This window comes from Aythya marila (genome assembly GCF_965140915.1).
Source record: "Aythya marila genome assembly, contig: HAP1_HAP1_SCAFFOLD_174, whole genome shotgun sequence".
In the NCBI taxonomy this organism is placed as follows: domain Eukaryota; kingdom Metazoa; phylum Chordata; class Aves; order Anseriformes; family Anatidae; genus Aythya; species Aythya marila.
The window spans coordinates 530,966-602,522 of NW_028136870.1; the positions used below are offsets into that span (position 1 = coordinate 530,966).

The 71,557-nt window shown below is 50.2% G+C and overlaps 1 protein-coding gene and 1 pseudogene across 2 annotated transcripts; one reads left to right on the top strand and one right to left on the bottom strand.

Moving 5' to 3' along the window:
- The first annotated feature begins 32,115 nt into the window (after positions 1 to 32,115).
- On the top strand, positions 32,116 to 34,349 carry LOC309891405 (very low-density lipoprotein receptor-like; annotated as a pseudogene). The gene is made up of 2 exons: positions 32,116 to 33,583; positions 34,288 to 34,349. The product of its transcript is annotated as a very low-density lipoprotein receptor-like (transcript).
- A 7,439-nt stretch (positions 34,350 to 41,788) lies between these two features.
- LOC309891406 (sperm-associated antigen 4 protein-like) lies at positions 41,789 to 44,757 on the bottom strand (the record flags this gene model as incomplete). Its single annotated transcript, XM_082785772.1, has 6 exons — positions 41,789 to 41,926; positions 42,498 to 42,584; positions 42,948 to 43,115; positions 43,617 to 43,729; positions 43,870 to 43,954; positions 44,557 to 44,757. 6 exons carry the CDS (start codon positions 44,755 to 44,757, stop codon positions 41,789 to 41,791), a joined length of 792 nt encoding a protein of 263 aa, XP_082641898.1.
- Between the last annotated feature and the right edge of the window lie 26,800 nt (positions 44,758 to 71,557).

Consider the following 71,557-nt stretch of genomic DNA (forward strand, 5'->3'; position numbering starts at 1 on the left):
GAAGCAGACAAGGGTCCTACATGATATCAGTAAAGATGATCTTTTGTGGAGTTTTAGTGAAATATGGAATAAGTTAACCTCCTGGTTGCCCAATTTTCAATGGTTGAAACAAGTGTTCATTGCTCTAATCGCATTAGTAGTATTAGGAATATTTGTGTGCATGTTGTTTAGATGCCTGCTTTGTTGTGTTACTGTAAATAATGAAAGTATCTGATGCAAAAGAATTTGCATGGGAAAAGAAAAGGGGGGATTGATTAAGGAGGTATTGGGGAGGCATTGGGGAGGCAAGGAGAATCCCCAGACATGGACTGTATATCTCGAAACAAGACACTGAAACTCATGATAAGGAAGCGGCAGACGGACAGAGAAACAAACGTAAGGACTATAAATCTCAAAACTGGACATTGGAATTCATTATAAACGGAAGAATTGGCAACAACCAGCTCTCGCAATTAAGAAACATGCCAATTCAGCAGATTCCTGACCAAAGGTGAAAAGTACACTGTGAGGAAGACTCGGGGTCTTCCTCCCAAAGACCCCTGCCCACGTCCCAAAGACCCCTGCCCACAATTCTTGGAAGGCTCTACGCAGGCGCAAGGTGCCAAAAGGCTAATTAGCATGAGAAGCGAGGGAAGGCGGGGATAGGTAATGCATATGTATAGGTGCTTGTAGAATATTGATAGATTGATTGTATAAATTCAAGACTGCTTTCCGCTTTAGGTATGCACGATAGGTGGAGAGATCCCCCGTGCATCCAGCGCTGCAATAAAGAATATACCACTTAAAGGAATTTCGGCTTCGATCTTTGAATCATAAATATTTATGTAAACTCAAAAGAACCTTTTAGTTTGGAAGAAAGTGAATATGCACATTTGTGGATCAGCTCGGAAACTCGAGCCAATTTATATCCTCTAAAAGAAAAAGGAGGGGATGGGAGGCACAAGAAAAACCGAGAATTAGAGATCCCAGCCCCACTGCCTCCCTATATTCCACCACCCCCACCTGCAGCCCCTCTGACTCCCGGGCGTCTTTATCTGCAACCCCAGGGAGATGCCAATAACAACTCTGACTCTAGCGCTCAGGGACCAGTGACTAGGAATATGTGGCAGTCCCCATTAACTCCGGGGACGTCTGAGATTTTAAGAAAGAGACAGGAGGAGGGTAAGCGAGCTTTAATGGCAACTGGCATAATGTTTGCAGCTGCTGAGGAATAATTCTAACTGGAATAATAACTGCACATTGTATATTGTATATATAAAAGCCCGGGCATTTTTGTTAAAGTGTTCTTTTATACATATGTTAATATGTTAATATGTAAATATAAGAACTGCCATTGAGGTGTATGTCTAAGGGAACAAAATTTGCCCAGGCATATTATCGGCTCATCAGGTTTAAATGTCCCCAGTGTAATTGTCTACAGGCAGTTAATTTACAGTGGTTTGATTTTACTTGTGTATCTGTATATTGTGGATTTTGGAGGGATTGGGATTGACGAGTAAAGAGCTTCTAGGAAAACGGTGGAATATTAACCACTGTAGATTACAATAGGAAAAGTTCAAAGCAAAGAAATCCCGAGGAAAAGCCTCCTAGGATGTATACTAACACATTGGAGGGATATAGTGGGCTGAGAGGGTACAGAGAGTAAAAGAGCCCTTATCAAATATTGTAATCAGTGGTGGCCACTTTATAAACTAGAGGATGGAGCGGAGTGGCCCCTAAATGGAACTACTAATTATAACACCATATTACAGTCAATGTTGTTTTGTGGAAAGAAGGAAAACAGGATGAAATGTTATATATTGATGTTGTTTCAGCATCTTGGAGGGAAAAGGTACGGAATTAAGTTGGCCCCTGACTGAGCCTTTGATGTCAGCATTAGAAAAGCAAAGGCTAGAGAAAGATAAAGGAAGTGTTAAAAGGTTTGTTGAAAGTGTTAAAGGTATTCGAAGTTGAATGAGCAGGGAAAGGTGATGTAGGCGTTATCTAAGTAACAGTCTAGAAGTTTTGGTATATTTGCATAGTTGTTGTGGTGTTTGTTCAGTTTCCCAAGCATCGGGGAGGGGGGAACAGCCTGCTCCACCAGGGGCCTCCCCAGCGGCCGCAGGGGGGCTTCGGCTCCAGCGCCTGGAGCGCCTCCTCCCCCTCCTTCTGCACTGACTTTGGTGTTTGCGGGGGGGTTTCTCGCTCTCCCAACTGCTGTTGAGCAGCAGGTTTTTGTTTCTTTCTTTGTTTGTTTGTTTTCATGGATGTGCTCTCACAGAGGCACGGACTGTGTTGCTATGGCTTGGCTCTGGGCAGCAGTGGGCCCCTTTAGGGCCAGATGAAGTTGTCCCTTATCTACCACGGGGAGGTTTCTGTTTGTTGTTGTTGTTGTTGTTGTTTTTCACGGGGGCTGCCACTGCAGTTTCCCACCCCCACACCCCTCACACCCCCCAAACCTTGCCATCAAACCCAATACACTGGAGCAGCTAAATCATTACTGACTTGTAAAGTATCAGCGATTAAATTAACTAATGAAACCTTAAATGTGATGGGGGTAGAAGGGACTGGGATAACAGTGCCACTTTTGGGGGATACCAAGCTGAGACTAGGGGATAAAATGATCACTGGGGGATAAAATGATCACTTGGATACATTGTATGTATCCAAGGCGGAGACTAACTTGTTGGGAAGGGATTTGATGATTAAATTGGGCATTCAACTAGTAAATTGTTAGACTGGAATAACAGTGTTATTAATGGAGTGCTCTCTGGCCCTGAGAGCAAACGTACATGTATATTCACCTCTGACTGGAAAGACCCTGAAATGGGGGCGGAAGCAACAATATAGGTGGACAATTCTACCTCAGGGGTTTACAGGGCCACCTATCTATTTGGGTAAATTCTAAAAAAGATTTTGGAGCAATTACAACCTCCCAAGGAGGTATTAATGTTACAAATATGTGGATCATTTTAAGGAAAATCGATACTCCCTGATGGGAGAGAAATGCTGAATAAAGTGATAATGAGGCAAATATTAACTGTTTTACATCAGAAGAGTCATTGGGAGGTGCAAGCAATGTGTGATGTTGTTCTAAGAAAGCATGTCTGTATAGGAATATATACTTTAGGGAAGCACACATGCAGAGGATGTACTATATGTCAAAGGGTAAATAAAATGGTCTTCTGTAACCTATCTAGAGGGGGACAGGAGCCAGGGCTTTGACCTTTCCAAAGTACACAGGTAGACTTTACTGAGTTACTTGTTTGTCCTAATTGACCACCTGACTGAATGGGTGTAAAGCTTTACTGCAAGGATTAAAGCAGGCCTTAGAGATTGAGTGGGATTTTCACAGCCCTTGGCACCCCTCCTCTTCTGGAAAGGTAGAGCGAATGAATGGTGAAATTAAGAAACAACTAACAAAACTTGTGCTGGAAACTAAGGCTTCTTGGGTAAAATGCTTACCTCTTGCACTGTTAAACATATGGACACAGCCCAGAACTGATATAGGAATTTCTCCTTTTGAGATGCTATATGGTATGCCCTATGACTCGGAATTGCCACTTGATCACTCTCAGTTCTAATTAAGACTTGGAAAGAGACTTTTTAAACACCACTATGGGGAAGGCCCCTATGTTGTTTTGCTTACCACAGAAACGGCTATTCGAACTGCGGAGAAAGGATGGACGCATGCCAGCCGTGTGAAAGGACCAGTCCGGGAAAGTAAATGGGAGGCAGCTCCAGGCCCTGACGACTTGAAGCTGACACTAAGACGGACTCAGTAAGTGTTGTATATTATCTGTGTATCGTGGGAAGGGGAGGAGGCCCTGTTTCGAAGGCTCCCTAGTAGGTTCCCCTGAAAAACACTGCTGCTGCCAAGAAGAACCGATACCTTGTAGTTTGCTGCAACCGAACTGACAAGCGAGGCAGAGAAGTGAAAACGGTGGGGGACTGAGGGGCCGACAATTTAGATGGGCTCCGACCACCTCCTACGATACATGGGAGTCAGTATCATCGTTTTGGTCAGCTATGGGTCTGCGCATCCCCACCAGCCTTTTAAATGGAGCTTGATCAGATGGGAGGATCAATTCGTCATCCAGCAAACAACGACAGCGGGTGCTCCCAGTTCCGCATCACATTATGTGACCTGGTGTCAGTGCAACCGTGCTTTAACCAATCAGGATTTTATTTCTGCCCAAGTTCTAACCCGGGAAAGGGGTACTGTAAATGCCCGAACGCATATTATTGTGCATACTGGGGGTGTGAAACCATTGCTACGGACTGGACACTCGGGGCTGGTCGGAATAAATTCTTACAAGTGGGATATGGGCCGCAAGGTTGTAACTGACAAGTGGATCCCCGTTACAGGTGGCAAGGGCATGGTATAGGGTATACAGGAACCTTCCACGGAAATAAAGAAATTTGCAAGGTTCTATATATATAAATATAACAAACTTGGACGATACTAGCTGGGTACTAGGAAAAATGTCAGATTTTACGAACACGGAACAGATAGGGGAGGACTCATACTAATAAAAAGGAGGATGCTGATAGGCAGTAGGACCAAATGAGGTATTGTCAGAAAGCGTCCAGGGAATCCAGCCTGCGGAAAATACTACAGTGCCAACCCTCAGCAGCCCTATGAGCTCAGGTAAAGCCGAGAATGATAACATAGCTGAGAATAACATATGGGGGGGTCATGAATGCCAGCTACCAATTATTAAACAAAACAAACCCAAATGTAACAAAACACTGTTGATTATGCTTTACTATAAGACCTTCATATTATGATGCTATTGGGGATCCTGGAGAGCCCACCCGCACAAACGAAAACAACCCTCTACAATGCAGTAGGGGAAAAGACATAAGGGTAACACTAACACAAGTCACTGGAGGTGGTAGGTGTGTGGGCACAGTTCCTAGTGGGAAGTGTCACCTATGTAATATCATGGAGAATGGAAAACAATCAACCGAGTGGCTAATCCCAGCCAACAACGCTAGGTGGGTTTGTTTGTCAGTGGGCGTAACTCCTTGTCTATCACTAAAACTCTTCAATGCGTCTCCTGATTTTTGTATACAGGTGATAATTATACCAAGGATTCTATACCACCTTGAGGATTGTATGTATACCCAGCACACAGTGGCAAGTTATCATCTGGAAAGACGGGAACCATTCACGGCTCTAACTTTGGCCACCCTAATAATCCTGGGAGGAGCTGGAGTGGGGACCAGGGTAGCCTCATTGGTTAAACAAAATCAAGAATTTACTTCCTTACGCATTGCTGTGGACGAGGACCTGACCCAAATTGAATAATCCATCTCGGCCCTGGAAAATCTATCAGGTCACTTTCAGAGGTAGTGTTACAAAATCGTAGGGGATTAGATTTGGTATTTTTTTTTACAACAGGACAGGCTGTGTGCAGCCCTGAAAGAGGAATGCTGTATATGCTGATCACACTGGAGTGGTAAGAGATACAATGGCAAGACCCAGGGAAGGGTTGGAAAAAAGGAAACGGGAGAATGAAGCCCGACAGAGCTTTTACGAATCTTGGTTTAATTATTCACCTTGGCTTACTACTTTATTATCAACCATAGCAGGACCTTTGTTGTTTTTAATAATAGCACAAACTTTTGGACCATGTATTTTTAATAAATTGATTGCGATTGTAAAGGGATGTTTAGAAGCGGCACGTCTAATGCTCATACATGCCAAATACGAGCCAATAAGTACCAACAAAGGAATCAAGGAAACATTAGTTCTTAGTAGCCAGGCATTGCAGAGATTCAATGAACAAAATGAGTAACTTAAAGAAAAAGGAGGGATTGTAATACACAATAAATGTTTGTTCATTGCCTTTTGTATTATAAAACAAGGAGTTCCGTTTGAGGAGCAGGAGTTGCAAAAGCTGTTGCAAGTAAGATGTATAATACTTGGCTAGACACTATGAAAATTCTTTTGCTTAATGTAACAAAAAAGAGAAGCCCCTCCCCTTCTCTCCTTCTGCATCTCAGTTGCCTCTTTTGTTCAAAGACACTGCTGCAAAGCTCATGGAACCATCTCCTGGTAAGTTGCTAACCTAGTGTATCAACATCCTGCCTTCCTGTCTCACGCTGGGCCAACATGACCAAATAAAAAAAGAAGTTGAACCACAACGCTGAGGAAGACTACGACCTTCATCTTCACGACCACCAGAGGGACAGAGACGACCCCCTAGCAACAGTGCGCGCAGTCGCAGAATATACCAGGATGTGCTGCGTAATCCCGGAATTACCAAGATATAAGAAGGGACCCTGGCGGGGGTGAGGTGCGCGCCGTTGGCGGAGCCGAGACTCCCTGGCCGCCCAGCGCTGTTTTGCTTGCTGTTGCTTTCTCAATAAATTCCTTTCTATTATTAATGCAGTGCTCTCTGAAAATTAATTAAGGGGGCAACTTATAACACACATATGCATAACCAGTCCCCGCTTTGTATTAAAATGAGCTCCAAGGAGTCCTTTGCATAAACTCCCAATTGCCTGCGCAGTGCCTGCTGCTGGGGGCCGTGGGGATGAAGGCTGATGACTCCTCGTCATCACCCCCTGCCTTTGTACAGACTCAGCTGCTCCTTGGCTCTTGTCCGACCCACTCAGTCGGTCTTTTCAGACAGCTTTGGGTTTTTTTTTGCTTTTGAGGCAGATTCCCCATTCTTGCCAGGAAACACCCTCTGCGAGGGGCCCCGAGGCTCCTCATTTGCACGGTACTAAGCAAAGACACTCAGCAACATCCATTTAAACGAGATTAAGAGTCCTCCCCTTCCTGGCTTCCCTAAAAACGATAGCTTTATTTATAAATCATTAACGCGATTAAGCAAAACCCCGGCCCCATCAGAAGCGGAGCAGCGCCTGCGCATGCGCACGGCCTCGCTGAGGCCCTTTAAGGCGGGGCGGGGCAGAGCGCGCCCTGTTTCCAGCCGTTGCATCCCCCCCCCACGTGACCCACCGCGGGGCGCGTGACCGCCGGGCGGGTGGGCCGCGCGCCCCCTTCTCCCTCTCCCATTGGCTCGCTCTTCCCGCCCCTCCGGCCGCCGCGGGCGCCCATTGGACGCGGCTGACGCAAGAGACCTCTCTGGGAAGAATTTCTTCCGCCCGTTGGTGCGGAACTGCCTGGGCTCCATTTTGTGGCCGTTGCCTCTTGTCCTGTCCCCACAGGCCTCTGAGAAGAGGCTGTCTTCTATGATGGTGTTACGGGGGAGATGAGGAGAAGGGAAGGAAAGAGAGGGGGTTCTCTGTGGCAGGAGCAATGTCTGCCAGCTGGTCCCCTCCTATTAGCTGCTCACAAGGCAGTAGGGGGTGATGTGCTTCTCACGGAGCCTCTGCTGGCTGCCTAAGCCTCAGGGCTGCTAGGGACGGGCTCCACCAATCTATCTCTGTCTCACTCTCCCTAACGCTCCTCAGCCTCCCCACCTCTTCCTTCAGGTCAGCCACAAGGCTGAGTAAATCATTCATCTGGTCGCATCTGCTGCCCTGCACTGCAGGGGCCAGGCTCTGGCACTCGCTGCAGCCCGAGCCCTGGGCACTCACATGTTTGCGTGGGACCTCTGTCTGGGTCTCCATTCATTTTTCTTGACAACAGCCTTCTGCTGGGGTCCAACCATGGCAAACTAGCAGGCTCGTTAGAACTCCCTGTGGTAGCTTCCTTGCTAAAATTCTAAGTTGTAAGAGGCAGAGTTCCCAGAGGAGAGGGGAGGAAGAGAAAGGGAGGTGGGAAAGGGAGGAGAGGATACTCCCCATGCTCCTCTCAGCCCCACGCAAACTGCCTGTGCTAACTGCCAAGCCTATCCCATTTGGGCGTCCTGTTTGCAGCATTCCTGGGTCATGGCCCTCCCTAGGGACTGCTTTTATACTGTCAGGGGGTGGCTGCAGAATGGCAGCGACACCGAATTTAAAACTCAGAACACCCCTGCAGCCCCCTCCGGCTACCAACGCCTTGTCACGTAAACCCAGTGCACTGCTTCAGGGACCACCCTCAGGGTTGGCTGAAACACATGAAACTGAGCTGCCACATCTTTCTAACGTTATTATTCGTGTTTAAGAAATTCTTGTGGCTTTTCTATCTGCCCATGAACCTGCACTCGATAGATGCAGGTGTATTCTGGGTTTCCCCAGTTGCTTCGCACCTCCAATCTGATATGGCGGAACGTTTTGGGAGGCTCCTTCTGTAAAGAAAACAAGGGGAAGCATCATTACTCATGTGGGAAGTGCCTGCAGGGGAACCTGGGTGTGGGCTTGCGGCCTGAGGGCACCTGAGGGGACACTCACCACAGCCAGGAAATGGCACCTCTTCTCGCCAGCTTCTCCTTCTGTAGGGCAACACAAGGTAGGGACACTTGTCAGGCCCCACTGCACAGTCCGGGCTGATGCCCAAGTGCAGGAGTTGCCTGCAGGAGTGCAGCCTGGGCCTGGACCAAGCGCTCCATGGACCCCTGTCCCTAGGGAGCCCCATGCTGGCAGGGGCAGGGGCAGGGGTTGACATGGGCTCTCCCCCTTACCTGTTCTGCTTCCAGCACCTCCATCATCACACTCCCTGGTGTCACGGCCTGCACTTCCATCTGCTGCTGCTGCCTGCAGGTAACAGGGTTTTTGGTTGGGTGAGTGCAGAACTCCAGCACCACGGGGGCTCCCCAGCAGAATGTGCACACCCCTGGACCGGGATTGGGCTCCTCTGTCACACCAGGTGCTGATCAGAACGGGCTCCCACACTCCATCCCTGGTTGCCCGTCTCCAGCCCTGGCGGTCCCATTGCTCCACTGGGTGCTGTGGAGAACCCCCTGGGTACAAGTGGCTTGGACTGGCGTACACTTCATTGGGTTAAAAACTGGCTGGGTAGCCGGGCCCAAAGAGTTGTGGTGAATGGAGTCAAATCCAGCTGCCTGGCAGAGAAGGACCTGGGAGTATTGGTGGATAGTCGGCTGAATATGAGCCAGCAGTGTGCTCAGGTGGTCAAGAAGGCCAACGGCATCCTGGCTTGTATAAGAAGCAGTGTGGCCAGCAGGTCTAGGGAAGTGATAGTCCCCCTGTACTCGGCTCTGGTGAGGCCGCACCTCGAGTACTGTGTTCAGTTTTGGGCCCCTCACTACAGGAAGCACATGGAGGTGCTCGAGAGAGTCCAGAGAAGGGCAGCGAAGCTTGGGATGAGGGGGAATGGGCTAAAGTTGCACCAGGGGATGTTTAGGTTGGATATTAGGAAGAACTTCTTTACTGAGAGGGTTGTTGGACATTGGTATGGGCTGCCCAGGGAAGTGTTGGAGTCCCCATCCCTGGAGGTCTTTAAAAGACGTTTAGATGTTGAACTTAGTGATATGGTTTAGTGGAGGACTGGTTAGTGTTAGGTCAGAGGTTGGACTGGGTGATCTTGGAGGTCTCTTCCAACCTAGACAATTCTGTGATTCTGTGAAGTGTGGGGCAAGGGAGGGGAAGGGGCAGTCCCCACTCACCAGGCATGTTCTACTTCTTTCTCCTCTACATCCTCCCGTAGACATCTTAATTCCTGACGCAGCACCTGGGAGACAGAGCTGTTGACTCCCTGTCCCTACTCCAGCCCTCCCCCACATCACCCACCCTGTGCCAGCGGGCACCCCACGGTTCCCCTTGGCCCCTGCACGCTACCTTTCTCTGTTCCTCCTCCTCCTGCAGCTGCTCTTCCAGCTTGGCAATGTGCTGCAAAACAACAGGCACAGTATTCTGGACAATCGTGCTGGGACCCAGGGACCCTCACTGCTCTCCAGCTTTGGGGCCATGCCATCTAGCTCCCCCACTGCCCCAAGGCACAGGGAGAGCTGTCGACTCACAGACAGGCACAGGGAAATGATGCCCCCCCCCTTCCCTCTCCACCGCATTCTGGCACAAATGTCTGGCCCAGCTACACCGCTGCCTGAGGCCGCTGGGCTGCACAGAAGCAGCGCTGGCACCCCCCTCTCTGACCCTCGAAGGAAGGGCCAACTTCTGCCCTCTGCCTTGCACCCCACCTTCAGGCCGTCAGATGTCTCTTCGTTCACTTTCAGCTCAAGTTCCTGTGGGAGAGGAAAAGCAGAGGAGCAGCCATCAGGGCACTGGGGCACTGCTGAGAGATCTCTGCCTAGCTGGAGATCCTTGCCAGTGTCCCCTCCTGGCGACCATCCCTCCAGCTGCTGGAGCTCCAGACCCACAGGAAGGGCACTCATAGGATCACAGAACCATAGAAGGGCTTGGGTTGGAAGGGCCCTTAAAGATCATCAAATTCCAGGCCCCCTGCCATGAGTAGGGACACCTTCCACTAGACCAGGTTGCTCCAAGCCCCATCCAACGTGGCCTTAAACACTTCCAGGGATGGGGCATCCACAGCTTCTCTGAGCAGCCTGTTCCAGTGCCTCACCACCCTCTGAGTAAAGAATTTCTTCCTTGTATCTCATCTAAATCTACCCTCTTTTAGTTTAAAGCCATTACTCCTTGTCAAGTATCACTGCGCTCCCCAGCTTTCTTCAGCTTTAGGTATTGGAAGGTTATTAAAGGTCTCTGTGGAGCTTTCTCCTCCCCAGGCTGAAGAGTCCCAATTCTCTCAGCCTGTCTTTGTAGCAGAGGTGCTCCAGCCCCTTGATCATCTTTGTGGTGCTCTGCCGGACTCGTTCTAATATTTCCATGTCCTTCTGCTTCTGGGGGCCCCAAAGCTGAACACAGTGCTCCAGATGGGGTCTCAGGAGAGCAGAGTAGAGCTGCCATATGCCACAGGGGGTGCATGGACCCAGCACTGCCCCCCTTCCCTCTCCCCCCTTCTCTGTTAGGATGAGCCACATTGTTCCTTATATCTTGGTCTTTGCGACTGTCTTTTTTCCCTGCTCCAGCATGTGCTTCTGTGAGAGGGAAGGGGAAGAGGAGTAGCCATCAGGGCACTGAGGCACTCCTGTGAGCTCTCCACCTGGCAAGATATCCTTGCCATTCGCCTTGAATTTGTGATTAATAAGATCATCGCCACCAGCCACCTCTTCCTACCTCAAGCCTTCTGTGACTCTGTGAGTCTGAGGGTCTGTGAACTCACCTTCACAGGTGCCATCAACTCCTGCAGCTGGGCCATGCAACGTTTCTGCAAAGAGGAGCGGCAGAGAGGCACTTAGCCCCTGACACTGCCCTAGCTGTCACAGCTGAGGGACACGGACAAAGGAGGGGACACCAACCTCTCTGCTGAGCTCCGTCAGGTGCTCCTGGAGTTCGCAGGGCCTGTCCAGCATTTCTTGGCTCCCTGGATTGCCATGAGAATCTCTGCCGCCTGCAGGAATGAGGGTCCATCAGATTCCCCGTGCACAGACAGACACCCGCCTCCCAGCAGATAACCTCACCAAGCAGCCCTCCCTCTACCCTTTGAGGCCGCTGTATCACAATGACACACCACGGTGACACCATGGTGACATGGCCACTGCTGCCCACTGGGACATGGCTGGCACTGCTGGCCAAAAGCTGGCACAGGATCCAACCGTGGACAGCTGGGAAACACAGCACAAGGACAGGGAGCTGCCCTCCTTTGGGCCCATGCTGGTATTTTTAATCTCCTTCTCGCACTGGGGAGCCAATGTGAATTGGGAATGTCACTTCTTTTGACCGGCTAGCTCTGTTGTGCTGACTGAAAATTGACGGCTGAATATGAGCCAGCAGTGTGCTCAGGTGGCCAAGAAGGCCAACGGCATCCTGGCTTGCATAAGAAACAGTGTGACCAGCAGGGCTAGGGACGTGATCATCCCCCTGTACTCGGCTCTGGTGAGGCCGCACCTCGAGTACTGTGTTCTGTTTTGGGCCACTCTCTTTCTTGATCCACCCCACCTCTTCCGTCACTTCCAGAGATCTTTTCTTTATCAGGCAGCGGGTCTCCTGCTGAAGGGCACTGCATTGCCCGCAGTTTGTCCAGCTCCTGCCCGTGCTCCTTCTGCTGCACAGGGCTCCTGGGGCGTCGTGCTGGGCCCCGACGGGATGAGGAGTGACCAGACACCATGGGTCCCTGGCCAACACCACCCTGGCTCATCGTTGAAAGAATTGCAAATCGGTGAACAAAGAATTACAAATTGGTGAACAGTCACCAAACGCTGCCAGCAAAAGCTACCAGCAATCGCACGGCCTGGGCCTGAGAGGGACAGCAGGCTCTGAGCCCTCGGCAAACACCAGCACCGCACAGCAGCAGAGGCAATCTCTACTGCTGGCCCTGTGGGCGCGAGCGGGGCCTTATATACTGGGTCTGGCTGTGACGTCATAAAGGAGGGGTGACGTCACATGACCTTATATGGTGTGTGATGTCATAAAGGAGGGATGATGTCATGTGCCCTTATATGGCATGTGCTAGCCCCAAATACGCCCCAACAGCCTCAGCACAAGGGGTGCAGAGGAGGGAGGTGAGGGCTTGGGAGCCAGTGCAGACGGAGCCCCCGCACAGGTGCACAACGAGAATCTGTCGGCGAGGCCTCAGGCATGGGCATAGCTGCTCTTTTACTGACCACATCCGTAGGGAGCTGATGACCTCCATCTTGCCAATTTATTCCTAAATAAATACATTTCCAGTGCACATCCTTTCACCTTACTGTGTTTAACGTGAAAAAAGCAGCCATCCAATTTTTTATTATTTTCTCTCCTTTCTCAAAAGGTGCTCCAGGGTGCTCTCACTTTTGCAGCCGCTTGATGCGGGCTTCTATGTCAGCAAGGTTGTCCTCTGCAATGGCCAGGTTTTCCTTCATCGTCTTCTGGACCTGCAGGGGGGTCAGTGGGGAAGGGAGTGAGCAGGGGGGACAGGATGGGGACCCCTCCCACCCCAGCACATGCTGCTGAGACTCGCCTCTGCCAGCAGCACGGTGTTGTCCTTGAGAACACCAGCTAAATCCTGCTGTGTGGTGTCCAGGTGCACAAGGACCTGCCCAAACTGTGTGGCTGGGAAGGGGGTGAAAACTCAGCACGGGAGGGCCCCCAGACCTCAGGACCTCCCTTGTCAGGCCACGCCAGTGTCCCCAGCACCCCCCTTCCTTGCCCCTTACGTAGCTCTGGAGTGCATTCAACCCAGTAAAGCCAGCTGTTAATTATCTTGCTGCATTTAATTAATTAATTAATTAATAACTAATTATCTTGCTGTATTTACTATGTGTGCAGCCTCACCTTGAGTGTTGTGTGCACTTCTGGGCTCCACGATATAAAAGGGATGTGAACGTCCTTGAAAGCATCCAGAGGAGGGCAACAAAGCTGGTGAAAGCTTTGTCCTGTGAGGAGAGGCTGAGGGCACCTGGGTTGTCGAGGCTGGAGAAGAGAAGGCCAAGAGGCCACCTCATTGCTTTCTACAACCTCCTGAGGAGGTTGTAGAAAGCAATGAGAGCTTAATTATGCTCTGTGAGAGCACAAATATGCTCTCACAGAGGCGCAAAACAACATCACTTACTGGCTCAGCTCTGGAAAACAATGGGGCCCTTCCCAAACATGGGGCATCCTCTAGATCTTTCTGACAGAAACCACCCCTATGGCCCCCTGCTACCAAAACCTTGCCACGTAAACCCACTACACTGATTAAGGAGGTATTGGGGAGGCATTGGGGAGGCATTGGGGAGGCAAGGACAATCCCCAGACATGGACTGTATATCTCGAAACAAGACACTGGAACTCATGATAAGGAAGCGGCAGACGGACAGAGAAACAAACGTAAGGACTATAAATCTCGAAACTGGACATTGGAATTCATTATAAAGATACAACAAACGGAAGAATTAGCAACAACCAGCTCTTGCAATTAAGAAACATGCCAATTCAGCAGATTCCTGACCAAAGGTGAAAAGTACACTGTGAGGAAGACTCGGGGTCTTCCTCCCAAAGACCCCTGCCCACGTCCCAAAGACCCCTGCCCACAATTCTTGGAAGGCTCTACGCAGGCGCAAGGTGCCAAAAGGCTAATTAGCATGAGAAGCGAGGGAAGGCGGGGATAGGTAATGAATATGTATAGGTGCTTGTAGAATATTGATAGATTGATTGTATAAATTCAAGACTGCTTTCCGCTTTGGGTATGCACGATAGGTGGAGAGATCCCCCGTGCATCCAGCGCTGCAATAAAGAATATACCACTTAAAGGAATTTCGGCTTCGATCTTTGAATCAATCTGGCACCCCAGATGGGACGACCTCTCTGCCGGACCGCAGGACCCGCTGGGGACAGGACTCCCTAGGGTACCCCCGGGATTTCCCGGAGGGACTCCTCGACTCACCGGATCACTGCGGAGGCAGACAAGGACCCCATCATTGTAAGTGAGTATATTCTTTATTCTGGTTTGGTTTTCTGGTAGACCGGTCATCTGGGACTGTCCAGTAAGTCGGAAGGTGACTTCTGCAGGACAGTATTTGGTATATACTTTGTGGTTAGTACCACAAGTATATCTGGGGACCTTGGGGTCCATCTGTATCTGGAACTGTCTGTAAGTCAGAAGGTGATCTTCTGCGAGGCAGTGTTTGGTATATACTTTGTGGTAAGCACCATAAGTATATTTGGGGACCTTAAGGAAAGAGCTCGCTTTAAGGTCCATCTGGAATTGTGTTGTCTATTTCGGTTTTCTGACTCATGGAGTATGGTATTTAACTCTGGTTATTGTTACTGCGATTTTGGCTATTTTTCTGGTGGTAATAGTAGGTTCGTGGCATTGTTATAAGAGAGATATCGTTACGGTGTTACACAGTTTGGTTTTCTGACTTATCGCATGTGGAATTTGACTCTGACTATTGTTATTGTGATTTTGGCAATATTGCTGGTAATAGTAGCTTTGTGACATCGCTACTGAAAGATAATGCGTGCCCGTATTTTTGTGAGTGATATGTTTTGTGATACGCTTTTGCAAGTAACATGTGTATTCTGAAAGTGTAAACTGGAAAATGGGGGGGCAAACAAGCAGTGAAATTTTAAAGAAAAGTGTGTTAGGATGTGTTTTAAGTCACTGGAAGGATATCGGAGGATCTGCCGGTGGAAGTGTGAACAGGAAAACATTGATAAAATATCGTAATCAGTGGTGGCCGCTTTATAAGCTGGAATGTGGAGAAAAGTGGCCCCTAAATGGAACTTTAAACTATAATATTTTGCTACAGTTAATGTTGTTTTTTTTGAGAAGCAGAACAGGATGAAATGTTGTATACTGATGTTTCAGCATCTTGGTGGGAAAAGGTACGGAATTAAGTTGGCCCCTGACTGAGCCTTTGATGATGGCATTAGAGAAGTACAGGCTGGAGAAAGATAAAGGAAGTGTTAAAAGGGTTGTTGAAAGTGTTAAAGGTGTTTGAAGTTGAATGAGCAGGGAAAGAGGATGTAGGAATGTTAATAGTTCTGCCTCTGCCCGAGGCAGAGATCTTAAAATCCCGGGTGTTAGCCCTTTAGGGCAAAGGGACCATGATGGGTCCGAGAGAGTTGTCACAGAAACAGAAAACCAGTTAACTCTTAAAACAACCTGAGTTCATGTGCGAGCTCAGATTGCCGATGGGACCGCTCAGGGAACTGTGGACAATTGCATTCCCCTGACCGACCCCCACTAAGACCCGAATCATCCTGAAAATTATGAACGGTTAAGTAAATACTAAAATCTGGATGAATTGGGAATTGAGAATATGCTTCCAACAAGGTCTAAAAGAAACCCCTATGGAATTTTTAGACCAACTCTGAAATGTAATGAAAATAAATAAATAAATAAATAAAACAAAACGGTTTGGACCTGGCTTCGGAGGACAAATTGACTAGCCTTTTCCTAGGATAATAGACCCCTGATTTCAACAGGAATAACGGGGACCTGGGGAATCTACCCTAGTACCTCCGCTGGTTATAATGAAGCTAGGGGAGGAATGGAAGTGAAATTTCTTATTGATATGGGGCAACGTATTCAGTTCTAAATCAAGCATTAATGCCTTCACAGAATTATTATGTTAGGGTAAAAGATGTGTCGTGGTTTAACCCGGCCGGCAGCTAAACACCACACAGCCGTTTGCTCATCCTCCCCCTCCCTCTCTGGGACGGGGGAGAGAAATGGAAAGTGAAGCCTGTGAGTTGAGATAAAGACAGTTTAATAAGACAAAATAATAATAATAATAATAATAATAATATGATGATGATGATGATAATAGTACTACTAATAATAATGTGTACAAACAAGTGATGCACAATGCAATTGCTCACCACCCGCTGACCGATGCCCAGCCTAACCCTGAGCAGTCCGCCCCCCCCCCCCCGGCTAGCCACCCCTATATATTGTTTAGCATGACGTCAGATGGTATGGAATACCCCTTTGGCTAGTTTGGGTCACCTGTCCTGGGTCTGTCCCCTCCCAGCTCTTACTGCACCCCCAGCCTGCCTGTTGGCAGGACAGGGCAAAAGGCTGAGATGTCCTTGGCTTGGTATAAGCACTGCTCTTAAGAAAATTAACTCTGTTCTAACTGAAACCAGGACAAGGTGTAACTGAAAAGGCTTATTTTTGTGATCCTTTGAAGTACAAGTTAGGGAAACAATGGGGCATACACAGATTTTTATATATGCCTAACTCCTCATGGGCACTCTTAGGTAGAGATTTATTAGAGCAAGTAGGAGCAGAAATTGTCTTTGAAAAAGGGAAAATGGAATTAAGAATAGGAGAAGAACAACTAACAAATGTGTTAAGCTTGGCACTAATACAAACTGACCCTAAAAGTGAAATACCTTTAGAGATCACAGATCAAGTATGTCCAGGAGTTTGGGCTACCGAAGTCCCTGGAAGAGCTAAAAATGTGACCTTAATAATTATTAAATTAAAGCCAGGACAGAAACCCGTTAAGGTTAAGTAATATCCTTTGAGGATAGAAGATAGGAAAGGAATTAAAGAGATAATTGATAAATTTTTACAGTATGGATTATTGATTGAACGTGAATCAGAATACAATACACCCATATTGCCAATTAAAAAGGCAGATGAAAAAGCTATAGGCTAGTTCAGGATTTGAGAGCCATAAATAAAATCACTGAGGATATACATCCAGTAGTGGCAAACCCTTATACTTTGCTGACTAAATTAAAGAATAGTCAAGTCTGGTTTACCGTACTGGATTTAAAAGACGCCTTCTTCTGCCTAGGCTTAGCCACAGAAAGCCAAAACCTATTCGCCTTTGAATGGGAAAATCCCGATTCAGGCAGAAAGACGCAGCTTACGTAGACATTACTACCTCAAGGATTCAAGAATAGCCCCACTATTTTTGGAAACCAATTAGCAAGGAAACTCGAAACATGGATGCCTCCGGACACTGAAGGTGCTTTGTTACAATATGTACATGATCTCTTAATAGCTACTGAGACTAAAGGGAGTTGTATTCAATGGACTATAAGTCGTCTTAATTTTCTGGGTTTAAATGGATATCAAGTCTCTTGACAGAAAGTCCAGCTGGCTCAACAAAGTGTGACCTATCTGGGATTTGAAATTTCGGAAGGACAACGAGAACTAGGAACTGAACATAAGGAAGTCATTTGCCAGACTCCAGAACCTCAAATGGTAAAGGAGCTACAAACCTTTTTAGGAATGACAGGTTGGTGTCGCCTTTGGATTTATAATTATGGACTATTGGTAAAGCCTCTATGTGAATTGATAAAGATTAACCAGTCAAAGTTAGTCTGGACTGGAGAAGCAAAAAAATCTTTAAACAACTTAAACAAGAATTGATGATTTTGAAATATCAAGCAATATTGGTAGAACAGGACAACGTGGAAATTGTGATAACTAATATTGTAAATCTAGCCTCTTTTCTTAGTGATGCTCCGGCACAGCCTGTGATTCACGATTGTTTAGAAACTATAGAGACTGTGTATTCCAGCCGACCAGACCTTAAGGAGGAGCCCATGGAAGATGCGGAAGAAACTTGGTTCACGGATGGGAGCAGTTTTGTTATGCAAAGACAACATAAAGCAGGATATGCTATAACAACTACTCAGCAGGTAATCGAGTCTAAGCCTTTACTCCCTGGAACATCAGCTCAAAAGGCGGAGATAGTTGCTCTCATGAGAGCATTGGAACTGGCAGCGGGAAAAAGGGTAAATATTTGGACAGATTCTAAATATACATTCGGCGTGGTACATGCTCATGGAGCAATTTGGAAAGAACATGGATTGTGAAAACAAAAAGTATGCTGAAGAAATTTTAAAATTGTTAGAGGCTGTAAAACAACCAGAAAAGGTAGCTATCATGCATTGTCAGGGACACCAAAAGGGGAACACCGATTTTGAAATTGGAAATCGATTGGCAGAGGCTAAGCAGGCAGCTGAAATAACTGAGGTGAAGGCATTGTCTTTGATACCAGACGGTAAAATCCAAACTATATCCAAATTATACAAAAGAAGACTTCAAATTAATTGAAGATTTGAAAGGTAAAATGAAACCAGATGGATGAGTATATTTAAAAGATAACCACATAGTAATACCCTCTAGTTTGACATGGCCCATAGTTCTTACAGAACACAATAAAACGTATTGGGGAGCTGGCACACTGCATAAGAGCCTGCGTCAGACATTAGTGGGACGATATGATAAAACAAGTAACTCAACAATGTAGCATTTGTTTATACAATAACCCCAATACCAAGAATAGAATAAAGTTTGGAATAATCGGTAAAGGAAATTATTCGGGGCAACAGTGGCAAATTGATTTTTCAGAACTCCCTAGAAAAGGGGGATATCATTATTACTGGTTCTGACTGACACGTTTTCAGGAAGGCCTGAAGCCTTTCCCTGTCGAACAAACAAAGCAAGAGAAGTGGTTAAAGTCTTGTTAAATGAAATAATACCATGCTTTGGGATTCTAGTAGCAATGTCTTCTGATAGAGTTTCACATTTTTGTGCACAAGTGGTACAACAGATAAGTAAGATTCTAAAGATAGATTGGCAACTGCATACCCCTTATAGACCACAGTCAAGTGGACAGGTAGAAAAAATGAACCATTTAATTAAACAATAAATAGCTAAAATTGGATAAGAAGCTAATTTGTAAACCTAGAATAAAAGGGAATTTGAGTCCCTTCAAAATCTTATATGGAAGGCCATAGCAATTTCTATTTAGTGGAGAGGACCTAACGCAGTTAGGATCAGAATATTTATATGCTTATATAACTGAACTTCAGAAACAATTAAATAAAGTACATAAATTTGTTTTAGGGACCAGGGCTAGAGGGTTGGATCAACCAATCCACCCCTTTAAGCTCGGGAATTATATATATATATAAAGACTTTTTCAGGACAACCCCTACAGGAAAAATGGAAGGAAAGTGGATGGGACCATACCAAGTATTTCTGACAACACACACCGCCATTAAGATTAAGAAGCAAGCAGCTTGGATCCACAATTCAAGGGTGAAGAAGGTCCCGGCGAGGATATAGACCACCACTCCAATTGGACCAACAAAATTACGGTTTTCCAGATCCTAATGATTGCAGGGGTGCGGTTCTCGGATTCGGGGTGGGCAACTTGGGATGAGAACTTACACCTGACCTTAATACAAACAATTTCTCAAGTAACTAATAAGACGAACTGTTGGGTATGCACCCATCTGCCACAGCATGGGAATAAGGGTGTATCGTTAATCGGGATTCCCTCGCCTGCAAACTTATCTTGGACTAATTTGTGGGAAAACACATCTTGGGGTCGAAAATATTAAGAAGTTTTGGAACTAGAAGTGAGTAGCTTTGTGCTGTTGGAATCTTACTATGTATGTGTACAAAGGTGTAACCCACCTAGGGGTATGGGGAAACAGGATTGTATAAATACGGATACTACTTATGTGGGAAATCAGACATCTTGTAATCGAACAATTGATATTAGTACGACTAGCGGCTGGGCAAATTCAACCAGCTGGACAGTTCCAGAAGGAAAAGGGTGGTATTGGCTATGCAACGATACAGCCCGTAAGGTCTTGCCTGAGAATTGGAAGGAAACTTGCACTCTTGGAGCGGTAGTCCCCAATATGACAGTACATGATGTAGTGCCTCGAGGTTACTTGAGAAATCATATCCGGAGAATCAGATGAAAAATTAACAATACAATGGTAGAGAGACACACCCCTTTTCATAGTTTTGTGTGATGGTTTATCACATGGTTAGGAGTGAGTGAATTGGAAAAGGCAATAGTTAATATTTCTGCAATTATAGAGAAGTTAGAAAACAAAACTCTGGATGCTATAAAGGCTCAACAAGAAGAGATATCTAGTTTATCACAGGTAGTATTACAAAATCGGATGGCCCTAGACTTGTTACTGGCCGCTCAAGGGGGAGTCTGTACAGTAATAAACACAAGTTGTTGTGTGTATGTAGATCAGAGTGGAAGGATCTCTACCGACCTGGAAGAAATATGGAAGCAGACAAGGATCCTACATGATATCAGTAAAGATGATCTTTCGTGGAGTTTTAGTGAAATATGGAATAAGTTAACCTCCTGGTTGCCCAATTTTCAATGGTTGAAAGAAGTGTTCATTGCTCTAATCGCATTAGTAGTATTAGGAATATTTGTGTGCATGTTGTTTAGATGCCTGCTTTGTTGTGTTACTGTAAATAATGAAAGTATCTGATGCAAAAGAATTTGCATGGGAAAAGAAAAGGGGGGATTGATTAAGGAGGTATTGGGGAGGCATTGGGGAGGCATTGGGGAGGCAAGGACAATCCCCAGACATGGACTGTATATCTCGAAACAAGACACTGGAACTCATGATAAGGAAGCGGCAGACGGACAGAGAAACAAACGTAAGGACTATAAATCTCGAAACTGGACATTGGAATTCATTATAAAGATACAACAAACGGAAGAATTAGCAACAACCAGCTCTTGCAATTAAGAAACATGCCAATTCAGCAGATTCCTGACCAAAGGTGAAAAGTACACTGTGAGGAAGACTCGGGGTCTTCCTCCCAAAGACCCCTGCCCACGTCCCAAAGACCCCTGCCCACAATTCTTGGAAGGCTCTACGCAGGCGCAAGGTGCCAAAAGGCTAATTAGCATGAGAAGCGAGGGAAGGCGGGGATAGGTAATGAATATGTATAGGTGCTTGTAGAATATTGATAGATTGATTGTATAAATTCAAGACTGCTTTCCGCTTTGGGTATGCACGATAGGTGGAGAGATCCCCCGTGCATCCAGCGCTGCAATAAAGAATATACCACTTAAAGGAATTTCGGCTTCGATCTTTGAATCAACACCTATCTCAAAAGCATCCTCTCCTGGGTTGCCCCACACGATGATGTCTTCAACGTACATCCACGGGTCCTGAGGGAACCGGTGGACTTGCTAAGCCACTGTCCCTCATACCTGAGAAGTTGTGGAAGTGCGTTTAAGGAGTTCCCACTGACTGCAGGAGGGAAAATCTAGCCCCAGTTTTGAAAAAGGGAAAGAGGAAGGCCCGGGAGCTACAAGCCTTCCTCCCTTCGTGGGGGTGCAGAGCCTTCATCACCCTGAGGTGCAAGGAAGAGCTGAGGCAGGGCAGGGCTGGGTGTGCAGGGCCGCTCTGGAAGGTTCTGTGCTGGGGGCATGATGTGGGGGGTGCTGGGGGGGAACAACACAGAGCTAAGGGGACACATGGGGCTGGGGGCACCTGGAGCACACAGTCAGGGAGAACTGTAGTGTATCCCGTGCTGAGGACTGAATGCAGTTCGTGAGTCCTGGGTCCAGCTCTGGGCTCCCCGGTACAAAAGAGACCGGGATCTCCTGGGAAGGGTCCAGCGGAGCCCACGAAGGTGATACGGGGCCTGGAGCATCTTCCCTAGGAGGAGAGGCTGAGAGACCTGGGGCTGTTCAGCCTTGGGAAGAGAAGACTGAGGGGGGATCTCATCAATGTGCTTAAATATGTGAAGCGTGGGAGACAGGGATTTGGCCAACCTCTTCTCAGAGGCCTGTGGGGACAGGACAAGAGGCAACGGCCACAAAATGGAGCCCAGGCAGTTCCGCACCAACAGGCGAAAGAAATTCTTCACAGAGAGGGTGCCGGAGCGCTGGGACAGGCTGCCCAGGGAGGCTGTGGGGTCTCCTTCTCTGGAGATATTCAAGGCCCGTCTGGAGGCCTACGTGGGCAGCCTGCTGTAGGGAGCTGCTTTGGCAGGGGGGTTGGTCCCGATGAGCTCTCGAGGTCCCTTCCAACCCCTACAACTGTGTGATTCTGCAAAGTCTGGGGGGAGATGCAGGGGGAGCAGCTCAGGGTGGAGGACATGGGGCTGCATGTTGGGGGGCACATGTGAGTGACAGTGGGGGTATAATTTGTTATAAGTTGCCCCCTTAATTAATTTTCAGAGAGCATTGCATTAATAATAGAAAGGAATTTATTGAGTAAGCAACAGCAAGCAAAACAGCGCTGGGCGGCCGGGGAGTCTCGGCTCCGCCAACGGCGCGCACCTCACCCCCGCCAGGGTCCCTTTTTATATCTTGGTAATTCCGGGATTACGCAGCACATCCTGGTATATTCTGCGACTGCGCGCACTGTTGCTAGGGGGTCGTCTCTGTCCCTCTGGTGGTCGTGAAGATGAAGGTCGTAGTCTTCCTCAGCGTTGTGGTTCAACTTCTTTTTTTATTTGGTCATGTTGGCCCAGCGTGAGACAGGAAGGCAGGATGTTGATACACTAGGTTAGCAACTTACCAGGAGATGGTTCCATGAGCTTTGCAGCAGTGTCTTTGAACAAAAGAGGCAACTGAGATGCAGAAGGAGAGAAGGGGAGGGGCTTCTCTTTTTTGTTACATTAAGCAAAAGAATTTTCATAGTGTCTAGCCAAGTATTATACATCTCCTTACTTCAGCAGGAAGCTTTTGCAACTCCTGCTCCTCAAACGGAACTCCTCATTTTATAATACAAAAGGCAATGAACAAACATTTATTGTGTATTATATAATGGACATAGGAGTGGAACTGGTGAGGGGAAATGAGGTCATATAGGAGTGGGGGCACACACGAGTGTCAACGGAGGAGTTGTCCTCCTCCCTGTTAAAGGGGAACAAAGCTCCCCCCACGGCCTTCCTCCCTTTGTGGGGCTGCAGAGCCTTCACCACCCGCTGGCCGTCATACCTGAGAAGCTGTTGCTAAGGGCCATAGGAAATAAGGGGGTGGTTGGTGACAGACAACATGGCTTCACTCGGGGCAGATCGTGCCTGACAAATCTGGTGGCCTTCTATGATGGGGTTACAGCTTTGGTGGGTGGGGAAAGAGCAACGGACATCATCTTCATGGACTTGTGCAAAGCACTTGCACTGTCCCCCGTGATCTCTGTGACCGCCATGTCCCATTGTCCCCCATGGTCTCAGTGCCAGCCATGTCCCAGTGGGCAGCAGTGGCTATGTCACCATTGTGTCACCATGGTGTGTCATTGTGATACGGCTGCCTCAGAGAGTATAGGGAGGGCTGCTTGCTGAGGTTATCTGCTGTGTCTGGCTTTTGGGGGTGCTTCTGACAAGCCACACCAGGGCTGCCACGCAGGGTGAGGCCACCAAACTGGGAGAAGAGGGTGAGGGCAGAGTGACCTCCCCGGAGCCCGTACAGCCCGCAGGCAGGCGAGGGGGTGAACAGGGCTGTGTGTGAGGCTGCAAGCAGTGAGGGGCGGGCAGGAGCCCCCCCAGCTGTCTTGGGGCCACGAGGGAGAGCTGTGTGGGGCAGCTGAGGCTGGCAGGGGGGCAAAGGAAAGGGGTCCCAGGGGCTGTGGGCACTGGTAACGTCACAGGGTGGGATGCTGACACTGGAGGTGGCCTCACGGAGGCCCACGGGTCGAGCAGCCCTGTGCACGCTGTGCAGGTGCAGGCACTGGGGGGGGGTCATGAAGGGGTCTTGGAGCACATGTAGGCCCGCAATTAAGAGCTGACGGAGATGCAGGACTCGAAGGATAGGGAGCTGCTGGTGCTGCAGTCTGAGCCCATGGCCATGCTCCTCACGCTGTGCTGGCTTGTGACGTGCAGGTGAAGCCATGGAGGCAGAGGGTGTGAAGGGGTCCCTGGAGCGTGCGCAGGAGTGCGGCCAGAACATGGCAGAGGTGTTGGCACAGCTCCGTCAGGCAAGGGCTGGTTTGGAAGCGGCGCTGGAGGAGTTCTTCAAGGTCTGTAACCCAACGGCAGAAATCCAACAGGGGCACGGCAGAGCTGCTGGGGAGTGCTGCGATCCCCAGAACGCCTTAGCGCTTGCCGCCCTGGTTCTGGCCTGGCCTTGCAGAGCCCTGGGGATAGGCTGGGGATTCCCTTTCCCACCGTGACTCCATGCCATGTGTCCCGGTTGCTTTGCAGTGCGAACGGAGGCGTGCAGAGCTGGAAAAGGCTGTTGCTGAAAGCGCCGGGATCAACAAGGTCCTGAGGGCAGGAGGGAGGGGAGATCAACGTGTTTGTCGGGGAGGAAGCCCCCTCCAAGCAGGTGTAGGGTGGACTCACAACCTGGTCCTTTGTTTCTCCAGGCGCTGAGGGAGGAGATTAAGCACCTCCGGGAGAGAAAGGAGGTTCTTGAAACACAAATTGCCACGTGAGTGGGGACAGGGCCCTGACCCCGACCAGGGGTAGACAGCGGGGAGGATCTGCACAGCATCCAGGCACCTGTGTCACAGTTTGGGGGCTCCTTTCAGCTCCTCACAGCTGCTCTGGGGAGCCTTTTGCCTTCTCCTAAGCAGCTCCAAGCATCTCTGAGCAACTCTCGACTCCTTTTAGCAATGCTGCACGACTGTGAGCAGCTCCCAGCCTCTTGTCAGAGACCCCCCCACCCCCAAGGCCTGGGGCAGGGAGGAGGCAGAGGATGCAGGGAGGGAGTGTAGGTTTATGCGGTGCTGGGACGATGAGATGCCTCGTCCCTGCTCCAGCAGAGGCTGGGCAGCACCCTGAGCCCCTCCTGGCCACCTCAGTCAAGGGGGAAGTCCTAATGCTGGCCGAGGTCTCTTCTCGCAGCCCAGAAACTCTGTGGTGTCTGTAACAGGGGGAAGAGGATGCAGGCGGCCAAGCTGCCCAAGACTTCGACGCAGGAGATCGTGGCTGCGCAGCTGGTAGGAGAGATACCCCTGCTGTGGGGCTGGGGGGGGGCGGTCTGGACTCGGCCCCAGAGGACATGGGGCCATTCACCTCAGTGGGAACGAGGGAGGGGGTCTGAGCGCCCCCAATGCCTTCCCTGTTTTGCGTGCCCCAACACGTGGCCCTGCTTTGCCTTGTCCTGTAGGATGAACAGTTGGCATCAAGGAGGCACAGAATCACTACTTGGCTGCGGTGAGTTGCTCTCGGAGGTCGTGGCTCCCAAGGCGTTAGGCAGCTTTTGACTTCTCCAGGATGAACTGCTTCAGCATTTCTTTGTTTCCTGGGTTGGGGAAGCAGGCGGGGTGTGGATTTCAGCCTCCCCTGGCCCTCAAAGTACCACAGAGCCAAGAGGGATAGGCAGGTTCCTCACCCCACTCCTGAGCAGTATCTGTTGCTCCCAGCACGGCACAGGGTCCCATGGCAGCGCTTAAAGAGGATGGCTGGGAAGAGCTGGGACAAATTTATCGCTGGCTCTGTCTGAACCTTCTTCTGTTCTGCAGGAGATTTCTGGTGTCCTTTGCCGGCCTGCAGCTCGCCTTCCTCATCCTGGTCCTGCTGAAGAGGGACATCCTCCACTGGGTCCTTCCTCCAGGGCTGGCATCTGCCCTTGGAAGCCATCCACCACGACCCTTTCTCTTCTAACCCTACCAATAAACCACAGCCCTTTATCAATAACCCTACCAATAATCCGCAGTCTTTTATTAGCGGGGAAGGGCAGGGCAGACATTCTGCATGGCCGGTGCTGACTGCATGATGCTGCCGAGCAGTTGGTGGCCTGCTGGGTGTTTGATGCACCCCACAGTGAGCAATATGAAACAAGAAGAAGAATCCCAGCTCAGAAATCTGTGCTTCTCCCTGTGTTGCAAAAGGAATCATGCACTTCCCTTGTAAGAGAGAAGCAGCAATATATTTGTTGCTGAAAACAGTGATGGAGCAAAGCCAAATACGCCTGCTGAATGTCTGCTTGGCAGCTTACCAGTGTGTGGGGCTAGCAGAGGGCATCAAACAGACCTCAGCATGACCACAGGTATGGGGGGCAGTGGGCAGTGACCCACCCCTGGGTGCTAATGGAGGGCGGGGAAGGGCCCCTCCACAGCCCCGTTCTGTGCAGGGGAGCACGGCCAGGTACACACAAACAGGGACAGCTACTTGCAGGCAGAGGGAGAGATTCCCAGGGGACCATGACGCTGGGGGGGGATGCAGATGCTCAGGGAGGTGCTCCAGGGTGCTCTCACTTTTGCAGCCGCTTGATGCGGGCTTCTATGTCAGCAAGGTTGTCCCCTGCAATGGCCAGGTTTTCCTTCATCGTCTTCTGGACCTGCAGGGGGGTCAGTGGGGAAGGGAGTGAGCAGGGGGGACAGGATGGGGACCCCTCCCACCCCAGCACATGCTGCTGAGACTCGCCTCTGCCAGCAGCACGGTATTGTCCTTGAGAACACCAGCTTAATCCTGCTGTGTGAGAAGAGGGTCCAGGTGCACAAGGACCTGCCCAAACTGTGTGGCTGGGAAGGAGGCGAAAACTCAGCACGGGAGGGCCCCCAGACCCCAGGACCTCCCTTGTCAGGCCACGCCAGTGTCCCCAGCACCCCCCTTCCTTGCCCCTTACGTAGCTCTGGAGTGCATTCAACCCAGTAAAGCCAGCTGTTAATTATCTTGCTGCATTTAATTAATTAATTAGTTAATAACTAATTATCTTGCTGTATTTACTATGTGTGCAGCCTCACCTTGAGTGTTGTGTGCACTTCTGGGCTCCACAATATAAAAGGGATATGAACGTCCTTGAAAGCATCCAGAGGAGGGCAACAAAGCTGGTGAAAGCTTTGTCCTGTGAGGAGAGGCTGAGGGCACCTGGGTTGTCGAGGCTGGAGAAGAGAAGGCCAAGAGGCCACCTCATTGCTTTCTACAACCTCCTGAGGAGGAGAAACGCAGAGGTGGGTGTCGATCTCTTCTCCCTGGTAAATGATGAAAGGATGTGTGGGAATGGCACAAAGATGCACGAGGGGAGGTTCAGACTGTACATGAGGAAAAATTGCCTTACCATGAGGGTGGCAAACCTTGGTACAGGCTTCCTGGTGAGGTGACAGCTCCCCATGCCTGTCAGTGTTCGAGAGGCATTTGGATGATGCCCTCAAAAATAAGCTTTAACTTTTAGTTAACTCTGGAGCGGTTAAGTTGTTGGACTGGATGATCTTTGAAGATCCCTTCCGACCTAGCAATTCTACTCTAAAATGGCCAGTCCGCTGTGATGGGACCAATCCTGGAAAGGATATGTCACAACTCTCTGAACCCCCTCTTTTACCTTTTTATTGCTGAGCCTGACGTTTTATGGCATGGAACATCTTGTTGGTTAGTTTGGTTGCTCTGCCTGGTTATGTCTCCTCCCAACCTCTGGCTCACCCCAAGGCCATTCACTTGAGGGGCGGGTGTAATAGAAAAATAGAGTGTAAACAGCTGTAAAAATAGGTGTAACAGAAATAGAGAAGGCCTCCACGCTGTGCAAACACTGGTCAGCAAAAGCTAACAACTTCAGGGCACTACCAGCATTGTTTTGGCCACAGCTCTAAAACACAGCACCTTACAAGCTGCTATTAAGAACATTAACTCTATCCCAGCCAGACACAGTACAGGGGCCACGTCTGGAGGCCTTTGGGGCTGTTCTCATCACTTACAGCTCATCCCACGGGTACTCTGTGGGGCAGGTCACCCCAGGATGCCTCTGACAAGCAAGAGAATGGGAGAAGCCATCACAGCCTGAGGGAGAAGCAGCTACACCCCCCTCATTTTGAAAAGACTCAAATACTTGCAAAGTCTTTGCAAAGACTTATGGCAAGGTGCAGGTGGGAAAGAGCTTGACGGGGGGCTCATACCCCAGCCCAGCGCTGTGTCTCCCTTCGTGCGGCTCTCCTCTCCCCATGATTGGGATACGGGGGAATGGGCTTGCTCTCAGAACCCCTTCTGCATCTGTCACCTCTCTGACCAGGCTGTGTGTGCTGGTGTGGGACCTTCGTGAGGTGCTCCCATCTGATCCCGGTGCTCCTGAGCATGAGACGGTCTGCAAGCAGCAGCTGCAGGGCTCGGCCTCTCCATCATGCTCAGCCCTGCTCCTAGCTCTCTGCTTGTGTGATCCATGGAAGAACTCTACAGCTCAAAGCAAATGAGATATAAAATACATACATGGTTTATTTCGGCGCTGGGATAGCTCCCAAAGGCATGCGCACCCCAACACGGCAACTTGCCTTCGTTATATGCAGCAAAGGCTTACACATGCATGAAGTTTCCTAATACGCCTACACATGTAATACACAATAAATGTTTGTTCATTGTCTTTTGTATTATAAAACAAGGAGTTCCGTTTGAGGAGCAGGAGTTGCAAAAGCTGTTGCAAGTAAGATGTATAATACTTGGCTAGACACTATGAAAATTCTTTTGCTTAATGTAACAAAAAAGAGAAGCCCCTCCCCTTCTCTCCTTCTGCATCTCAGTTGCCTCTTTTGTTCAAAGACACTGCTGCAAAGCTCATGGAACCATCTCCTGGTAAGTTGCTAACCTAGTGTATCAACATCCTGCCTTCCTGTCTCACGCTGGGCCAACATGACCAAATAAAAAAAGAAGTTGAACCACAACGCTGAGGAAGACTACGACCTTCATCTTCACGACCACCAGAGGGACAGAGACGACCCCCTAGCAACAGTGCGCGCAGTCGCAGAATATACCAGGATGTGCTGCGTAATCCCGGAATTACCAAGATATAAAAAGGGACCCTGGCGGGGGTGAGGTGCGTGCCGTTGGCGGAGCCGAGACTCCCCGGCCGCCCAGCGCTGTTTTGCTTGCTGTTGCTTACTCAATAAATTCCTTTCTATTATTAATGCAATGCTCTCTGAAAATTAATTAAGGGGGCAACTTATAACAAATTTGGTGCCGTGACTCAGATGAAGGCAATCTGATTGAAAGACCTTCGGAGGGGGCGCCCCGCTGATTTCAGCGGCCTTCGCTAGGATTACTTTCATTCAAACTCTTCACCGACGAACCCTAAATTCGGCAGCAAGCAAATAAAGCCGGCAACCCCTAGTAATCTTTGTGCACGAAGACCGAACGAAGACTCAGGAGTGAGTAAGTATAGGCCGGTGATCCGTTCGGTTGGGGTTGGGTATCCTGGAGCGTGTCGTTGTGAGACGTCCAATTGCGGACAAAGCGAGTGTGGACCCCTCGGTAGTGCGGTTCCCACATCCCGCGAGGGACTGGGCCATGAAAAGGGGGAAGCGATTTTTGTGTGTGTGTGTGAAGGCGCTCCAGAAGATGGGACAGAAGAAGAGTAAGCCTTCTGGTCCCATGGGCGGGGTAACGACAGATGTTAGGTTACCCCGGGATTAATGATTAAAAATTGGGAGGATTCCCCTTTTAGGCGGGAAAGGAATAAAGTAAAAGTGATACATTATTGTGTTGAAGTTTGGGGTGGTAAACAGATTTGAGGAGACCACCTTTACTGGCCCGTGTTTGGGTCCTTTGAAGATTGGGTTTGCCAGGCCCTAAATGATTAAGGAGGTATTGGGGAGGCATTGGGGAGGCAAGGAGAATCCCCAGACATGGACTGTATATCTCGAAACAAGACACTGAAACTCATGATAAGGAAGCGGCAGACGGACAGAGAAACAAACGTAAGGACTATAAATCTCAAAACTGGACATTGGAATTCATTATAAACGGAAGAATTGGCAACAACCAGCTCTCGCAATTAAGAAACATGCCAATTCAGCAGATTCCTGACCAAAGGTGAAAAGTACACTGTGAGGAAGACTCGGGGTCTTCCTCCCAAAGACCCCTGCCCACGTCCCAAAGACCCCTGCCCACAATTCTTGGAAGGCTCTACGCAGGCGCAAGGTGCCAAAAGGCTAATTAGCATGAGAAGCGAGGGAAGGCGGGGATAGGTAATGCATATGTATAGGTGCTTGTAGAATATTGATAGATTGATTGTATAAATTCAAGACTGCTTTCCGCTTTAGGTATGCACGATAGGTGGAGAGATCCCCCGTGCATCCAGCGCTGCAATAAAGAATATACCACTTAAAGGAATTTCGGCTTCGATCTTTGAATCAATCTGGCACCCCAGATGGGACGACCTCTCTGCCGGACCGCAGGACCCGCTGGGGACAGGACTCCCTAGGGTACCCCCGGGATTTCCCGGAGGGACTCCTCGACTCACCGGATCACTGCGGAGGCAGACAAGGACCCCATCATTGTAAGTGAGTATATTCTTTATTCTGGTTTGGTTTTCTGGTAGACCGGTCATCTGGGACTGTCCAGTAAGTCGGAAGGTGACTTCTGCAGGACAGTATTTGGTATATACTTTGTGGTTAGTACCACAAGTATATCTGGGGACCTTGGGGTCCATCTGTATCTGGAACTGTCTGTAAGTCAGAAGGTGATCTTCTGCGAGGCAGTGTTTGGTATATACTTTGTGGTAAGCACCATAAGTATATTTGGGGACCTTAAGGAAAGAGCTTGCTTTAAGGTCTGTTGGGAATTGGCATAATTGTTCGATCTAAGCTTGCTTTAAGCAACCAGGGTAGGCCTTAGAAATCTCAGGGCCTGCTGTAGCTGAGCAAACCAGGCTGCCAGAGTAACTGTGAGAAGCTCCCACGGCAATGACTCCCACATCACCCAATTAAGGAACTCAGAAAATATTGTTATCAGCAGCTGGCCTCAAGGACTAGGCCTACGTGGCCGTTAAGCACAAAGGGGGTTGTTTTCCTAACTTCTAATCAAAAGGGGGGTTCTTTTCTTGCAGGTGGGGTTGTTTTCTTGTAGCTGTTTGTCTGAGTGCTTTTGACCAATAATCTTGTGTGAAACACTGTCCACCCCTGTAAAATTCACTATAAAAGTTGGACTATTCGGGCAATAAAATGGTGAAGCATGATCTGACTCTGCTGGTGTCTGTCGTGCTTTCGTCCGTGCTTCGCAACAAATGGCACCCGAACAGGCTGAGACCTGAACTGGACCTGAACAGGACATCGCAGCGGGAGACCTGAACAGGGCCTGAACAGGACATCGCAGCGGGACAGACATCGCACCGGAGCAGGACATCGCAGCACCGGAGCAGACATCGCAGCCGAGCACGGACATCGCAGCGGTTCCGGGGCGAACATCGCAGCGCAGCGGGACACCAGCGCAGCGGGACACCAGCGGCGCCGGCACATCCGAACGCAGGTAGAGCAGGAGAGCAGCGGCGTTGGGACCAGCGGCGCCGGGCGCCGGGACATCGGCGCGGCGCCGGGACCAGTGCCGCCGGGGACCAGCGGCGCCGCGACATCACAGCGCCGAGACTGAGACATCGGAGCGGCGCGGGACATCGGAGTGGACATCGGAGCGGACATCGGACCGGCGCTGCACCTGACCAGACACCGAGCCGCAAACACTGTACAAAGGACTCACGGTAAGACACGGGGAAAGGAAACCGTGGGGAGCGTGGGAAAAGATCCGCGGGGAAGCGCGGGAAACGGAACCGCGCAGGGACGCGGGAAAAGGAGCCGCGGAAAACGCGGGACATTGAAATAATCGCGGTGCGATGCGGGACATCCGAGATGGAGTTGCTACGGGAGACCAGAGGCGTCAGTGGACAACGGTAGTCGACTCTCACCGTGTGGCGAGTCGGCACAGAGCAGAGGGACGGACATCAGGACCCTGCAGCCTGTCTGACGTAACCATGGAGGCAGCAGCGGCTGTGCTGCTTCTCTCTAGCATTCCTTTTCTAAGAGGTTTACCTTGCAATGCAAAAAAGACTATTCGTCCCCAGATCGGTGTTATAACTATGTTTCTGGATAACATTCCGTGGGGTTGCCACATTCTACAGACTATTAATGACGATTTAGCTCTATTGCAGGGCAGGAGAGCAGAGACGCAGATTACACCGCCAAATGACCACCGTCAGTCAGGCTCGTTCACAAACAGCTTCTAGGGTTGCAGCTGGCACGGCCTGCAGCCGTATAGCAGACGTTACACTCTCTTTCCTAACTAGTAATCATGTGTCTCATCCATTTGTGGTGAATGGTCAGTGGCAAAAAGAAAAGGGGGAGAGTAAGGGGCGACAAAGACGGAAACGGTGCCAGGAGGATGCCACTGACACTAACAGCATGGGTAATAGGAGCAGTATAAGTGACACAGGTGCAGGGCGGCGGTGGGTGCTGCCGCGCTGCGGGGCACTCTGCCTGCTGCTCACCCTCGCCGGCCTGTGCACTGCTGCCGACGGTGCTAGAGCAAAATGTGAAGACTGCTTAGATGGCAGTGATGAGAGTGCTTGTGTGAAGAAGACGTGTGCTGAATCTGACTTTGTGTGCAACAGTGGTCGGTGTGTGCCAAATAGATGGCAGTGTGATGGGGATCCGGACTGTGAAAATGGGTCTGATGAGAGTGCTGAGCTGTGTCATATGAGAACATGCCGGGTAAATGAAATCAGCTGTGGTCCTCAGTCAACCCAGTGTATCCCAGTGTCCTGGAAATGTGATGGTGAAAAGGACTGCGACAGTGGAGAAGATGAAGAGAATTGTGGCATTGTGACTTGTAGTGCAGCAGAATTCACATGCAGTAGTGGGCAATGTATTTCCAAAAGCTTTGTCTGCAATGTTCAAGATGACTGCAGTGATGGTAGCGATGAGCTGGAGTGTGCACCTCCTACCTGTGGTGTTCGTGAGTTTCAGTGCAAGAGTTCTACCTGCATCCCTATCAGCTGGGTGTGTGTTGATGATGCTGACTGCTCCGACCACTCGGATGAATCTTTGGAGCAGTGTGGCCGCCAGCCTGCACCTCCAGTGAAGTGTTCTACGAGTGAGGTGCAGTGCGGCTCAGGTGAATGTATCCACAAGAAGTGGTGATGTGATGGAGATCCTGATTGCAAGGATGGAAGTGATGAAATTAACTGCCCTTCTCGGACCTGCAGGCCAGACCATTTCAGATGTGAAGATGGGAACTGTGTCCATGGGAGTAGGCAGTGCAGTGGTGTGAGAGACTGTCTGGATGGCACTGATGAAGCAAACTGTAACAATGTTATTCAGTGCTCTGGACCTGGCAAATTCAAGTGCAGAAGTGGAGAATGCATAGATATCAATAAAGTGTGTAACCAGCAGAGAGACTGCAAGGACTGGGGTGATGAGCCCCTGAAGGAATGCATCATAAATGAATGTGACTGTCCAGCTGGGTTTGAGTTTGTAGACAAGAGAAACTGTGGAGACATTGATGAATGCCAAAACCCTGGTAGCTGTAGTCAAATCTGTATCAACCTGAAAGGTGGCTACAAATGTGAATGTAGCCATGGCTATCAGATGGATCCTGCTACAGGAACCTGGAAAGGGCCATACGGGTACAGAAATACAAATAACACCTGTGATTACAATGACACTGCTAAGCAGGGTTTAGGGGTTTATAGCATGGAGACAAGCGGTAACAACTACAGTGTTTGGAACAATTGTACAGCTTTGGCCTTACCTCCTGATGCTTTTCTGATTTGTGGTGATAGGGCCTGGCAAGGTATTGCTGCAAATGCTATCAGATGTCCATGTTACTTAGATAAACTCATTGTATTTGCTCCTAGCTTGTTACAGTTGCGTGAGATCACCAGACATAAATGGGCATTGCTTGCACCGGATTGCAATGATAATGTTGAATTGTGTGGGGTTGCAGCTAGAGCGGCATTGGCAATTTTAGTGCCTGGAGTGGCATCTGCAGCCGCACGTAACAACTGCTTGGCTGTGGGGATCGGCTGTGGTGTGGACGCCCCTAGGTGCACCCTGAGCGTTTTGTTCGGAGGGGACTCCACTCTCAGCTGCTCACCGCAGGAGCAGACAAAGATCTCCTGAAGCTGCAGACAAACAGTATGTTTTCAGCTGCTGGAGGGATACTAACTGGAGTGTTAATAATTGTGTGTGTTATCCTTAAATGTCCAGGTATTTTGTGTTGAAAGTATTTGTGTAAGAGTAAGGTTTTAAAACAAAGTGTTGCAAGTCATTTCACGAGGAACACAATGAGAGAAAATACTTGTTTGTTTGCTTATCATTCTAAATTATGTTCTTGTGGTATGATTGAGAGTGAGATGTGCCAGAGGCCTCTGGGTGTGCGATTGTGCTCTGTATGTGTGATTGTACTATGTGAATAAGAGCGCGCTTTTGCCATAGTGCAGGTTATTGCCATAGTGCAGGTTTGCCACAGTGCAGGTTATTGCCTTAGTGCAGGTTTGCCATAGTGCAGGTTATTGCCATAGTGCAGGATTCCGGAATATGGCCCTAGTACCGGTTATTGTTGCCTTAGTGCAGGATTCCGGAATATAACCATAATACAGGTTGTCATTGCCAAAGTGCAGGATTCTGGAATATAGCCTTAGTACAGGTTATTGTTACCATAGTGCAGGCCGGCAAAAATTATCAAAAGATTTATTAGAAAGATTCAATATGATATCAATCCTTTTAATCAATAGTTCACTGATTTGTTTGAAACAATGCACAGATGGTTACTGGGATTAGTCAAAGGGGGATTAGGTTTAAGTGTGTCACTATTAAATTGTGTTACTTTCTATTAGATTGTGTTACCATTAAATGCTTACAGTAATTATAGTATTATTAGGGTTAAGTTATATAGTTGTGTTATATTGTATATTTGACACCTACTGTAAAACCAAGTACTGCCTGTACTAAAAGAAAACGGGGGAATTGTTGGGAATTGGCATAATTGTTCGATCTAAGCTTGCTTTAAGCAACCAGGGTAGGCCTTAGAAATCTCAGGGCCTGCTGTAGCTGAGCAAACCAGGCTGCCAGAGTAACTGTGAGAAGCTCCCACGGCAATGACTCCCACATCACCCAATTAAGGAACTCAGAAAATATTGTTATCAGCAGCTGGCCTCAAGGACTAGGCCTACATGGCCGTAAAGCACAAAGGGGGTTGTTTTCCTAACTTCTAATCAAAAGGGGGGTTCTTTTCTTGCAGGTGGTGTTATTTTCTTAACGGTTTGTCTGAGTGCTTTTGACCAATAATCTTGTGTGAAACACTGTCCACCCCTGTAAAATTCACTATAAAAGTTGGACTATTCGGGCAATAAAATGGTGAAGCATGATCTGACTCTGCTGGTGTCTGTCGTGCTTTCGTCCGTGCTTCGCAACAAATGGCACCCGAACAGGCTGAGACCTGAACTGGACCTGAACAGGACATCGCAGCGGGAGACCTGAACAGGGCCTGAACAGGACATCGCAGCGGGACAGACATCGCACCGGAGCAGGACATCGCAGCACCGGAGCAGACATCGCAGCCGAGCACGGACATCGCAGCGGCGCCGGGGCGAACATCGCAGCGCAGCGGGACACCAGCGCAGCGGGACACCAGCGGCGCCGGCACATCTGAACGCAGGTAGAGCAGGAGACCAGCGGCGTTGGGACCAGCGGCGCCGGGCGCCGGGACATCGGCGCGGCGCCGGGACCAGTGCCGCCGGGGACCAGCGGCGCCGCGACATCACAGCGCCGAGACTGAGACATCGGAGCGGCGCGGGACATCGGAGTGGACATCGGAGCGGACATCGGACCGGCGCTGCACCTGACCAGACACCGAGCCGCAAACACTGTACAAAGGACTCACGGTAAGACACGGGGAAAGGAAACCGTGGGGAGCGTGGGAAAAGATCCGCGGGGAAGCGCGGGAAACGGAACCGCGCAGGGACGCGGGAAAAGGAGCCGCGGAAAACGCGGGACATTGAAATAATCGCGGTGCGATGCGGGACATCCGAGATGGAGTTGCTACGGGAGACCAGAGGCGTCAGTGGACAACGGTAGTCGACTCTCACCGTGTGGCGAGTCGGCACAGAGCAGAGGGACGGACATCAGGACCCTGCAGCCTGTCTGACGTAACCATGGAGGCAGCAGCGGCTGTGCTGCTTCTCTCTAGCATTCCTTTTCTAAGAGGTTTACCTTGCAATGCAAAAAAGACTATTCGTCCCCAGATCGGTGTTATAACTATGTTTCTGGATAACATTCCGTGGGGTTGCCACATTCTACAGACTATTAATGACGAATTAGCTCTATTGCGGGGCAGGAGTGCAGAGACGCAGATTACCCTGCCAAATGACCACCGGCAGGCTGTTTCACAAACAGCTTCTAAGGTTGCAGCCGGCACTGCCTGCAGCCGTATAGCAGACGTTACACTCTCTTTCCTAACTAGTAATCATGTGTCTCATCCATTTGTGGTGAATGGTCAGTGGCAAAAAGAAAAGGGGGAGAGTAAGGGGCGACAAAGACAGAAACGGAACCAGGAGGATGCCACTGACACTAACAGCAGGGGTAATAGGAGTAGTATAAGTGACACAGGTGTGGGGCGGTGGCGGGCGCTGCCGCGCTGCGGGGCGCTCTGCCTGCTGCTCGCCCTCGCCGGCCTGTGCACTGCTGCCGACGGTGCTAGAACAAAATGTGAAGACTGCTCAGATGGCAGTGATGAGAGTGCTTGTGTGAAGAACATGTGTGCTGAATCTGACTTTGTGTGCAACAGTGGTCAGTGTGCGCCAAACAGACGGCAGTGTGATGGGGATCTGGACTGTGAAGATGGGTCTGACGAAAGTGCTGAGCTGTGTCATATGAGAGCATGCCGGGTAACTGAAATCAGCTGTGGTCCTCAGTCAACCCAGTGTATCCCAGTGTCCTGGAAAGGTGATGGTGAAAAAGACTGTGACAGAGATCCTGATTGCAAGGATGGAAGTGATGAAATTAACTGCCTTTCTCAGACCTGCAGGCCAGACCAGTTCAGATGTGAAGATGGGAACTGTGTCCATGGGAGTAGGCAGTGCAGTGGTGTGAGAGACTGTCTGGATGGCACTGATGAAGCAAACTGTAACAATGTTATTCAGTGCTCTGGACCTGGCAAATTCAAGTGCAGAAGTGGAGAATGCATAGATATCAATAAAGTGTGTAACCAGCAGAGAGACTGCAAGGACTGGGGTGATGAGCCCCTGAAGGAATGCATCATAAATGAATGTGACTGTCCAGCTGGGTTTGAGTTTGTAGACAAGAGAAACTGTGGAGACATTGATGAATGCCAAAACCCTGGTAGCTGTAGTCAAATCTGTATCAACCTGAAAGGTGGCTACAAATGTGAATGTAGCCATGGCTATCAGATGGATCCTGCTACAGGAACCTGGAAAGGGCCATACGGGTACAGAAATACAAATAACACCTGTGATTACAATGACACTGCTAAGCAGGGTTTAGGGGTTTATAGCATGGAGACAAGCGGTAACAACTACAGTGTTTGGAACAATTGTACAGCTTTGGCCTTACCTCCTGATGCTTTTCTGATTTGTGGTGATAGGGCCTGGCAAGGTATTGCTGCAAATGCTATCAGATGTCCATGTTACTTAGATAAACTCATTGTATTTGCTCCTAGCTTGTTACAGTTGCGTGAGATCACCAGACATAAATGGGCATTGCTTGCACCGGATTGCAATGATAATGTTGAATTGTGTGGGGTTGCAGCTAGAGCGGCATTGGCAATTTTAGTGCCTGGAGTGGCATCTGCAGCCGCACGTAACAACTGCTTGGCTGTGGGGATCGGCTGTGGTGTGGACGCCCCTAGGTGCACCCTGAGCGTTTTGTTCGGAGGGGACTCCACTCTCAGCTGCTCACCGCAGGAGCAGACAAAGATCTCCTGAAGCTGCAGACAAACAGTATGTTTTCAGCTGCTGGAGGGATACTAACTGGAGTGTTAATAATTGTGTGTGTTATCCTTAAATGTCCAGGTATTTTGTGTTGAAAGTATTTGTGTAAGAGTAAGGTTTTAAAACAAAGTGTTGCAAGTCATTTCACGAGGAACACAATGAGAGAAAATACTTGTTTGTTTGCTTATCATTCTAAATTATGTTCTTGTGGTATGATTGAGAGTGAGATGTGCCAGAGGCCTCTGGGTGTGCGATTGTGCTCTGTATGTGTGATTGTACTATGTGAATAAGAGCGCGCTTTTGCCATAGTGCAGGTTATTGCCATAGTGCAGGTTTGCCACAGTGCAGGTTATTGCCTTAGTGCAGGTTTGCCATAGTGCAGGTTATTGCCATAGTGCAGGATTCCGGAATATGGCCCTAGTACCGGTTATTGTTGCCTTAGTGCAGGATTCCGGAATATAACCATAATACAGGTTGTCATTGCCAAAGTGCAGGATTCTGGAATATAGCCTTAGTACAGGTTATTGTTACCATAGTGCAGGCCGGCAAAAATTATCAAAAGATTTATTAGAAAGATTCAATATGATATCAATCCTTTTAATCAATAGTTCACTGATTTGTTTGAAACAATGCACAGATGGTTACTGGGATTAGTCAAAGGGGGATTAGGTTTAAGTGTGTCACTATTAAATTGTGTTACTTTCTATTAGATTGTGTTACCATTAAATGCTTACAGTAATTATAGTATTATTAGGGTTAAGTTATATAGTTGTGTTATATTGTATATTTGACACCTACTGTAAAACCAAGTACTGCCTGTACTAAAAGAAAACGGGGGAATTGTTGGGAATTGGCATAATTGTTCGATCTAAGCTTGCTTTAAGCAACCAGGGTAGGCCTTAGAAATCTCAGGGCCTGCTGTAGCTGAGCAAACCAGGCTGCCAGAGTAACTGTGAGAAGCTCCCACGGCAATGACTCCCACATCACCCAATTAAGGAACTCAGAAAATATTGTTATCAGCAGCTGGCCTCAAGGACTAGGCCTACATGGCCGTAAAGCACAAAGGGGGTTGTTTTCCTAACTTCTAATCAAAAGGGGGGTTCTTTTCTTGCAGGTGGTGTTATTTTCTTAACGGTTTGTCTGAGTGCTTTTGACCAATAATCTTGTGTGAAACACTGTCCACCCCTGTAAAATTCACTATAAAAGTTGGACTATTCGGGCAATAAAATGGTGAAGCATGATCTGACTCTGCTGGTGTCTGTCGTGCTTTCGTCCGTGCTTCGCAACATAATATCATGGAGAATGGAAAACAATCAACCGAGTGGCTAATCCCAGCCAACAACGCTAGGTGGGTTTGTTTGTCAGTGGGCGTAACTCCTTGTCTATCACTAAAACTCTTCAATGCGTCTCCTGATTTTTGTATACAGGTGATAATTATACCAAGGATTCTATACCACCCTGAGGATTGTATGTATACCCAGCACACAGTGGCAAGTTATCATCTGGAAAGACGGGAACCATTCACGGCTCTAACTTTGGCCACCCTAATAATCCTGGGAGGAGCTGGAGTGGGGACCAGGGTAGCCTCATTGGTTAAACAAAATCAGAGCTTTTACGAATCTTGGTTTAATTATTCACCTTGGCTTACTACTTTATTATCAACCATAGCAGGACCTTTGTTGTTTTTAATAATAGCACAAACTTTTGGACCATGTATTTTTAATAAATTGATTGCGATTGTAAAGGGATGTTTAGAAGCGGCACGTCTAATGCTCATACATGCCAAATACGAGCCAATAAGTACCAACAAAGGAATCAAGGAAACATTAGTTCTTAGTAGCCAGGCATTGCAGAGATTCAATGAACAAAATGAGTAACTTAAAGAAAAAGGAGGGATTGTAATACACAATAAATGTTTGTTCATTGCCTTTTGTATTATAAAACAAGGAGTTCCGTTTGAGGAGCAGGAGTTGCAAAAGCTGTTGCAAGTAAGATGTATAATACTTGGCTAGACACTATGAAAATTCTTTTGCTTAATGTAACAAAAAGAGAACCCCCTCCCCTTCTCTCCTTCTGCATCTCAGTTGCCTCTTTTGTTCAAAGACACTGCTGCAAAGCTCATGGAACCATCTCCTGGTAAGTTGCTAACCTAGTGTATCAACATCCTGCCTTCCTGTCTCACGCTGGGCCAACATGACCAAATAAAAAAAGAAGTTGAACCACAACGCTGAGGAAGACTACGGCCTTCATCTTCACGACCACCAGAGGGACAGAGACGACCCCCTAGCAACAGTGCGCGCAGTCGCAGAATATCCCAGGATGTGCTGCGTAATCCCGGAATTACCAAGCTATAAGAAGGGACCCTGGCGGGGGTGAGGTGCGCGCCGTTGGCGGAGCCGAGACTCCCTGGCCGCCCAGCGCTGTTTTGCTTGCTGTTGCTTTCTCAATAAATTCCTTTCTATTATTAATGCAGTGCTCTCTGAAAATTAATTAAGGGGGCAACTTATAACACACATATGCATAACCAGTCCCCGCTTTGTATTAAAATGAGCTCCAAGGAGTCCTTTGCATAAACTCCTCCCAATTGCCTGCGCAGTGCCTGCTGCTGGGGGCCGTGGGGATGAAGGGTGACGACTCCTCGTCATCACCCCCTGCCTTTGTACAGACTCAGCTGCTCCTTGGCTCTTGTCCGACCCACACAGTCGGTCTTTTCAGACAGGTTTTTTTTTTTGTTTTTGAGGCAGATTCCCCATTTTTGCCAGGAAACACCCTCTGCGAGGGGCCCCGAGGCTCCTCATTTGCACGGTACTAAGCAAAGACACTCAGCAACATCCATTTAAACGAGATTAAGAGTCCTCCCCTTCCTGGCTTCCCTAAAAACGATAGCTTTATTTATAAATCATTAACGCGATTAAGCAAAACCCCGGCCCCATCAGAGGCGGAGCAGCGCCTCTGCGCATGCGCACGGCCTCGCTGAGGCCCTTTAAGGCGGGGCGGGGCAGAGCGCGCCCTGTTTCCAGCCGTTGCATCCCCCCCCCACGTGACCCACCGCGGGGCGCGTGACCGCCGGGCGGGTGGGCCGCGCGCCCCCTTCTCCCTCTCCCATTGGCTCGCTCTTCCCGCCCCTCCGGCCGCCGCGGGCGCCCATTGGACGCGGCTGACGCAAGAGACCTCTCTGGGAAGAATTTCTTCCGCCCGTTGGTGCGGAACTGCCTGGGCTCCATTTTGTGGCCGTTGCCTCTTGTCCTGTCCCCACAGGCCTCTGAGAAGAGGCTGTCTTCTATGATGGTGTTACGGGGGAGATGAGGAGAAGGGAAGGAAAGAGAGGGGGTTCCCTGTGGCAGGAGCTCTGTCTGCCTGCTGGTCCCCTCCTATTAGCTGCTCACAAGGCAGTAGGGGGTGATGTGCTTCTCACGGAGCCTCTGCTGGCTGCCTAAGCCTCAGGGCTGCTAGGGACGGGCTCCACCAATCTATCTCTGTCTCACTCTCCCTAACGCTCCTCAGCCTCCCCACCTCTTCCTTCAGGTCAGCCACAAGGCTGAGTAAATCATTCACCTGGTCGCATCTGCTGCCCTGCACTGCAGGGGCCAGGCTCTGGCACTCGCTGCAGCCCGAGCCCTGGGCACTCACATGTTTGCGTGGGACCTCTGTCTGGGTCTCCATTCATTTTTCTTGACAACAGCCTTCTGCTGGGGTCCAACCATGGCAAACTAGCAGGCTCGTTAGAACTCCCTGTGGTAGCTTCCTTGCTAAAATTCTAAGTTGTAAGAGGCAGAGTTCCCAGAGGAGAGGGGAGGAAGAGAAAGGGAGGTGGGAAAGGGAGGAGAGGATACTCCCCATGCTCCTCTCAGCCCCACGCAAACTGCCTGTGCTAACTGCCAAGCCTATCCCATTTGGGCGTCCTGTTTGCAGCATTCCTGGGTCATGGCCCTCCCTAGGGACTGCTTTTATACTGTCAGGGGGTGGCTGCAGAATGGCAGCGACACCGAATTTAAAACTCAGAACACCCCTGCAGCCCCCTCCGGCTACCAACGCCTTGTCACGTAAACCCAGTGCACTGCTTCAGGGACCACCCTCAGGGTTGGCTGAAACACATGAAACTGAGCTGCCACATCTTTCTAACGTTATTATTCGTGTTTAAGAAATTCTTGTGGCTTTTCTATCTGCCCATGAACCTGCACTCGATAGATGCAGGTGTATTCTGGGTTTCCCCAGTTGCTTCGCACCTCCAATCTGATATGGCGGAACGTTTTGGGAGGCTCCTTCTGTAAAGAAAACAAGGGGAAGCATCATTACTCATGTGGGAAGAACTGCAGCACAACCATGTAGCTCTCTTTGCCAGCACTCCCCTTGCTGCAGACCAAATGGCAGCCCCGACAGAGGAGGAAGCAAGGGAAATCAGAAGGCCCTTTCTCACCAGGGCCATAGAGGCACCCTCTGTGCCTAGACAGCAAAGCCCTGGCCTCAGAGGCTTGCTGAGGGGAGCTATGGAAACCCAAGTTGCTCTGCTGCCTATGCTGCCTTGGGACACTGGGACAGTCTTGCTGATGGAGACAGATGTCTGCAATCTCCCCTCCCACCCCCAGTTCTTCCTCCTCGCCCTAAAGGGGACTAATTCCCTTCCAGAGCCCCTTCCCACTGCTGCTTTTTCTGCTTTACCAGAAAGAAAAGGAAAGCACTTCCAAAGGTGGGCTAAGCACCTCATCCTGCCAGCAGGAGGCAGCCACATGGGAGAGCAGAGGGTGGCTTGGGTGATCATCTGAACCCTCTCTTCCAGAGACTAGCAGACAACCCGTCCTTCCTCCCTGCCATCCTGCCCACACGCACTTGCCATACCTGCACATGGAAGGTCTGAGCAATCATTCCATCCACGCTGTAGGCGAATAGCCCAAGGAACGTTTCCGTTTTGTCCTCATCCACTCCCTCAAAGACAAGAGATGATGGGGGCAGGTCAGTCTCAAGCAGGCCATCAGAAAAAGAATATGCTGAGGCCAAAGCTGGGAACCCTTTCCCACCTTCCTTGGCTCTAGCAGTATTCTAGTGCAAGTGAGAGTGAACCCAAGTCAGGGCACTTGGAGCAATTGCTCCCAGATCCTTGTCTGTGAACCACAGAAGAAGGTTCCAGGCGTGTCTAACAATGCTCAAGTGTCTCCAGTGCCCCTCGATAGGATGCGGTGCTCTGCAGCAACCAATCCTCAGATACCTGAGGGAACACACCACGCTTTCTGGCGCTGCTTTTCCTTGCGGCCAGGGCCTCCCAAAAAGAAGTGCCAGGCAGAGACTTACAGAGACAGCAAACTCTCTGGGGGCGCTGCTGACTTCTCCGGAAGGAGAGACTGTCCTGGAGATATGCCAGATGGTAAAAGCTGCTGGCCAGATTTTCACCGGCAACCGAATGACGACGTGTCCCTGAGATCCTTGGAAGGCCCAGCAGTCGCCTGGGGAGATACTGGGCTGCAACGAGAAAGCCAGTGACCGTCAGTGGCAAGGCAGTCAGAGGGCCAACAGATCTGGCTGTTCAGCAAGGAGCCACAGACCTTGCCTTCTCTATAGGTCGCAATTCAGCTCACAGGTAAACGCTAGGCTATGAACAGAAGGTGAAGATGCACAAGTTTTGAGAGTGCCTAGGCTCAATTGCCTTTCGCAATCCAGTTCTGCTTTCTCAAAGGCAGAGGCCTGAGAGGCTTTCTGAAAGGCAGAGGCAGGGTGGTGTTCCTAATGTACATGTATGTCACTCCATCAACCTTCAAAAACTGAGCTGGACCTGTGAGGACCATTTCAGGCATTCTTCGGGCTGATTTGGTTGACCAGATCAGTGCTGGGGGCCCAGAAAACATCTCTTGCAGCTTCCATGGCTCAGCACACTCACAGAACTCCCACCCACACTAGAAACGCATGGTCTCCCAACCAGAAAGCAAGAAAGTAAACCAGCTGTCACAATTTCTCTTACAATACCTGCAATATGGTCTCTGGATGTTTTGCAAAAGAAAAGAGTGGAAAAATCCACCACTTCTTTGCGTCTTTCCCGCCATAACTCTTGGAAGTCCTCTGCACATCAATTGTGGCACCTGAAATGAATATGGGAAGAAGTTCACCAGGACAGGCAGGAGATTAGCAGAAGCAGTGAATTATGATGTGTTTCTCACGCTGAATGCAGAGCTTGTTGCTTTGGGGAGAGTCAGACACAAGCTGAACTCTGTCTACATACCTAAGGATTTCAGGGCCCAGTCAGGCATCCAGGTGTAGATTTTAAGCGCCTTTTCAAATGCGTTCGTTGTGAAGTGCAGAATGTTCTGGGGAAAAATAATAATAAAAAAAAAAGGAATGGAGATACAGCAGTGAGCACAAACACACAGCAGTTCTGCATGAGCAGACTCCTAGCAGAGAGCTAAGGAAGGGCTCCGTGTCAGAAAACCCAAGGCAAGACCTGTCAGAAAAGGTGCCAGACTGTGAGCATTCCCAGATGAACCACGTGAAGCCTGGAAAAGGCCACCAGTGTCCAGAGCCAAAGCACAGACCGCCTTCAGGTTCTGCCTGAGAGCCATGTTCCCCACCCTGTGTACTCTCCAGAGCAGCCTGGAGATGGAGTCATGCCCTGAGCCAGCTGCTGCATGCAGAGGCCCCCTTCCAGCTGGGCCGGAGGATGGGACTGACCTGCAAGTTTCTAGGAAGGGCCTCCAAAGCTGAGCCAAGCCCAGCAGGTGCCTGGCTGGACACCCAGCCCAGGGAGAAGTTCACAGTGCTGCTCAGAGTGCAAGCAAAACTGAGCCCTGGCAGTCAGGTGTGGGGCAGGCAGCACAAGGACAGAGCTACCACCGAAAAGGGCCAAGAGGAACCAGCAGGAGGAACCCCTCCGAGGGCACTGAGCTCTCTGGCTCGCCCCCAGCACCTTTACCTCTCTCTTCTCCCCTTGGATGCGATTATCTTCCAGAACCTTGCTCACTGCCTGCACAAACTGTTCCATTGTAGCAGACACATGGGCTTCCTTCTCCTGGAGCTCCTGCCTCTTCTGGTCACGCCAAACCAGTGAGGTCCTGGAAGCAAAGTGAAAGCAGATCTTGTGCAGCAGCAGCCCATCGGAGGAAAGGGTTCCCATGGGCCTTCTACCTCCCCCCTTCCCCAACCCCCTCAGCCCCTTTTCCCTTACTCTGGTTTACAAAAGGCTCCTTTCCACTACCCTAGGTAAAGGTCGGGAGCCCTGAAAACAAGGCAAGGGAGTGCAAAAATAGCACACAGCTGGCTGAGCCAAATCCCCGGGAAAACTTCGATGTCAAGAAAGCGCTCTTACCCGGTAGACTTGTGCTCTGCTTCGGGCACCGCTAACGTTGCCTGGAAGATAAAGACACTCCACTGGAGAAAGCACGAGGAGCACTGCCAGGGCTTCCCAAAGGAGAATGCCCCAGTAACAGCTGGCAAAATTTTCCCCTGCTTCGAGGCAGTTTGGAGACATCCCAACCCAATAGTCGGGCTCTTTAACTAGCCATGCTCAGCAGAGCACCGTCTGCATTTCCATTTGCTTTCCTATCCCACCCAGCCTCTCCCAGCAGTACAGAGGGAGCAAACGCCTCTTCTGCCAAAGTGCTCCTCTCTTCATCCTGTCCCTGCACAGGTCACTTGGGAAGATCCGTCTGCACATTGAAGCCCATCCAGGTGCCGAGATGGACTGACCAACACAATTGCCCACCACCCACTCTCTGTCTCAGCAGTGATGAGCCTTTGACCAAACTCCTCATTTTCCACATGGACACAGCAGGGCAGAGCTGTGGCCTTTGCAGGCATTGGTTTTCCCACACCAAGACTTACTTGCAACGCTTCTTTTCCCCACCGTGTCCAGCAGTAGTCACCAGCTGTGGGTCACATCATCAAGAGAGAGTTATTTTCTTAGACTGCTAATGATCCCTGTAGCCCCATTTTCTTCTTTCACACCCACGGAGGGGTTTGGCTGGGACAGCTGCAACTGCAGACAGAGGCTTCCACCCCAACCTCCTGGTCATACACCAGGCCCAGACATTTAGAAAATGGAGGAGCCCTGCTCCAACAAGACCAGTGGTGTGGTCTAGTGCCTGGAGAACATGCACAGAGACCACGGTTGATTCTACTCACAGGGTCAAAAAGCAAAGCTATAAAGCTATACTTAGAGAATTTTACTGGCTGCAAGCCTGTCACTGCCAGCAGCCATACAAAGCCTTAGGCAGGCAGGAGCCTGCCTGTAAAGGACATCGGTGGCATTCACTGCATCACAGAAATGGGCTTGTCAATGGTGTACAAGGACAGTCTCTCTCCCTAGCTCTGCAAAGATGATTTTTGGTCAAGGAATACTCACCAAAAAGGACTGGAAGCAGAAGAAAAAGGAGCTTGAGAATCCTCCTGCCTTTCTTCTGAGTGACGCTTTTTCTAAAGGAGAGGGAAGACTGTGGTTATCACAGCCCACTTTTGGGACACACATTTTCCAGGCATCTGTTGAGGAGCTAGCTTGTCACCAGATTCCTCTGCTCAATACAGCTGAACTCCCGAGGGCCCGCGGGCCTTTGGAAAGATCTGGCTAGTGGCACACCACCCACGGTATGCAAAGGTGGCTTAAGAACTCTGGCGTGACAGGGGGAAAGCAGCCTGGCCCCATTCATCTCTCCCCAGAGAAGGAGCAGGGTGTGCCTATGAGAGAGGGTTGCTGGGTTTCCTGGCTGAAGGAATCCAGGCAGCATGCAGGGCTTCTCACTTTCCCCTCCCAGCTTTCTGGGCTCTCCTGCACCTACCTGCCCAGCCTGGCTGGCATCTCCGCAGCACCAGCACACTGGCCAGGCATATGGAAAAGTCTGCTCCCCTCCCAAGACCCAAGAAGATCCTTTCTGGGCTCCGGCTGGTTCTGGAAGCCTCTCTGGTTGGCGCCGCTGCACACCTCGTCAGTGCAGGGTTTAATACAGGACAGCCAGCTGTGACATCACAAGAAGCAACAGCTCTAATCGTAAAGTGGCGTCCCTGATGACCTCAGAGGGGCTGCCCAGAAAGGAGAGATCCTGTGGGTTAGTTCCCAGCTCTGCCTTCTCAAAGCTGTCGTGGTTCCACTCGAGTGGGCAGCCGAGCTCCACCACAGCCGCCTTATATACTGTGTCTGGCTGTGACGTCATAAAGGAGGGATGACGTCATATGCCCTTATATGGCATGTGCTAGCCCCAAATACGCCCCAACAGCCTCAGCACAAGGGGTGCAGAGGGGGGAGGTGAGGGCTTGGGAACCAGTGCAGACGGAGCCCCCGCGCAGGTGCACAACGAGAATCTGTCGGCGAGGCCTCAGGCATGGGCATAGCTGCTCTTTTACTGACCACATCCGTAGGGAGCTGATGACCTCCATCTTGCCAATTTATTCCTAAATAAATGCATTTCCAGTGCACATCCTTTCACCTTACTGTGTTTAACGTGAAAAAAGCAGCCATCCAATTTTTTATTATTTTCTCCCCTTTCTCAAAAGCATCCTCTCCTGGGTTGCCCCACACGATGATGTCTTCAACGTACATCCACTGGTCCTGAGGGAACCGGTGGACTTGCTAAGCCACTGTCCCTCATACCTGAGAAGTTGTGGAAGTGCGTTTAAGGAGTTCCCACTGACTGCAGGAGGGAAAATCTAGCCCCAATTTTGAAAAAGGGAAAGAGGAAGGCCCGGGAGCTACAAGCCTTCCTCCCTTCGTGGGGGTGCAGAGCCTTCATCACCCTGAGGTGCAAGGAAGAGCTGAGGCAGGGCAGGGCTGGGTGTGCAGGGCCGCTCTGGAAGGTTCTGTGCTGGGGGCATGATGTGGGGGGTGCTGGGGGGGAACAACACAGAGCTAAGGGGACACATGGGGCTGGGGGCACCTGGAGCACACAGTCAGGGAGAACTGTAGTGTATCCCGTGCTGAGGACTGAATGCAGTTCGTGAGTCCTGGGTCCAGCTCTGGGCTCCCCGGTACAAAAGAGACCGGGATCTCCTGGGAAGGGTCCAGCGGAGCCCACGAAGGTGATACGGGGCCTGGAGCATCTTCCCTAGGAGGAGAGGCTGAGAGACCTGGGGCTGTTCAGCCTTGGGAAGAGAAGACTGAGGGGGGATCTCATCAATGTGCTTAAATATGTGAAGCGTGGGAGACAGGGATTTGGCCAACCTCTTCTCAGAGGCCTGTGGGGACAGGACAAGAGGCAACGGCCACAAAATGGAGCCCAGGCAGTTCCGCACCAACAGGCGAAAGAAATTCTTCACAGAGAGGGTGCCGGAGCGCTGGGACAGGCTGCCCAGGGAGGCTGTGGGGTCTCCTTCTCTGGAGATATTCAAGGCCCGTCTGGAGGCCTACGTGGGCAGCCTGCTGTAGGGAGCTGCTTTGGCAGGGGGGTTGGTCCCGATGAGCTCTCGAGGTCCCTTCCAACCCCTACAACTGTGTGATTCTGCAAAGTGTGGGGGGAGATGCGGGGGGAGCAGCTCAGGGTGGAGGACATGGGGCTGCATGTTGGGGGGCACATGTGAGTGACAGTGGGGGTATAATGGACATAGGAGTGGAACTGGTGAGGGGAAATGAGGTCGTATAGGTGTGGGGGCACACACGAGTGTCAACGGAGGAGTTGTCCTCCTCCCTGTTAAAGGGGAACAAAGCTCCCCCCACGGCCTTCCTCCCTTTGTGGGGCTGCAGAGCCTTCACCACCTGCTGGCCGTCATACCTGAGAAGCTGTTGCTAAGGGCCATAGGAAATAAGGGGGTGGTTGGTGACAGACAACATGGCTTCACTCGGGGCAGATCGTGCCTGACAAATCTGGTGGCCTTCTATGATGGGGTTACAGCTTTGGTGGGTGGGGAAAGAGCCATCCAATTTTTTATTATTTTCTCCCCTTTATGTGGTGGTACCGTTCGAGTGGGCAGCCGAGCTCCACCACAGCCGCTTTCTCACTCCCCCTCCTCAAAGAGGAATGGGGAGAAAATATGTGAAAAGGGCTCAAGGGTTGAGATAAGGACGAGAAAATCATGCAATAATTATTGTAACAGGCAAAACAGACTCAGCATAAGAAGATAGTAAGATTTATTGCTCATTACTAACAAGCTCGAGAAGTGAGAAACAAAGAAAAGAAACCAAAAGCACCTTCTCCCCCATCCACCCTCTTCCACCTCCTCCCCCCGAGCTGCGCAAGGGAACGGGGGAATGAGGGTTATGGTCAGTCTACAGCGCTTCTTCTCTGCCGCTCCTTCTCGGTCACTCTCGTCCCCTGTGCTGTGGGGTCCCACCCACGGGATGCACTTGATGAACTGATCCGGCGTGGGCTTCCCACAGGCAGCAGCTCTTCCAGAACTGCTCCAGATATGGGTCCGTACCACGGGGTCCATCCCTCAGGAGAAAACTGCTCCAACCTGGCTCCCCTACAGGCAGCAGCTCCTGCCAGGTCACCTGCTCCTGCGTGGTCTCCTCTCCACGGGCTACAGGTCCAGCCCGGAATCTGCTCCGGCAGGGGTCTTCCACAGGCGGCAGCATGGAACCCTGCTCCACCGTGGTACTCCATGGGCTGCAGGGGGACATCCTGCTTCACCATGGTCCTCACCACAGGCCGCAGGGGACTTCTGCTCCGGAGTCTGGAGCACCTCTCCCCCTCCCTCTACACTGACCTTGGCACCTGCAAGGCTGTTCTCTCAGTCCCTTGACTCTCCCGGCTGCTGTGTGTCGCAGCGTTTTTTCCCTGTCTTAAATATGCTCTCACAGAGGCGCAAAACAACATCGCTTATTGGCTCAGCTCTGGAAAACAATGGGGCCCTTCCCAAACATGGGGCAGCTTCTAGATCTTTCTTACAGAAACCACCCCTATGGCCCCCTGCTACCAAAACCTTGCCACATAAACCCACTACAAAAGCCTAGAATCAGGGTGGCCTCCCTAGTGTCTCTACTCCATCACCCTTCAAAAACTGAGCTGGAGCTGTGAGGACCAGTTCAGTCCTGACTCGTTCCTACCGTCTTCTTTAAACCTTTCCATAGACTCTATACCATGTTGGGAACAGCAGCCCCTGCTTAGGATTGGGGTGAGGGGCCTGAGCATCTCTCTTGGCTCTGTTGTGCCTTTCCCTAGGTTCCCACAATCCACACCCCATCTGCACCCCCAGCCCAGGAAACAGGGAAATAGTGAACCATTTCATGCCAGAGAAGTCAAAAGTTATTACTGCCCAGTGCAGACCTTTCCCTCACAAGGTCCCACAGCAGGGGTGTCTCTGATCAGCCTCACAACCATGATATCCTGCAGTGAAGACATGGACAACCCGGCTGTCTGCGCTTCTTCCCCCTGCTGCAGACTTCCCGGGGCTCAGGGTGCTGCCCAGATGGACTTGGGGTCTCTGACAAGAGGCTGGGAGCTGCTCACAGTCGTGCAGCATTTTTTCAGGGAGTTAAGAGTTGCTTTGAGCTTCTTAAGCAAAGGCAAAGGGCTCTCCGGAGCAGCTGTGAAGAGCAAAAAGGAGCCCCCAAACTGTCTCCCAGTGGCAGAGGGCTGCCTCTACCTTTCCAGGGTGCTGTTTGTTGTCACAGTTTCTTGTTTTGTGCTTCTTGAGGGTACCTCAGGACATCTCAGGATCTCAGCTGTTCTTCTCAAAGATGCCCTTCAAGGATGCCCAGGGTTCCCAGGCTAGCAGCTCCCAAGCAAGCAGACATCTTTGCTCTGTCAGTATTTTTCCCTTAATAACCTGGTTGCCTTTATGGTGGCTCCCTTCAGGAGCGAGGTGAGGCTGAGCAGCCTGTAGTCCCTGGGTCCTTCTTCTTGACCTTCATAAGAACACGAGCAACATCTGCTTGCCTCCAGTCCACTGGCATTTCTCCCGCTCGCCATGTTCAATCACAGATTATCAAGAGTGGCCTCACAGTGACATCTGAGAACTCCTTCAGCACTTGCGTCTGCATCCCATTGGGGCCCATGGACTTAGAAATGCCTGGTTTGCTTTATATTCCTTGACCTGATCCTCTTCCACTGAGGGTAAATCTTCCTTGCTCCAGCTCTTCCCCTTGTCTCTGGGCTGTGGGATTCCTGAAGGCTGGTCTTGCTGGCAAATATTAAGGCAAAGAAGGTGTTCAGCACCTCAGCCTTCTCCCTGCGCTGTGTCACTGGGTCCCCTGTGTCCTTCAGCAGCGGGCTCACATTTTCGCTTGTCTTCCTTCTGCCGCCGATGCACTTAGAGAAGCCCTTCTTGTTGTCTTTAACATCCCAAGCCAGACTCAATTCCATTTGAGCTTTAGCTTTCCTGGCATCATCCCTGGATGCTCAGATGATGCCTCTGCATGCTTCCCACGTTAATCATCCTCTCTTCTACCCTCTGCATATTTGCTTTTTGTGTTCGAGTTTGGCCAGGAGCTCCTTGTTCATCCCTGCAGGACTCCTGCTGATTTTGTCTGACATCCTCTTTGTTGGAATGCATTGCTCCTGAGCATGGGGAAGGTGATCCTTGAATATGAATGAGTTTTCTTGGTCCCTTTTCTCTCTGGGACCTTATCCCGGATCTGCAAGCAGATCTTAGAAGAGGCCAAAGTCTGCTCTCCTCAAGTCCAGGGTTGTGATCTTGCTTTTCACCCCCAGGACCCTGAACTCCACCATTTCACGGTCACTGCAGCCAAGGCTGCCTCTGACCTGTGCATGAAGAGACAGCAGCTCCTTACGGACATTTTTCTTAGGGAGCAAGAGTTCTCCATTCCCATGTGATAGCAATCAGGCAGCGAATGCAGGAGAAAAAGCATGGCTGAGTAAGGACCTTCTGGTCAAACTACAGTGTGAGCAGAAAATCCATCGTGAAAGATGTCCCAGCCCATTGCAGGGGCTTTGGAACCAGATGATCTTTCAAGGTGCCTTCCAGGCAAACCATTCCGTGATTCCCAGAAAGCCCCTTGGTGCTGGTGAGCATGAGGTCCAGCCCAACACCTCTCCTTGTGGGCTCTCCTTAACCCTTGGGTGAGGAAGCTGCCATCAGCACACCCCAGGACCCTCCTGGATTGCTGATGTCTTGCAGTGTGATCCCTCCAGCAGACAGATGGGGCTTGAAGTCCCCTGGGAGGACTGGACCCTGCAAACATGAAGTTTCTCCTACCTATCTGTAGAGGGACTCAGCTACTTGTTTTTTTCTGGTCAATTCCTTTTCTTGCACAAGCACAGGGGAACTGGGTAGAGAAGCCTCAGATTTATTTAGAAGAGATGTCAGTAGGGCAGCACGCCCTCACTGACCAGAGGCAGGGTGTCTTCAAGGAAGTACACCAGGTCAGTGTAGGTGTCTTCTGGCAGCACATGAAGCAGCAGGTGGTAGAAGAACTCCTGGTCATAATAGGAGGCGTAGAGCACCGCAACTCCCAGCATGAAAAGGACGGCCAGCTCCAAGCACACGAAGATAAGGCAGAATGTCCTGTGGGGCAGAAAAAGGGCTGGAAAAAGGGCAGGCTGGACACATCCCGCACCCATGCCAGAGGGGACTGTTCTGGGAGCCCCACAGGCTGCCCCTCCAGACATTTCTCATTGCTCGCTTGGACGTGAGACACCTTGGCATTGGGCAGACACGCCGCAGCAGGCGTCCTGCAGGGGAACCTGGGTGTGGGCTTGCGGCCTGAGGGCACCTGAGGGGACACTCACCACAGCCAGGAAATGGCACCTCTTCTCGCCAGCTTCTCCTTCTGTAGGGCAACACAAGGTAGGGACACTTGTCAGGCCCCACTGCACAGTCCGGGCTGATGCCCAAGTGCAGGAGTTGCCTGCAGGAGCGCAGCCTGGGCCTGGACCAAGCGCTCCATGGACCCCTGTCCCTAGGGAGCCCCATGCTGGCAGGGGCAGGGGCAGGGGTTGACATGGGCTCTCCCCCTTACCTGTTCTGCTTCCAGCACCTCCATCATCACACTCCCTGGTGTCACGGCCTGCACTTCCATCTGCTGCTGCTGCCTGCAGGTAACAGGGTTTTTGGTTGGGTGAGTGCAGAACTCCAGCACCACGGGGGCTCCCCAGCAGAATGTGCACACCCCTGGACCGGGATTGGGCTCCTCTGTCACACCAGGTGCTGATCAGAACGGGCTCCCACACTCCATCCCTGGTTGCCCGTCTCCAGCCCTGGCGGTCCCATTGCTCCACTGGGTGCTGTGGAGAACCCCCTGGGTACAAGTGGCTTGGACTGGCGTACACTTCATTGGGTTAAAAACTGGCTGGGTAGCCGGGCCCAAAGAGTTGTGGTGAATGGAGTCAAATCCAGCTGCCTGGCAGAGAAGGACCTGGGAGTATTGGTGGATAGTCGGCTGAATATGAGCCAGCAGTGTGCTCAGGTGGTCAAGAAGGCCAACGGCATCCTGGCTTGTATAAGAAGCAGTGTGGCCAGCAGGTCTAGGGAAGTGATAGTCCCCCTGTACTCGGCTCTGGTGAGGCCGCACCTCGAGTACTGTGTTCAGTTTTGGGCCCCTCACTACAGGAAGCACATGGAGGTGCTCGAGAGAGTCCAGAGAAGGGCAGCGAAGCTTGGGATGAGGGGGAATGGGCTAAAGTTGCACCAGGGGATGTTTAGGTTGGATATTAGGAAGAACTTCTTTACTGAGAGGGTTGTTGGACATTGGTATGGGCTGCCCAGGGAAGTGTTGGAGTCCCCATCCCTGGAGGTCTTTAAAAGACGTTTAGATGTTGAACTTAGTGATATGGTTTAGTGGAGGACTGGTTAGTGTTAGGTCAGAGGTTGGACTGGGTGATCTTGGAGGTCTCTTCCAACCTAGACAATTCTGTGATTCTGTGAAGTGTGGGGCAAGGGAGGGGAAGGGGCAGTCCCCACTCACCAGGCATGTTCTACTTCTTTCTCCTCTACATCCTCCCGTAGACATCTTAATTCCTGACGCAGCACCTGGGAGACAGAGCTGTTGACTCCCTGTCCCTACTCCAGCCCTCCCCCACATCACCCACCCTGTGCCAGCGGGCACCCCACGGTTCCCCTTGGCCCCTGCACGCTACCTTTCTCTGTTCCTCCTCCTCCTGCAGCTGCTCTTCCAGCTTGGGAATGTGCTGCAAAACAACAGGCACAGTATTCTGGACAATCGTGCTGGGACCCAGGGACCCTCACTGCTCTCCAGCTTTGGGGCCATGCCATCTAGCTCCCCCACTGCCCCAAGGCACAGGGAGAGCTGTCGACTCACAGACAGGCACAGGGAAATGATGCCCCCCCCCTTCCCTCTCCACCGCATTCTGGCACAAATGTCTGGCCCAGCTATACCGCTGCCTGAGGCTGCTGGGCTGCACAGAAGCAGCGCTGGCACCCCCCTCTCTGACCCTCGAAGGAAGGGCCAACTTCTGCCCTCTGCCTTGCACCCCACCTTCAGGCCGTCAGATGTCTCTTCGTTCACTTTCAGCTCAAGTTCCTGTGGGAGAGGAAAAGCAGAGGAGCAGCCATCAGGGCACTGGGGCACTGCTGAGAGATCTCTGCCTAGCTGGAGATCCTTGCCAGTGTCCCCTCCTGGCGACCATCCCTCCAGCTGCTGGAGCTCCAGACCCACAGGAAGGGCACTCATAGGATCACAGAACCATAGAAGGGCTTGGGTTGGAAGGGCCCTTAAAGATCATCAAATTCCAGGCCCCCTGCCATGAGTAGGGACACCTTCCACTAGACCAGGTTGCTCCAAGCCCCATCCAACGTGGCCTTAAACACTTCCAGGGATGGGGCATCCACAGCTTCTCTGAGCAGCCTGTTCCAGTGCCTCACCACCCTCTGAGTAAAGAATTTCTTCCTTGTATCTCATCTAAATCTACCCTCTTTTAGTTTAAAGCCATTACTCCTTGTCAAGTATCACTGCGCTCCCCAGCTTTCTTCAGCTTTAGGTATTGGAAGGTTATTAAAGGTCTCTGTGGAGCTTTCTCCTCCCCAGGCTGAAGAGTCCCAATTCTCTCAGCCTGTCTTTGTAGCAGAGGTGCTCCAGCCCCTTGATCATCTTTGTGGTGCTCTGCCGGACTCGTTCTAATATTTCCATGTCCTTCTGCTTCTGGGGGCCCCAAAGCTGAACACAGTGCTCCAGATGGGGTCTCAGGAGAGCAGAGTAGAGCTGCCATATGCCACAGGGGGTGCATGGACCCAGCACTGCCCCCCTTCCCTCTCCCCCCTTCTCTGTTAGGATGAGCCACATTGTTCCTTATATCTTGGTCTTTGCGACTGTCTTTTTTCCCTGCTCCAGCATGTGCTTCTGTGAGAGGGAAGGGGAAGAGGAGTAGCCATCAGGGCACTGAGGCACTCCTGTGAGCTCTCCACCTGGCAAGATATCCTTGCCATTCGCCTTGAATTTGTGATTAATAAGATCATCGCCACCAGCCACCTCTTCCTACCTCAAGCCTTCTGTGACTCTGTGAGTCTGAGGGTCTGTGAACTCACCTTCACAGGTGCCATCAACTCCTGCAGCTGGGCCATGCAACGTTTCTGCAAAGAGGAGCGGCAGAGAGGCACTTAGCCCCTGACACTGCCCTAGCTGTCACAGCTGAGGGACACGGACAAAGGAGGGGACACCAACCTCTCTGCTGAGCTCCGTCAGGTGCTCCTGGAGTTCGCAGGGCCTGTCCAGCATTTCTTGGCTCCCTGGATTGCCATGAGAATCTCTGCCGCCTGCAGGAATGAGGGTCCATCAGATTCCCCGTGCACAGACAGACACCCGCCTCCCAGCAGATAACCTCACCAAGCAGCCCTCCCTCTACCCTTTGAGGCCGCTGTATCACAATGACACACCACGGTGACACCATGGTGACATGGCCACTGCTGCCCACTGGGACATGGCTGGCACTGCTGGCCAAAAGCTGGCACAGGATCCAACCGTGGACAGCTGGGAAACACAGCACAAGGACAGGGAGCTGCCCTCCTTTGGGCCCATGCTGGTATTTTTAATCTCCTTCTCGCACTGGGGAGCCAATGTGAATTGGGAATGTCACTTCTTTTGACCGGCTAGCTCTGTTGTGCTGACTGAAAATTGACGGCTGAATATGAGCCAGCAGTGTGCTCAGGTGGCCAAGAAGGCCAACGGCATCCTGGCTTGCATAAGAAACATTGTGACCAGCAGGGCTAGGGACGTGATCATCCCCCTGTACTCGGCTCTGGTGAGGCCGCACCTCGAGTACTGTGTTCTGTTTTGGGCCACTCTCTTTCTTGATCCACCCCACCTCTTCCGTCACTTCCAGAGATCTTTTCTTTATCAGGCAGCGGGTCTCCTGCTGAAGGGCACTGCATTGCCCGCAGTTTGTCCAGCTCCTGCCCGTGCTCCTTCTGCTGCACAGGGCTCCTGGGGCGTCGTGCTGGGCCCCGACGGGATGAGGAGTGACCAGACACCATGGGTCCCTGGCCAACACCACCCTGGCTCATTGTTGAAAGAATTGCAAATCGGTGAACAAAGAATTACAAATTGGTGAACAGTCACCAAACGCTGCCAGCAAAAGCTACCAGCAATCGCACGGCCTGGGCCTGAGAGGGACAGCAGGCTCTGAGCCCTCGGCAAACACCAGCACCGCACAGCAGCAGAGGCAATCTCTACTGCTGGCCCTGTGGGCGCGAGCGGGGCCTTATATACTGGGTCTGGCTGTGACGTCATAAAGGAGGGGTGACGTCACATGACCTTATATGGTGTGTGATGTCATAAAGGAGGGATGATGTCATGTGCCCTTATATGGCATGTGCTAGCCCCAAATACGCCCCAACAGCCTCAGCACAAGGGGTGCAGAGGAGGGAGGTGAGGGCTTGGGAGCCAGTGCAGACGGAGCCCCCGCACAGGTGCACAACGAGAATCTGTCGGCGAGGCCTCAGGCATGGGCATAGCTGCTCTTTTACTGACCACATCCGTAGGGAGCTGATGACCTCCATCTTGCCAATTTATTCCTAAATAAATACATTTCCAGTGCACATCCTTTCACCTTACTGTGTTTAACGTGAAAAAAGCAGCCATCCAATTTTTTATTATTTTCTCTCCTTTCTCAAAAGGTGCTCCAGGGTGCTCTCACTTTTGCAGCCGCTTGATGCGGGCTTATATGTCAGCAAGGTTGTCCCCTGCAATGGCCAGGTTTTCCTTCATCGTCTTCTGGACCTGCAGGGGGGTCAGTGGGGAAGGGAGTGAGCAGGGGGGACAGGATGGGGACCCCTCCCACCCCAGCACATGCTGCTGAGACTCGCCTCTGCCAGCAGCACGGTGTTGTCCTTGAGAACACCAGCTAAATCCTGCTGTGTGGTGTCCAGGTGCACAAGGACCTGCCCAAACTGTGTGGCTGGGAAGGGGGTGAAAACTCAGCACAGGAGGGCCCCCAGACCTCAGGACCTCCCTTGTCAGGCCACGCCACTGTCCCCAGCACCCCCCTTCCTTGCCCCTTATGTAGCTCTGGAGTGCATTCAACCCAGTAAAGCCAGCTGTTAATTATCTTGCTGCATTTAATTAATTAATTAATTAATAACTAATTATCTTGCTGTATTTACTATGTGTGCAGCCTCACCTTGAGTGTTGTGTGCACTTCTGGGCTCCACGATATAAAAGGGTTGTGAACGTCCTTGAAAGCATCCAGAGGAGGGCAACAAAAAAAGTGAAAGCTTTGTCCTGTGAGGAGAGGCTGAGGGCACCTGGGTTGTCGAGGCTGGAGAAGAGAAGAGAAGAGAAGGCCAAGAGGCCACCTCATTGCTTTCTACAACCTCCTGAGGAGGTTGTAGAAAGCAATGAGAGCTTAATTATGCTCTGTGAGAGCACAAATATGCTCTCACAGAGGCGCAAAACAACATCACTTACTGGCTCAGCTCTGGAAAACAATGGGGCCCTTCCCAAACATGGGGCATCCTCTAGATCTTTCTGACAGAAACCACCCCTATGGCCCCCTGCTACCAAAACCTTGCCACGTAAACCCACTACACCTATCTCAAAAGCATCCTCTCCTGGGTTGCCCCACACGATGATGTCTTCAACGTACATCCACGGGTCCTGAGGGAACCGGTGGACTTGCTAAGCCACTGTCCCTCATACCTGAGAAGTTGTGGAAGTGCGTTTAAGGAGTTCCCACTGACTGCAGGAGGGAAAATCTAGCCCCAGTTTTGAAAAAGGGAAAGAGGAAGGCCCGGGAGCTACAAGCCTTCCTCCCTTCGTGGGGGTGCAGAGCCTTCATCACCCTGAGGTGCAAGGAAGAGCTGAGGCAGGGCAGGGCTGGGTGTGCAGGGCCGCTCTGGAAGGTTCTGTGCTGGGGGCATGATGTGGGGGGTGCTGGGGGGGAACAACACAGAGCTAAGGGGACACATGGGGCTGGGGGCACCTGGAGCACACAGTCAGGGAGAACTGTAGTGTATCCCGTGCTGAGGACTGAATGCAGTTCGTGAGTCCTGGGTCCAGCTCTGGGCTCCCCGGTACAAAAGAGACCGGGATCTCCTGGGAAGGGTCCAGCGGAGCCCACGAAGGTGATACGGGGCCTGGAGCATCTTCCCTAGGAGGAGAGGCTGAGAGACCTGGGGCTGTTCAGCCTTGGGAAGAGAAGACTGAGGGGGGATCTCATCAATGTGCTTAAATATGTGAAGCGTGGGAGACAGGGATTTGGCCAACCTCTTCTCAGAGGCCTGTGGGGACAGGACAAGAGGCAACGGCCACAAAATGGAGCCCAGGCAGTTCCGCACCAACAGGCGAAAGAAATTCTTCACAGAGAGGGTGCCGGAGCGCTGGGACAGGCTGCCCAGGGAGGCTGTGGGGTCTCCTTCTCTGGAGATATTCAAGGCCCGTCTGGAGGCCTACATGGGCAGCCTGCTGTAGGGAGCTGCTTTGGCAGGGGGGTTGGTCCCGATGAGCTCTCGAGGTCCCTTCCAACCCCTACAACTGTGTGATTCTGCAAAGTGTGGGGGGAGATGCGGGGGGAGCAGCTCAGGGTGGAGGACATGGGGCTGCATGTTGGGGGGCACATGTGAGTGACAGTGGGGGTATAATTTGTTATAAGTTGCCCCCTTAATTAATTTTCAGAGAGCATTGCATTAATAATAGAAAGGAATTTATTGAGTAAGCAACAGCAAGCAAAACAGCGCTGGGCGGCCGGGGAGTCTCGGCTCCGCCAACGGCGCGCACCTCACCCCCGCCAGGGTCCCTTTTTCTATCTTGGTAATTCCGGGATTACGCAGCACATCCTGGGATAATCTGCGACTGCGCGCACTGTTGCTAGGGGGTCGTCTCTGTCCCTCTGGTGGTCGTGAAGATGAAGGCCGTAGTCTTCCTCAGCGTTGTGGTTCAACTTCTTTTTTTATTTGGTCATGTTGGCCCAGCGTGAGACAGGAAGGCAGGATGTTGATACACTAGGTTAGCAACTTACCAGGAGATGGTTCCATGAGCTTTGCAGCAGTGTCTTTGAACAAAAGAGGCAACTGAGATGCAGAAGGAGAGAAGGGGAGGGGCTTCTCTTTTTTGTTACATTAAGCAAAAGAATTTTCATAGTGTCTAGCCAAGTATTATACATCTCCTTACTTCAGCAGGAAGCTTTTGCAACTCCTGCTCCTCAAACGGAACTCCTCATTTTATAATACAAAAGGCAATGAACAAACATTTATTGTGTATTACATAATGGACATAGGAGTGGAACTGGTGAGGGGAAATGAGGTCATATAGGAGTGGGGGCACACACGAGTGTCAACGGAGGAGTTGTCCTCCTCCCTGTTAAAGGGGAACAAAGCTCCCCCCACGGCCTTCCTCCCTTTGTGGGGCTGCAGAGCCTTCACCACCCGCTGGCCGTCATACCTGAGAAGCTGTTGCTAAGGGCCATAGGAAATAAGGGGGTGGTTGGTGACAGACAACATGGCTTCACTCGGGGCAGATCGTGCCTGACAAATCTGGTGGCCTTCTATGATGGGGTTACAGCTTTGGTGGGTGGGGAAAGAGCAACGGACATCATCTTCATGGACTTGTGCAAAGCACTTGCACTGTCCCCCGTGATCTCTGTGACCGCCATGTCCCATTGTCCCCCATGGTCTCAGTGCCAGCCATGTCCCAGTGGGCAGCAGTGGCTATGTCACCATTGTGTCACCATGGTGTGTCATTGTGATACGGCTGCCTCAGAGAGTATAGGGAGGGCTGCTTGCTGAGGTTATCTGCTGTGTCTGGCTTTTGGGGGTGCTTCTGACAAGCCACACCAGGGCTGCCACGCAGGGTGAGGCCACCAAACTGGGAGAAGAGGGTGAGGGCAGAGTGACCTCCCCGGAGCCCGTACAGCCCGCAGGCAGGCGAGGGGGTGAACAGGGCTGTGTGTGAGGCTGCAAGCAGTGAGGGGCGGGCAGGAGCCCCCCCAGCTGTCTTGGGGCCACGAGGGAGAGCTGTGTGGGGCAGCTGAGGCTGGCAGGGGGGCAAAGGAAAGGGGTCCCAGGGGCTGTGGGCACTGGTAACGTCACAGGGTGGGATGCTGACACTGGAGGTGGCCTCACGGAGGCCCACGGGTCGAGCAGCCCTGTGCACGCTGTGCAGGTGCAGGCACTGGGGGGGGGTCATGAAGGGGTCTTGGAGCACATGTAGGCCCGCAATTAAGAGCTGACGGAGATGCAGGACTCGAAGGATAGGGAGCTGCTGGTGCTGCAGTCTGAGCCCATGGCCATGCTCCTCACGCTGTGCTGGCTTGTGACGTGCAGGTGAAGCCATGGAGGCAGAGGGTGTGAAGGGGTCCCTGGAGCGTGCGCAGGAGTGCGGCCAGAACATGGCAGAGGTGTTGGCACAGCTCCGTCAGGCAAGGGCTGGTTTGGAAGCGGCGCTGGAGGAGTTCTTCAAGGTCTGTAACCCAACGGCAGAAATCCAACAGGGGCACGGCAGAGCTGCTGGGGAGTGCTGCGATCCCCAGAACGCCTTAGCGCTTGCCGCCCTGGTTCTGGCCTGGCCTTGCAGAGCCCTGGGGATAGGCTGGGGATTCCCTTTCCCACCGTGACTCCATGCCATGTGTCCCGGTTGCTTTGCAGTGCGAACGGAGGCGTGCAGAGCTGGAAAAGGCTGTTGCTGAAAGCGCCGGGATCAACAAGGTCCTGAGGGCAGGAGGGAGGGGAGATCAACGTGTTTGTCGGGGAGGAAGCCCCCTCCAAGCAGGTGTAGGGTGGACTCACAACCTGGTCCTTTGTTTCTCCAGGCGCTGAGGGAGGAGATTAAGCACCTCCGGGAGAGAAAGGAGGTTCTTGAAACACAAATTGCCACGTGAGTGGGGACAGGGCCCTGACCCCGACCAGGGGTAGACAGCGGGGAGGATCTGCACAGCATCCAGGCACCTGTGTCACAGTTTGGGGGCTCCTTTCAGCTCCTCACAGCTGCTCTGGGGAGCCTTTTGCCTTCTCCTAAGCAGCTCCAAGCATCTCTGAGCAACTCTCGACTCCTTTTAGCAATGCTGCACGACTGTGAGCAGCTCCCAGCCTCTTGTCAGAGACCCCCCCACCCCCAAGGCCTGGGGCAGGGAGGAGGCAGAGGATGCAGGGAGGGAGTGTAGGTTTATGCGGTGCTGGGACGATGAGATGCCTCGTCCCTGCTCCAGCAGAGGCTGGGCAGCACCCTGAGCCCCTCCTGGCCACCTCAGTCAAGGGGGAAGTCCTAATGCTGGCCGAGGTCTCTTCTCGCAGCCCAGAAACTCTGTGGTGTCTGTAACAGGGGGAAGAGGATGCAGGCGGCCAAGCTGCCCAAGACTTCGACGCAGGAGATCGTGGCTGCGCAGCTGGTAGGAGAGATACCCCTGCTGTGGGGCTGGGGGGGGGCGGTCTGGACTCGGCCCCAGAGGACATGGGGCCATTCACCTCAGTGGGAACGAGGGAGGGGGTCTGAGCGCCCCCAATGCCTTCCCTGTTTTGCGTGCCCCAACACGTGGCCCTGCTTTGCCTTGTCCTGTAGGATGAACAGTTGGCATCAAGGAGGCACAGAATCACTACTTGGCTGCGGTGAGTTGCTCTCGGAGGTCGTGGCTCCCAAGGCGTTAGGCAGCTTTTGACTTCTCCAGGATGAACTGCTTCAGCATTTCTTTGTTTCCTGGGTTGGGGAAGCAGGCGGGGTGTGGATTTCAGCCTCCCCTGGCCCTCAAAGTACCACAGAGCCAAGAGGGATAGGCAGGTTCCTCACCCCACTCCTGAGCAGTATCTGTTGCTCCCAGCACGGCACAGGGTCCCATGGCAGCGCTTAAAGAGGATGGCTGGGAAGAGCTGGGACAAATTTATCGCTGGCTCTGTCTGAACCTTCTTCTGTTCTGCAGGAGATTTCTGGTGTCCTTTGCCGGCCTGCAGCTCGCCTTCCTCATCCTGGTCCTGCTGAAGAGGGACATCCTCCACTGGGTCCTTCCTCCAGGGCTGGCATCTGCCCTTGGAAGCCATCCACCACGACCCTTTCTCTTCTAACCCTACCAATAAACCACAGCCCTTTATCAATAACCCTACCAATAATCCGCAGTCTTTTATTAGCGGGGAAGGGCAGGGCAGACATTCTGCATGGCCGGTGCTGACTGCATGATGCTGCCGAGCAGTTGGTGGCCTGCTGGGTGTTTGATGCACCCCACAGTGAGCAATATGAAACAAGAAGAAGAATCCCAGCTCAGAAATCTGTGCTTCTCCCTGTGTTGCAAAAGGAATCATGCACTTCCCTTGTAAGAGAGAAGCAGCAATATATTTGTTGCTGAAAACAGTGATGGAGCAAAGCCAAATACGCCTGCTGAATGTCTGCTTGGCAGCTTACCAGTGTGTGGGGCTAGCAGAGGGCATCAAACAGACCTCAGCGTGACCACAGGTATGGGGGGCAGTGGGCAGTGACCCACCCCTGGGTGCTAATGGAGGGCGGGGAAGGGCCCCTCCACAGCCCCGTTCTGTGCAGGGGAGCACGGCCAGGTACACACAAACAGGGACAGCTACTTGCAGGCAGAGGGAGAGATTCCCAGGGGACCATGACGCTGGGGGGGGATGCAGATGCTCAGGGAGGTGCTCCAGGGTGCTCTCACTTTTGCAGCCGCTTGATGCGGGCTTCTATGTCAGCAAGGTTGTCCCCTGCAATGGCCAGGTTTTCCTTCATCGTCTTCTGGACCTGCAGGGGGGTCAGTGGGGAAGGGAGTGAGCAGGGGGGACAGGATGGGGACCCCTCCCACCCCAGCACATGCTGCTGAGACTCGCCTCTGCCAGCAGCACGGTGTTGTCCTTGAGAACACCAGCTAAATCCTGCTGTGTGAGAAGAGGGTCCAGGTGCACAAGGACCTGCCCAAACTGTGTGGCTGGGAAGGAGGCGAAAACTCAGCACGGGAGGGCCCCCAGACCCCAGGACCTCCCTTGTCAGGCCACGCCAGTGTCCCCAGCACCCCCCTTCCTTGCCCCTTACGTAGCTCTGGAGTGCATTCAACCCAGTAAAGCCAGCTGTTAATTATCTTGCTGCATTTAATTAATCAATTAGTTAATAACTAATTATCTTGCTGTATTTACTATGTGTGCAGCCTCACCTTGAGTGTTGTGTGCACTTCTGGGCTCCACAATATAAAAGGGATATGAACGTCCTTGAAAGCATCCAGAGGAGGGCAACAAAGCTGGTGAAAGCTTTGTCCTGTGAGGAGAGGCTGAGGGCACCTGGGTTGTCGAGGCTGGAGAAGAGAAGGCCAAGAGGCCACCTCATTGCTTTCTACAACCTCCTGAGGAGGAGAAACGCAGAGGTGGGTGTCGATCTCTTCTCCCTGGTAAATGATGAAAGGATGTGTGGGAATGGCACAAAGATGCACGAGGGGAGGTTCAGACTGTACATGAGGAAAAATTGCCTTACCATGAGGGTGGCAAACCTTGGTACAGGCTTCCTGGTGAGGTGACAGCTCCCCATGCCTGTCAGTGTTCGAGAGGCATTTGGATGATGCCCTCAAAAATAAGCTTTAACTTTTAGTTAACTCTGGAGCGGTTAAGTTGTTGGACTGGATGATCTTTGAAGATCCCTTCCGACCTAGCAATTCTACTCTAAAATGGCCAGTCCGCTGTGATGGGACCAATCCTGGAAAGGATATGTCACAACTCTCTGAACCCCCTCTTTTACCTTTTTATTGCTGAGCCTGACGTTTTATGGCATGGAACATCTTGTTGGTTAGTTTGGTTGCTCTGCCTGGTTATGTCTCCTCCCAACCTCTGGCTCACCCCAAGGCCATTCACTTGAGGGGCGGGTGTAATAGAAAAATAGAGTGTAAACAGCTGTAAAAATAGGTGTAACAGAAATAGAGAAGGCCTCCACGCTGTGCAAACACTGGTCAGCAAAAGCTAACAACTTCAGGGCACTACCAGCATTGTTTTGGCCACAGCTCTAAAACACAGCACCTTACAAGCTGCTATTAAGAACATTAACTCTATCCCAGCCAGACACAGTACAGGGGCCACGTCTGGAGGCCTTTGGGGCTGTTCTCATCACTTACAGCTCATCCCACGGGTACTCTGTGGGGCAGGTCACCCCAGGATGCCTCTGACAAGCAAGAGAATGGGAGAAGCCATCACAGCCTGAGGGAGAAGCAGCTACACCCCCCTCATTTTGAAAAGACTCAAATACTTGCAAAGTCTTTGCAAAGACTTATGGCAAGGTGCAGGTGGGAAAGAGCTTGACGGGGGGCTCATACCCCAGCCCAGCGCTGTGTCTCCCTTCGTGCGGCTCTCCTCTCCCCATGATTGGGATACGGGGGAATGGGCTTGCTCTCAGAACCCCTTCTGCATCTGTCACCTCTCTGACCAGGCTGTGTGTGCTGGTGTGGGACCTTCGTGAGGTGCTCCCATCTGATCCCGGTGCTCCTGAGCATGAGACGGTCTGCAAGCAGCAGCTGCAGGGCTCGGCCTCTCCATCATGCTCAGCCCTGCTCCTAGCTCTCTGCTTGTGTGATCCATGGAAGAACTCTACAGCTCAAAGCAAATGAGATATAAAATACATACATGGTTTATTTCGGCGCTGGGATAGCTCCCAAAGGCATGCGCACCCCAACACGGCAACTTGCCTTCGTTATATGCAGCAAAGGGTTACACATGCATGAAGTTTCCTAATACGCCTACACATGTAATACACAATAAATGTTTGTTCATTGCCTTTTGTATTATAAAACAAGGAGTTCCGTTTGAGGAGCAGGAGTTGCAAAAGCTGTTGCAAGTAAGATGTATAATACTTGGCTAGACACTATGAAAATTCTTTTGCTTAATGTAACAAAAAGAGAACCCCCTCCCCTTCTCTCCTTCTGCATCTCAGTTGCCTCTTTTGTTCAAAGACACTGCTGCAAAGCTCATGGAACCATCTCCTGGTAAGTTGCTAACCTAGTGTATCAACATCCTGCCTTCCTGTCTCACGCTGGGCCAACATGACCAAATAAAAAAAGAAGTTGAACCACAACGCTGAGGAAGACTACGACCTTCATCTTCACGACCACCAGAGGGACAGAGACGACCCCCTAGCAACAGTGCGCGCAGTCGCAGAATATACCAGGATGTGCTGCGTAATCCCGGAATTACCAAGATAGAAAAAGGGACCCTGGCGGGGGTGAGGTGCGTGCCGTTGGCGGAGCCGAGACTCCCCGGCCGCCCAGCGCTGTTTTGCTTGCTGTTGCTTACTCAATAAATTCCTTTCTATTATTAATGCAATGCTCTCTGAAAATTAATTAAGGGGGCAACTTATAACAAATTTGGTGCCGTGACTCAGATGAAGGCAATCTGATTGAAAGACCTTCGGAGGGGGCGCCCCGCTGATTTCAGCGGCCTTCGCTAGGATTACTTTCATTCAAACTCTTCACCGACGAACCCTAAATTCGGCAGCAAGCAAATAAAGCCGGCAACCCCTAGTAATCTTTGTGCACGAAGACCGAACGAAGACTCAGGAGTGAGTAAGTATAGGCCGGTGATCCGTTCGGTTGGGGTTGGGTATCCTGGAGCGTGTCGTTGTGAGACGTCCAATTGCGGACAAAGCGAGTGTGGACCCCTCGGTAGTGCGGTTCCCACATCCCGCGAGGGACTGGGCCATGAAAAGGGGGAAGCGATTTTTGTGTGTGTGTGTGAAGGCGCTCCAGAAGATGGGACAGAAGAAGAGTAAGCCTTCTGGTCCCATGGGCGGGGTAACGACAGATGTTAGGTTACCCCGGGATTAATGATTAAAAATTGGGAGGATTCCCCTTTTAGGCGGGAAAGGAATAAAGTAAAAGTGATACATTATTGTGTTGAAGTTTGGGGTGGTAAACAGATTTGAGGAGACCACCTTTACTGGCCCGTGTTTGGGTCCTTTGAAGATTGGGTTTGCCAGGCCCTAAATGATTAAGGAGGTATTGGGGAGGCATTGCGGAGGCAAGGAGAATCCCCAGACATGGACTGTATATCTCGAAACAAGACACTGAAACTCATGATAAGGAAGCGGCAGACGGACAGAGAAACAAACGTAAGGACTATAAATCTCAAAACTGGACATTGGAATTCATTATAAACGGAAGAATTGGCAACAACCAGCTCTCGCAATTAAGAAACATGCCAATTCAGCAGATTCCTGACCAAAGGTGAAAAGTACACTGTGAGGAAGACTCGGGGTCTTCCTCCCAAAGACCCCTGCCCACGTCCCAAAGACCCCTGCCCACAATTCTTGGAAGGCTCTACGCAGGCGCAAGGTGCCAAAAGGCTAATTAGCATGAGAAGCGAGGGAAGGCGGGGATAGGTAATGCATATGTATAGGTGCTTGTAGAATATTGATAGATTGATTGTATAAATTCAAGACTGCTTTCCGCTTTAGGTATGCACGATAGGTGGAGAGATCCCCCGTGCATCCAGCGCTGCAATAAAGAATATACCACTTAAAGGAATTTCGGCTTCGATCTTTGAATCAATCTGGCACCCCAGATGGGACGACCTCTCTGCCGGACCGCAGGACCCGCTGGGGACAGGACTCCCTAGGGTACCCCCGGGATTTCCCGGAGGGACTCCTCGACTCACCGGATCACTGCGGAGGCAGACAAGGACCCCATCATTGTAAGTGAGTATATTCTTTATTCTGGTTTGGTTTTCTGGTAGACCGGTCATCTGGGACTGTCCAGTAAGTCGGAAGGTGACTTCTGCAGGACAGTATTTGGTATATACTTTGTGGTTAGTACCACAAGTATATCTGGGGACCTTGGGGTCCATCTGTATCTGGAACTGTCTGTAAGTCAGAAGGTGATCTTCTGCGAGGCAGTGTTTGGTATATACTTTGTGGTAAGCACCATAAGTATATTTGGGGACCTTAAGGAAAGAGCTCGCTTTAAGGTCCATCTGGAATTGTGTTGTCTATTTCGGTTTTCTGACTCATGGAGTATGGTATTTAACTTTGGTTATTGTTACTGTGATTTTGGCTATTTTTCTGGTGGTAATAGTAGGTTCGTGGCATTGTTATAAGAGAGATATCGTTACGGTGTTACACAGTTTGGTTTTCTGACTTATCGCATGTGGAATTTGACTCTGACTATTGTTATTGTGATTTTGGCAATATTGCTGGTAATAGTAATTTTGTGACATTGCTACTGAAAGATATTGCGTGCCTGTATTTTTGTGAGTGATACGTTTTGTGATATGCTTTTGTAAGTAACATGTGTATTCTGAAAGTGTAAACTGGAAAATGGGGGGGCAAACAAGCAGTGAAATTTTAAAGAAAAGTGTGTTAGGATGTGTTTTAAGTCACTGGAAGGATATTGGAGGATCTGCCGGTGGAAGTGTGAACAGGAAAACATTGATAAAATATCGTAATCAGTGGTGGCCGCTTTATAAGCTGGAATGTGGAGAAAAGTGGCCCCTAAATGGAACTTTAAACTATAATATTTTGCTACAGTTAATGTTGTTTTTTGAGAAGCAGAACAGGATGAAATGTTGTATACTGATGTTTCAGCATCTTGGTGGGAAAAGGTACAGAATTAAGTTGGCCCCTGACTGAGCCTTTGATGATGGCATTAGAGAAGTACAGGCTGGAGAAAGATAAAGGAAGTGTTAAAAGGGTTGTTGAAAGTGTTAAAGGTGTTTGAAGTTGAATGAGCAGGGAAAGAGGATGTAGGAATGATAATAGTTCTGCCTCTGCCCGAGGCAGAGATCTTAAAATCATGGGTGTTAGCCCTTTAGGGCAAAGGGACCATGATGGGTCCGAGAGAGTTGTCACAGAAACAGAAAACCAGTTAACTCTTAAAACAACCTGAGTTCATGTGCGAGCTCAGATTGCCGATGGGACCGCTCAGGGAACTGTGGACAATTGCATTCCCCTGACCGACCCCCACTAAGACCCGAATCATCCTGAAAATTATGAACGGTTAAGTAAATACTAAAATCTGGATGAAATGGGAATTGAGAATATGCTTCCAACAAGGTCTAAAAGAAACCCCTATGGAATTTTTGGACCAACTCTGAAATGTAATGAAAATAAATAAATAAATAAATAAATAAATAAATAAAACAAAACGGTTTGGACCTGGCTTCGGAGGACAAATTGACTAGCCTTTTCCTAGGATAATAGACCCCTGATTTCAACAGGAATAACAGGGACCTGGGGAATCTACCCTAGTACCTCCGCTGGTTATAATGAAGCTAGGGGAGGAATGGAAGTGAAATTTCTTATTGATATGGGGCAACGTATTCAGTTCTAAATCAAGCATTAATGCCTTCACAGAATTATTATGTTAGGGTAAAAGATGTGTCGTGGTTTAACCTGGCCGGCAGCTAAACACCACGCAGCTGTTCGCTCACCCTCCCCCTCCCTCTCTGGGACGGGGGAGAGAAATGGAAAGTGAAGCCTGTGAGTTGAGATAAAGACAGTTTAATAAGACAAAATAATAACAATAATAATAATAATAATAATAATATGATGATGATGATGATAATAGTACTACTACTAATAATGTGTACAAACAAGTGATGCACAATGCAATTGCTCACCACCCGCTGACCGATGCCCAGCCTAACCCCGAGCAGTCCGGCCCCCGGCTAGCCACCCCTATGTATTGTTTAGCATGACGTCAGATGGCATGGAATACCCCTTTGGCTAGTTTGGGTCACCTGTCCTGGGTCTGTCCCCTCTCAGCTCTTACTGCACCCCCAGCCTGCCCACTGGCAGGACAGAACAAGAAGCTGAGATGTCCTTGGCTTGGTATAAGCACTGCTCTGCAACAATTAAAACATCAGGGTGTTATCAGCACTCTTCTCATCCTAAGCCAAAACATAGCATTCTACCAGCTACTAGGAAGAAAATTAACTCTGTTCTAACTGAAACCAGGACAAGGTGTAACCGAAAAGGCTTATTTTTGTGAACCTTTGAAGTACAAGTTAGGGAAACAATGGGGCATACACAGATTTTTATATATGCCTAGCTCCTCATGGGCACTCTTAGGTAGAGATTTATTAGAGCAAGCAGGAGCAGAAATTGTCTTCGAAAAAGGGAAAATGGAATTAAGAATAGGAGAAGAACAACTAACAAATGTGTTAAGTTTGGCACTAATACAAACTGACCCTAAAAGTGAAATACCTTTAGAGATCACAGATCAAGTATGTCCAGGAGTTTGGGCTACCGAAGTCCCTGGAAGAGCTAAAAATGTGACCTTAATAATTATTAAATTAAAGCCAGGACAGAAACCCGTTAAGGTTAAGTAATATCCTTTGAGGATAGAAGATAGGAAAGGAATTAAAGAGATAATTAATAAATTTTTACAGTATGGATTATTGATTGAATGCGAATCAGAATACAATACACCCATATCGCCAATTAAAAAGGCAGATGAAAAAGCTATAGGCTAGTTCAGGATTTGAGGGCCATAAATAAAATCACTGAGGATATACATCCAGTAGTGGCAAACCCTTATACTTTGCTGACTAAATTAAAGAATAGTCAAGTCTGGTTTACCGTACTGGATTTAAAAGACGCCTTCTTCTGCCTAGGCTTAGCCACAGAAAGCCAAAACCTATTTGCCTTTGAATGGGAAAGTCCCGATTCAGGCAGAAGGACGCAGCTTACGTGGACATTACTACCTCAAGGATTCAAGAATAGCCCCACTATTTTTGGAAACCAATTAGCAAGGGAACTCGAAACATGGATGCCTCCGGACACTGAAGGTGCTTTGTTACAATATGTAGATGATCTCTTAATAGCTACTGAGACTAAAGGGAGTTGTATTCAATGGACTATAAGTCGTCTTAATTTTCTGGGTTTAAATGGATATCAAGTCTCTTGACAGAAAGTCCAGCTGGCTCAACAAAGTGTGACCTATCTGGGATTTGAAATTTCGGAAGGACAACGAGAACTAGGAACTGAACATAAGGAAGTCATTTGCCAGACTCCAGAACCTCAAATGGTAAAGGAGCTACAAACATTTTTATGAATGACAGGTTGGTGTCGCCTTTGGATTTATAATTATGGACTATTGGTAAAGCCTCTATGTGAATTGATAAAGATTAACCAGTCAAAGTTAGTCTGGACTGGAGAAGCACAAAAAGTCTTTAAACAACTTAAACAAGAATTGATGATTTTGAAATATCAAGCAATATTGGTAGAACAGGACAACGTGGAAATTGTGATAACTAATATTGTGAATCTAGCCTCTTTTCTTAGTGATGCTCCGGCACAGCCTGTGATTCACGATTGTTTAGAAACTATAGAGACTGTGTATTCCAGCTGACCAGACCTTAAGGAGGAGCCCATGGAAGATGCGGAAGAAACTTGGTTCACGGATGGGAGCAGTTTTGTTATGCAAAGACAACGTAAAGCTGGATATGCTATAACAACTACTCAGCAGGTAATCGAGTCTAAGCCTTTACCCCCTGGAACATCAGCTCAAAAGGCAGAGATAGTTGCTCTCACGAGAGCATTGGAACTGGCAGCGGGAAAAAGGGTAAATATTTGGACAGATTCTAAATATACATTCGGCGTGGTACATGCTCATGGAGCAATTTGGAAAGAACATGGATTGCTGACCGCTCAGTGAAAACACAAAGTATGCTGAAGAAATTTTAAAATTGTTAGAGGCTGTAAAACAACCAGAAAAGGTAGCTATCATGCATTGTCAGGGACACCAAAAGGGGAACACCGATTTTGAAATTGGAAATCGATTGGCAGAGGCTAAGCAGGCAGCTGAAATAACTGAGGTGAAGGCATTGTCTTTGATACCAGACGGTAAAATCCAAACTATATCCAAATTATACAAAAGAAGACTTAAAATTAATTGAAGATTTGAAAGGTAAAATGAAACCAGATGGATGAGTATATTTAAAAGATAACCACATAGTAATACCCTCTAGTTTGACATGGCCCATAGTTCTTACAGAACACAATAAAACGCATTGGGGAGCTGGCACACTGCATAAGAGCCTGAGTCAGACATTAGTGGGACGATATGATAAAACAAGTAACTCAACAATGTAGCATTTGCTTACACAATAACCCCAATACCAATAATAGAATAAAATTTGGAATAATCGGTAAAGGAAATTATTCGGGGCAACAGTGGCAAATTGATTTTTCAGAACTCCCTAGAAAAGGGGGGTATCATTATTACTGGTTCTGACTGACACGTTTTCAGGAAGGCCTGAAGCCTTTCCCTGTCGAACAAACAAAGCAAGAGAAGTGGTTAAAGTCTTGTTAAATGAAATAATACCATGCTTTGGGGTTCTAGTAGCAATGTCTTCTGATAGAGTTTCACATTTTTGTGCACAAGTGGTAGAACAGATAAGTAAGATTCTAAAGATAGATTGGCAACTGCATACTCCTTATAGACCACAGGCAAGTGGACAGGTAGAAAAAATGAACCATTTAATTAAACAATAAATAGCTAAAATTGGATAAGAAGCTAATTTGTCATGGCCTCAATCCCTCCCTTTAGCATTACTTGGAATTAGAGTTAAACCTAGAATAAAAGGGAATTTGAGTCCCTTCAAAATCTTATATGGAAGGCCATAGCAATTTCTATTTAGTGGAGAGGACCTAACGCAGTTAGGATCAGAATATTTATATGCTTATATAACTG